The following is a 72,089-nucleotide window of genomic DNA, read 5'->3' as shown; positions in this document are numbered from 1 at the left end:
ATTTCTCGGGGTATGTAAAGGTCGCGCAGCTGCCCTATGTAGTTTCATGCGTGAAAGTGTCTGCCCCTCTCTGCGGCTGTAACGTGTTTCGGCTTTCGTAGAATATTATAAACGATCGATCGAACAATTAATTACGAATTCTATCGGCTACAATCATACGAACGAGACAAGCGAGACGACACGTCTAGGCTACAACATCCTTAAAAAAGATTTTAATCTAAGGTAGGTAAATTATAAGGTAAAAAATTGGAAATTTAGTGAACATTTTGTTCCAAAAAATTGGAAATTTAGTGAAATTTTTTTTTGAAATCAAAATTTCTTACCTCCTTCCTTCTCATGTTTAGCGGTTGTCAGGTATGTTTATTCCATGGGCGTATCGGCAAATTTTGCGCTTAGTCCTACGCGTAATATTGCTTGCTATACGCAGTTACCGGTACGCTATGCGCGATCATTAAGTCCCTGCGCGAGTCCTAGTACCCTTACTATACGTGGTACCGGTAATTAACGTTAGTGTTAGGCCTACTCCTAGCTCTCATCTGCTGATCTTTTGGAACTGAGCCTAATTTCTGGACTTGAGCCTCACGTTTTGATAGTAGGCCCTACTGTCGTTAGTGGACATGAGCCTAGCTAACTACACAGCCCCCGCCCGGCGCCCAGTCACGGTACAAAATCGCGACAGCGCGCACACAGCGTCTGGTCGGGCCGGCCAGGCCATGAGCGTAACGGTTATGCGTCGTTAGTGTAGGCCTAACAGTAGCTATACGGTACTCTTCTGTAAAGCGTGCAAGGGCAAGGCCATCTAATATAACAGATATCGACTGGTAGGGGGTGGAATGTAACAATCTTTGGAACGCCAGGGAGTTATATTTTCCCTCAGCACTGCGCGCTTCGGGAAAATATAATCCCTTGGGGAAAATATAACTCCCTGGCGGTCCAAAGAATGTTATATTCCACCCCGCAAATATAGTCAATATCTGTATAATAAACACCCGAGTGCCTTCGAGTGCTCCTGATCTCCTTGAGCGTACCGTACCGTACGGTACAACCCGCGCCAGAGGAGCTCCCCGAACGCTCCCAAATCGTACCGTACTGTACCGTACATGTACTCGAAAGCTACGGGTCCAAAAGCGCACCGCACCTGCGCTGTAGCACCCCCCCCCCCCCCCCCTTGCTATGTTCCTCCTAGGTAATAACAAGACTGGAGCAATGATAGTCTTAGTTGCATTAACGCCCTATTACATGTTGTAAAACCACATAATACGGCCTTATGCCTTAACATAACCTATTACCTGACGTTGTAGGGCCTTTAAAAAATGATAATCCATGTAAGAAAGCGCGGCGTTAAACGTCATTTTTTTTTTTTAATCACCGTTTGTGCAAAATGGTATCCGCTTCCGCTAGAATGCCTCTATGAAAGAAAACTATCCGGTGAACTATAATCACAACTTTGAAATAAGGAGCCGTAGAGATGAAGGAAATATTACATAAAACGTGACCTGGGTGATTAAGTCATTGAGCTTCAAGGATAAACTGGCTGCAAAGGAGATCTAAAGTTACGTTATGAATACGCATCGACATTAACGAAGGCGTGAATCCCAGTGTGGGAATACTAGCTCTCATCAACTCCCAACAACGCGTCTATTGCCTTATGTAAATGGTAAAGTCCTAAATGTTATTATTAACTTATACAAGAAAGCCAGATCATTATTGTGTTAAGTCCAACGCTGGCCAGCTATCACAACTTTTTCCATCACTAGTTGGAGTTAGACAGGGTGACAACTTATCACCCCTCCTTTTTGCAATCTATTTGAATGATCTTGAAAGGTGCCTCTTGAATTCTTGCAAGGGACTTTCCCTTTGAATATTTCAAACCTCACATATGACATACTCCAGACCGATGATACAGTTGTTTACCTAAATTCAATTACACTTTTGTATGCCGATGATACCATAATTTTAGCAGAGTCAAAAGAAGATATGCAAAAATCATTAGATACTCTTTATTCTTATTGTAATAAAAAAGACCTGAATATAAATGTATCTAAAACTAAAGTTGTTATATTTTCAAAAGGCAAGGTGAGAAACATCCCCTCAGTTCACATAGGAAACTCATGCATAGATGTTGTAGATGAGTATGTTTATCTAGGTATTACTTTCAATTATAATGGGAGCTTTGCTAAAGCCCAGAAAAAACTGAATGATCAAGCCAGCAAAGCTATGTATGGTTGGGTGTTCATAATATCGGACACCTAACGTTTTTCTATCAATAGAAACGTGAAAAATCTCACAATTTGCCTGAAATTTTACTCACGTGTGGAGAAAATACTCCGGATTCACAAGCGCGCACTGAAAATGCGATCTGAGGCACGCGCTCTTAGACGGCGGCTTCGAACGCGTGGGGTGTCATTTTTTCCGCACTCAGTTGCCCTGCTCATTTCAACCGACCACCCTGACAATACGTATAAAGGGCACTTAAATGCGTTTTTTTTTCGACAGGCCGCTGTTTTTTTCTAGCCGTCATTTTTTTCCCCAATAATATTTGAATATATTTTGAATCCTTCGATATTACTTTTGAAGGACTGTTTGATGAATTTGACTTGATTTTCATTAGGAAACTTTTCATCGTAATTGAAATAAACTAGATGAGTCGGTTTGTTTTTTCACATTCATTTCTCGTTTCTGCATCAACTCGTACGGTCGTAGCGGGCGACAAAATGTTTATGTCATGTGTATGTGTAACGTGTATGCACGATCGTACAAGCGGCGGTGACAATTTTGCGGTCAAAATCGTCAAATTTATTACGGAAGGATACTCTACATCTAACAACGAATCAGCAAAGTTAGGCCTAGCCGCCTAGTTATATGTAGTTACACGATAAACCTTATTCGATTTTGCTAAATTTCGGTAATTTAGAGGGAATACTTACTTGCTTTCGCCACATTTTACTCGGTAGCGTAGCCCAGTGAAGAATCGAACACCGTTGCGCGCAGTCCCATGCGTACATTTTCTTTCTGTACGCGCAATGCCATTATAATGCGCGGTCGGTCGTTATGACCCGGTCGGTGGGTTGGACACCTACCATACTCTTTGATAGCTAGATGTAGGAGACTTGCTCTCCCTATTGATATCCAACTTAACTTATTTGATAGTCTAGTACTACCAATTCTTACCTTTGGTTGTGAGATTTGGGGCTACTCTCATTGTCATCTCGCCGAAAAGCTCCACCTGAAATTCTGTAAAATAGTTCTTAGCTGTAAATTGTCAAATCCTACCTGCATGGTGTCAGGTGAACTTGGACGCTATCCAATAGCAAACCACACAAGGTACAGAATGGTCAATTTCTGGGCAAAACTCATACACAAAAGCGAGAGTAATATTGCTTTTACCATCTATAATCTTATTTTTCAGATGCATAACACCCAAGGTTATCAGTCAGAATGGTTAAAATGTGTTAGAAGAACTCTTTCAGATTGTGGTTTTAGTGGGGTTTGGTCATCACAAACATGTAACCTTTCATGGTTGAAAGCCAACATTAAACGAAGATTGGATGACCAATACATCCAAAGTTGGTATTCTTCTATTGAATCATCAAGTGCCTGTATAAACTATAGAATTTTCAAGAAAAAAAAAACTTATTAATACTCCCACGAAAATATGCCATTAACTTGACTAAATTCAGATTGGGTTTTACCCATCTCCCCGTAGTACTAGGAAGATTTGGAGATACTAGTTATGATGAAAGGTACTGTACTCTGTGTAAAAGTGAAAAGATTGGTGATGAATTTCATGTCCTTTTTGAATGCAGTTCATTAGAAAATACCATGTCAGAATTATTACCAAGTTATTATTATACTAAGCCAAATACATATAAAATGGAAAAGCTGTTTAATGTCGCAGATAGAAAGATTTTGATCATACTTGCCAAGTTTGCCCATGCTATTATGGTGGAATTCAAGTCCTCTAAGCCACCATTTTAGCTCCTCCCCACCCCCATCTCTCCCCTTCCCCTCCCCGTAGAATACATTTTTCCCCTCCTAATTCCATGACTCTTAATATTATTGTTTTACTTAGAAACTATAATGTCTTATGCACCATTACTGTTTATCCGGTTCCGACTTAAAGGGATGGTTCAATAGTGGAACAAAATCTAAGCTTTCAACTGTCTTAAAAAAAAAAAAAAAAAAAAAAACCTTTGTTATTGTATACTCCGATTAAAATGTAACTTTGTTACTTTAGAACCTATTTGCATTTTTGTCTTAGTCTTTAGAGAACTTATAATTCAAAAGCGATGAAAAATTTGTTAATCGATTAATTTATAATCGATCCATTTACCTCAAATATATTCATAAAACACCCAGACATTTGAAAATGCAGCAGTGTTTTCATGTGGCCTCTTACATGTCTGAGACACCATAGCTGCATGTCAGGCATCCTGGAAAAGATACTGCCTTTATAATATGTATCTAACAGTTATTTTTTGAATTTGAACAAAATGCAGCGGCCACATACAAAATTTTAAGCTTCACATTTTGGTTATTTATGTTGTCTCAGAATTAATTCTATTCAAATAATTGTTGAAAATAACTAAAATTTAATACAAAGTATCAAAAATTGATAATTGTCTTTGTTTGATATCATAAATCATTTTTTTTTCTTTTTTAATTTTAGACCTCCCTCTACCCCACTGCTGAACTTGCCCTTTAAGTAATTAAGTAATTAATTTTGCTTACTGCCAAGTAGACCTTGATTCACAGATTGAGTGACGGCTGACAACTGTATATACATGTATATATTTTGTATACTATTTGTAAATATGTTCTATATCGGTATAGTATTATGTTATGTTTATATTATGTACGTTTAAGCCTTTATATGCCCCCACGGGGCCAAAAGGTGTTACAAAGTTCAAAGTTCAAAGTTATCCTACTCGAAAGAAGGCATTAGTTGCTTAGCAACGCATTAACCATAACAATCGGAGTGACTTGGCACAGTGTACACTGAATATACTACTTAAGTGATCATCTTATATGAATAGCGAAACATGAAACCATCTGGAGTCATCCTTGTAGAACGTATGTATTGCACATTTAAGTGTGTAGGCTTTCATGCTTGGCAGAAAGTTCACTATTGCAAACAAACAACAAACGGTCTTCATCTTGAATGTCCTTTCATTGTGCTACTCACGCAAGGCCCTGTATGTGTACGTTCCATGCTTCATTCTCACTTTGGGCAAACTTGGACACAATAATACATTATTAGCAGCAGACTGTGCAGGGATGGACACAGCCTGAAAAGGATATACGTGTGTAGTACACATGTTGTTGGGTGTTTTTGTGTATCGTGTTGTGTGTGTTATGTGTGTGTGTGTTTTGTTTTGTGTTTGTGTGTTTATTTGTTTGTTTGTTTGCTTGGTTTTGTTTATTTATTTATTTTTTTTTTGGTTTTTTGTGGGGGGGGGGGGGTAGGTGAGACAAGATTCTGGATCATATCTCGTGAGCTGGGAGGGATGTAGATTCAAAGTATTTGACACTCTTGAATACAATCCAGAGATTGAGGGTGCCATATCATACAAGTTTTGCTTTTTAGTCGGACCCTCTATTTCCATTCCCATCCTTATTTAATTTGTACTATGCATATGTACATATAAAAAAAAATACAATTATGTTTTCTTGATTTTGTTACTCATTACATGAATTTTGCTAAATTATGTTTTTACCAATATGTTCTGCTTGTACATTATATAATAATGTTTTCTGTTTATTTGATGGAAATGAAAAGAAATTTGAACTTTGATGTCCCACCACACTGCCTCGATATTAGACCCCCGCTGATAATGCTAATGCAACTACGTCTTTAGCTACTTTCCGTGTACAAGCTAGGACCTTACAGAAAGTAGAACCCTGTTCTCCATTTAACGTAGATTCCCCTTCCCCTTCCCCAGTACAAATGTATTGCAAAGGGACGGCAGCAATAGATTTATGTCTCGTGCAGGCAAACAGGAGTGCTTTGTTATTATCGGAAACAAGACAAGGAGTTGCTAAGCTGATGCGCTCTCGCTGTGTGCTGAATCATCAATATGATATCGAAACAACCAGTATTATGGTAGATGAAGCGCTTGAACTTTCAATACATTTCGAATGAAAAACTACACAGTAGACCCCCGTCATAACGAAGTCTTCGGGACCGGCAGTTTTCTTTCGTTATATCGAAATTTCGTTATAACCTAACAAATAAATAATAAAAATACATAGAGCTGATAATGTTGCGGCCTGAATTTTTACTTCGTTATAACCGTATTCGTTATAACGGGAGTGCACTGTACACAAATATAGGCTCCATCGATGATTAAGTTTGACGGTGTGTAAGTGTTGTTTTAGGGGCATTGTTCTACGGGACGATTTTTTTTTTTTTTTTGGTTTATTATATTTTGTACAGGGGTGAATACCTCAAGGACAGTCTTTGCAATTCCCTTTATTAAGAGATAGCTACAAAATTCATGACACAAACAGAGATACGTAAATTCGCATGAGCGGTAAGTCTATTCAGACATATGAATATTACGCATACCACTGCCATGACAATAATGGTTGCATGCCATTCAAAATAATGTTAATGTTATTGCAGTTTTTAGTTTGCATGTAAATGTCTTGTGCAATGGGTCGTATTTCCTTAAAAGAAAAAAAAATGACAGCGATTCTTTCTAGAATGGAAACTGCTTGTATAGCAGCAGCCAATCAGGAAGCAGTATTCTTGTCATTACCACGACATTTGCCATATAAATGTCGTGGAATGTCGTGGTAATGACAAGAATACTGCTTCCTGATTGGCTGTTGCTATACAAGCAGTTTCCATTCTAGAAAGAATCGCTGTCATTTTTTTTTTTTATGGTTGCTATCATAACCACCTTTTTGATGAAATGGAATCCAGAAATTACAGAAAATACAGCCTACGTACTCTGATGCACTGAACTTGTAAATATCCGTCGGCTTGTTTTGGTGTTTATTATTTAGGGAGAGGAGGAGATTTGTGAAAGTAAGACAGAGGAGCTAAACATTTAATATACAGATATTAATCAGGGCCGGATCCAGGAATTCCGTAAAGGGGAGGCGCCTTTTATACAAAATTAAAGGGGGCGTACGCCCCTATAGGAGCAATAGCTCCCTCATTTTTCATTTTTATTTCTCTTGTTTTGACCAAAAAGAAAAATAATAAGATAAAGAGGGGGCCCGCGCCCGGTGCGCCCCCTCTTGATCCGCCACTGTTAATCGTATCGAGCTGCTTCAATTCAGGAACTAAAAAAAAAATGTAGCATTTATCTTAAAATTACCACAGAGTTATGCACTCATCTTCAACACGAGCTATAAATGGCCCTTTGATATAGGGCCTGCAATATCTTGAGGTAACTCATTCAGTGACGCCCATCCCTCATGTATCTACATGTATGTGACTGAGCATCGCATCATCACATGACGGTGAGTTGGCTCAGTCGGTAGCGCGTCTGCATGCCTCCGACCCAAGCGACCCGGGTTCGATATCCTAGTCTCACTGAGCAATGTTGTGTGTAATCATACCGTCAAATCTAGCAAGAGGCAAAACACTCTGTCCCTCGGATAGGACACAAAATTGAGGTCCCGTGTGTGAGTCACAACTCATGCTCGAAAAAGATCCCGCTTCATTCATCGCAAAGAGCAAGGTGTTTAACCCGGTGAAGTGGTCCCGCCTCACATCCAACTGGACCCCATGGAAGATCAGCTTAATGTAGCTAAATATGGGCTATCAAGCCATCTTCTCAGATGGAAAATGAACAAACAAACAAACAAACAAACACAAAACCAACTGAAAGTCGCAAGTCCTGAATTTAAGTGAGGTGAAATTGGTCAACCTATATGGTCAATCTTGTGTTTTTCATATTTTCTGAAAGAGCATAAAACGAATGGGAATTTGTATTTTTTTGGCATGTTTTTTTTCTATAACTTTTTTTTTTTTTTTTTTTTTTTTTTTTAGAATAGTGCGATTACGTATATCTTACATTCACCTCGGGTTCGAACCTGAGTCTGGACTGAGCAATGTTGTGTGTAAGCATACCGTCCCCTCTAGCAAGAGGCAAAACACTCTGTCCCTCGGATAGGACTAGAAGATGGAGGTCCCGTGTATGAGAGAGTAACAACTCATGCATCTAAAAGATCCCGCTTCATTCATTCATCGCAAAGAGCAGGGTGTTTAACCCGGTGAAGTGGTCCCACCTCACATCCAACTGGACCCCATGGAAGACCAGCTTAACGTAACTGAATACGGGCTATCCAGCCATCTTCTCAGATGGAAAATGAACAAACAAACAAACAAACCTTCTCATTATCTAACAACCTTTTAGACACTCTTTACTTTCAACTCTAATAACTTTTGAAAGGATAATGCTTAGGAATGCTTAAAAGTTAGTATTAGTATTTGTTAGTTGAAAGTTTTTTTTCTATCTACAAGCTTTGCTTTTCAGTGGTCCCCGATCTCCATCCTCTGATTGATTTATCATTATAATGCTTATTTTATGAGCCCCTTCTAAACCATAATGTACCCCCTTTTTACTGACTACTTATGTTGAAATTCTTTACTTTCACTGTGCATAAGTATATATATATTATGGATTACGTTGCGATAGAAAAAAAAAATGAATGAATGAATGAAATTAGTGATGGGTTGAATGTATCAATAGAGCACGCTCAATTTTAGCTATCTAATAATCTTTTTAGTGTTATTGCTATGGAAGTTTACATTCTTTTTTCCTTTTTTTTTTGCGGTCCCATTCAATGCGTAGAGCACGGCTAGGGAGAACTAAGCGATTGACTAGACTTTATAGTCCTACTTCTGTGCATCTTTAGTCTGTATACACTTTTCCAGAATATATGCTTTCTTTCCAATATCTAGGCTGGTTAGGAGAGTCCATTTGAGCTATACATCATGTGAAACCTTTAAGTTTGCTCTTTCAGAATATGCCCAAGCTGAACTTCCATGTCTGGCAATTTTTGTAGGTTTCGTGATGCAGAGACCATATACTGTACATACGTACTTACATACTCACATAAATTATGTATAATATTACAAACACAATAATACATCAATTGTGTGTGTGCGTGTGTGTGTTGTGCGTACATGAACTTCAATTTGATCTTGAACTTTCGTTTATCAACATCAGAATGAGATGTTAAGAGCTTTAGCACAATTATACTCATACAACTGAAATGGATTGAAAAAAAGTATCAGAAAATAACATAAATGATAATCGAGTCTAGCATAAGCATAAAGCATAAGCAACAATACATGTGTGTATGCTAGCGATTTTATGAATAAATGAGTAAATCAATGATATAAATGAATCAAAAGTGAATGAATGATACAAATATGGTGTCTCGAATTTTAGATTGTATGCGATCACTTACTCTGGCAGATTTCACCTCTTTCCGAAGATATAGAGTCTGATGAATTTAGAACATTAATTGTGATTATATCTCAACAATTAAGGACAAAATCACTCACTTCCTAGTTCGACATAACAATCTTTTATGTAATATTTCAGTAATCTTTTTTTTTTTATTTAACAGATATCTGCAAAATATGACCAAAGAAATGTATTTTCAAGATTCAACTAAAACACGCACATTCATATGCTGCAATACAGTGATAACACATCAGGGAATATGCAAGGTCCCATCATAATGAATAGGATTTATGATATACATTAATTGCAGTTTGGATTCTCTGAAATTCATTATTTGAAGTGAAGGTCTGACTATGAACACTATAATTATCTCCATATGGATTTTTCACAGACGTAGATTAACCATTACCATTCCCTGTTTGAGCTAGGAGGATTATATACAAGCAAAAATCCATGTGTGATATGTAGATTTCATCCATTTTCTGTGATTTGGTGATGGCTCACGCAAAAAAAAAAAAGAAAGAAAATGGTCTGACAGCTTTAAAGCTAATATTTTTAAAGTGACTCTCAAAGTGTCTCTCAACTGTCATATCATACAATAGGAAAAAAATGCATCTGGATTTGCAAAGCGTGAATGACAGCAGGAAAAAGAAAAATGTAAAATTTCAGTGGACGAAGTACACCATGTGTTGTATCCATTTCTTACCATTAGTTTCAACCAAAGGCATACGATACGCTGTTGAGGGCGCACTGTAATGAATGTAAGAGTGACCGCACTTTGGACTCTGATGAGCACCATTGCTGAGGAGCTGGTTTGACCATCCAAGGAGGTTCGAGAGAAAGAGCCACAACTGTCAAATTCATTTTAACCCATGTTCGCAGCCGCCACTCAAAAATATCATCTCGAAATATGTCCCAAATTGGATCTGCCTCACAGATCATATCTCATTGTATAATGACCATGCAGCCATTCTGTAAAGAAATATATGTCTTTATGATGGTATTACCTTTTGCCATCCCTGCTAACAAAAGATGAGTGATACATTAAAAGATTAAAAGAGAGGGGCTGTGCGCTAATAAAAATTGCTCAAAGATTGATGAAATAAGATGACAAGAGATTACTTGACTTGGCATTTCAGGACACGAATTTGATAATCATACTGGATATATATATATATATATATATATATATATATATATATATATATATCTTTGTCGGAATCAAGCAGAAGGGTGATAACATTGGTTTTCAACATGGGCACAGTTTCAAACACTTTCAAAAAATACAGCCCTAATTTACAATTTTGCACATATTTCTCGATAGAGTTAACATGCATTGTTACATGTGTTTTATCTGTTAGGTGACATGTCATTTCATTTAATGACTAAACCAGCAAAATGTACTCAACATTATGTTAACGTTCGAATGTAATAGTCCTTCACATTGGTCAGAAAGACGACGACTTCAATCATCAACAAATGCACCTGTGAAATCTCTCTGTCCACTCATAGAAAACTGACACCTGTTTGAATATTTTATAGCCAGCTGGAAATCCAGCTCTTGAACCTCCTTGGCTTGTCCAGCACCGATGCATTCAACAATGGTCAAGACGTTTTAGTTACGATGCCCCATTGGACAGTTGGACACAGGAGACAAAGAGCTGTCGTGCAATGACTGGTTAATAATGACAGCAGTGCTGACACACATACGGCTACCCTGCGTAAATGTGATTATGATATATTATAAGTTTCTTCAGACAAACAGGAAGAGTAACGTTTATTCCATGCCACATGAAGCACATTGCTATTTAATCTATTTGTAGAAGATCCTACAATTCACAGCAATAGAATTCAACAGCACCAACGCTGGAAGAAAAATTACTGTTAGAGCATTAAAGAAATAGAAGCTATATGCATGTTCTTTGTTTGCATAATGTTCAAACTGCCAAGATCCATCAGTTTTTACTGGGCAATATACTTGTGTCAAAGTGCTTTTGCTTTAACATTTAACCTTACGGATATGCAGACTATGCACGTAACTAAGCTATTATCTATATTATATTCATCATTTCATATTCTTTGAGGGTTCATTGGTTGACCAATCTCTGCACCTGATGAGTAACATGTCCAACAAGTATGAAAGCGCTTCTAGAACCCTTGGGCATATACAGTGAATTTACCCCTTGCATTATTAACGACTTAATAGCATGCGTACACGGTGACGATAAATCATCTTTTTTTTTTTTTTGTTCTGTCAAACGATGAAATCCATGAAAGATCTATACTATGGCAGATGGTTGCATTTATGAGAAATCCCAGGAAATGGGTTTGAATAGGAACATCCACGCATCACATTCCTGTCGTCCTTATTCAAAGAGTAATTCAAATCTTCGCGTTTGTCACAATAATGTAATTACTGATTGCTGTTGATCTACATTGATCCTTGTCACAAGTCCTTGTCAGTTTTCCACTGTATGGGATAACATGGACATCTCCGCTATCAAGATTTCGGGAAATTGCGCCAATTTCGTAGACTATGTGGCAGGCAGTCCGCCTGAAATTTTAACCTTCAGTTTGCGTGCGTGGAAAGCGCTCATGCCCAGTTCCAGGAAATGTTTTTCCCCCAGGTGGACCAGTAGGGCGCCGTTAACGACTTCGTCAGCGAATCGCTGGGCGTACTGTTCAAGCCCGAGCTTCAGAAGCAAGTTTCTGACCCCGTCAACGCTGAGCGATTCTATGTCTTGCCTGCTCGTCGACCTGGGAAGCGTGCTGGACGAGCCGATGGGCAAAGGTCGTTTCTCTGGTATGATCGGCGTGAGGTACTCATTGCTGTCTTCGTAGTCATCCTCCTCCCCCTCCTTGGAAGGGTTTCTAGAGGGGAGATTTACGTATCGCCCAGACGATCTGGATAGTTTGTCTTTCAATTCCCGATTCTCCTTTGTCAATTTCTGCAAAGCACACAACATCAAAGTTAATTATGCAAACGAGGAATGTTCGCGTGCATTTTAATTTCGCGAATTTCGCGAGCACCGACATTCGCGAAATTAAAATGCATGCGAAAATTCTTGCCTACACAATACGCATTGAATGCCAGTTAAAATTCGCGAAAATTTCATGCTGCGAGAAAGGCCATCGGCTCCGATTCGCGAAATGTTCATGCCGCGAATATTTTGTGTTTTACAGTATTGTTTCGATTGTATTGCTTAGAAGATATTGACCTACAAAGAAAACAACTCATTGACCTTATCATAAAGGCAGACCACGGGAAATACAAGGCTAGAGCTGAATCTCGTCATGCTCGTCAGTTAAAAATTAAAGAACAACTGGGAACAAAATCTTTTAAGTACTGTCTAAGCCTTTTTATGGGTGAGATGTGATTTACAAGTTTCTCTATCAATAATGCAAATATAAAATTATGACGAGAACTTTCAACACAAAATTTCAGGGCCGTTTGATTGTTTCGCATGACTCTCTGGTGTCATCCAATATCGATCACACACAATCAACGAATAATTTGTATATATGAATGTGACCCCTAATCAAACAAACCTAATACAATTCCTGATCATGTTATGCTTAGTTTTATTTTTATTGGCCATATTAAGCTTTCCAATTATGCATTATAATGCTAAAAGTCATTCCTCATCATTTTTCCAGCACCTCATTGCTACAGTGTAAAAGCCAGCAACAAAAGACTTGAGAATTCTCATAATGCTACGAAATCGACCAGCTGGCCTTATCATGCCTATTTTAAGAGATGATGTAGTCAGCTTAAAGGTAGATTATGCTGCATTTATGTTTGTACATTAGGTCACTTTCTAATACAGGTCTCATGTGCGTAAACCAAGAAGGTATAAAACTTTTTAGCACAAACGCAAAGTACAGAGCTGAATTATTCTTGCACACACTGACACAATACGTGGTTCTCGTGTGTGCTTTCTTGTTTTTAGTTAACGTTACGTCAGACTTTCGATGATAATACTGACCTCGCATTTCTGAGCCAGAAATTTAGCTTCCCTCCTGACGTCGACGAGTTCCTGCAGGTTTTTCACAGAAAAAGATGGTGCCGAGTTACACAATTAGAAATTAATATAATTGCTATGATGACCACTGTGTTGTTTGACAAAATAGCATTAAGCCACGTGACAACAGTCAAGAAATGAGGAGCCCCCCCCCCCCCTCCCCGCACACACAAGTCGATGAAAAAGATAACACTGTGTCAGGCATTATGTTGCGGTACTTTTTATATGGTAATGCTGTACATTTTTGGTGATTCGATTAAATGACATCAAAGTGGGTCAACAAATGCGTATTAAACGACACACATTATTTTGGGGTATTCCGAACCAAAATGACGTGGGGCAGGATCAGATTGTCGAAGACGTGTAAACAACGTTCCAAAACGTTAAAACATGTACAAGGTCGAGTCCTTTAAGTTTTTCTTTATCAATTGCCAACTGTCACTCAAACGATGAAGATGACGTTATTGAATCCATGACTAGATATGAGGAGATCGAGCACAAATTTCCTTCTTGAAACATCTTTTTTTAGCATTTCAATTCTTTTCTTGTTTTGATTTTTTTTATATTTCTCAAACATGACAATATGCCTACAGAACTAATTCAGCTTAGAATCTGAACTGCGTTTTAATATCTTTTTTTTTAGAAGTAGCGCACATTATTTGAATGCAAACTTACTTTTTGTAAAAAGCACGAACTGAAAACGGCTATGTAATAATTTTGATGATTAGATTCACTTACATTTTCATTTCCTGATTTTTTTTTTCAACTTACCAACATACATCCCAAAACACAAATACCATTCTCACTTTAAAGAAATAATGAAAGCAAAACAAAACAAAACAAAACAAAACAAAACACCACCGTGTAATGGTTAAGTAAAACAGACACTTCCTAAATCCTGTTGCCATCCCTATTATCCAATAATGATTACACTCTCAGCGGACCAAATCTAGCTTATTTTCCTGCGTCCTTTCATCGTAAGTTGTAAGGTTATGTTTAAGTGAATTAAAGTTCACCACATTAGATAGGTAATCCCCAAAAATAAATAATCTTCAAAAGAAAGAGTGAAATATTTCCTACAGAACGATACAAAAATTACAAAAATCGGATATGAAATAAGGAAGATAACATTTTGAAATTTCACATTCTATTCGGAAAACATTTTTGACACCAGTCATTGTGAATATTTAAACGAGCAAGTTGACGATGTCATGCTCTCACAATTTCGTATTTTAGGAATATTTCATATACAGAAATAACAAACATCTCATACTTCACCTACATAAATATAAGAATTAACTTAAAATCAACAAAATAAAAAGGAACAAATGTTAAGTCTGATATATCTTGGTATGGGAACATGCTTTTACTTGTATTTCCTAAATATGACAATTTTCCGAATTTCATTAAAAAAAAACATGAAAAATTGTGAGGGTATGACATCATCATCTGAATATTCATAAGGACTGGTCAAAAAAAAATTTTCCGAAAAATGTGAAATTTCAAACTGTCATATCTTCCTAATTTCTTATCCCATTTTTTTTTGTGTGTGTGTGTCATTTTTGTATCATTCTGTAGGGACCATTTTTCTATTTCTTTTAAAAGTTATTTAGATTTGGATTTGATTTCTTCTTTAAACTAAAAAATAGAAACAAAATGTCCAGTTTTATTACCATTTCTTTCGTTGCCAATACGCTGTTCACGTGTTTCGTTAATGTTTGCGGGTCCATTGATTCGGAAGGCTTTGGTGATTTCTGTGAGTCCCAGACGTGTTCGTAACTGACAAAAAAAGTGCCACAAAGAGACACGAAAAATTAGATGACATCATTGAATACATCATAAGTCTATTATCATTTTTATTTCCAAGCAGCGAACTTCCCAAACGAGGGCAATATGTGTGTATATATATATATATATATATATATGTATATATATCTCAACGATTTTTCTTTTTATTCAACTCGGCCTGGTTATAATGAATATAAGTGAACACAATAAAGAAAACCCCTGGTTTCAACGTCTAATGTCTAATATGGATACGTAAGTGTTTTTATTTCCTGACGAATATATGTACATATATATATATATATATATATATATATATATGTTTATATATATAATACATAATGAATGACAGTTTTTTTTTTCTTCTGGAGTAAATGCGTAACATTCCTTTTTAAATTTCATTTTGTTGTTTAATTTACTGGAAGAACATGATAGTTCATAAAGTACACAGGAAAGAATAAATTAAACATAAGTATTTCAACATTTCTGTTGAAGTGCTAGAATTCAATACGATGCATGCACTTAATGAAATTTACATTCGTCTCCATTAAAGACCATCCACCAGAACACACATACAAACACACACACACACACACACACACACACACATTTTTAAAGGTATTTATTGATATCCATTCAATTGTTATCAGGACATTAATCTAAGCTGGTATTTCAGGCTGTACAACCTAATAAAAATGTTCGCATCATTTGGATATTTTGGCAAAAACAATAAAAAAAAAAAAAAATCTTCCTGTAATGGAAACTAAAGGTTGATAACGAAAACACCGAACATTTCATTTGTTTAATTGATAACAATTGAAATAAAAATGCAATTTCGCCCATACAACATCCAACCACACACACACACACGCGTGCGCGCAAACATACACATAAATTTTATTATCATTACTTACACTTCGTCACCTTGTAGCTGCTCGTACTCCCCTTTATCTGAAGTTGAGAGATTCCTAAGGGTAGGTGGGCGTGGCGGTAGAGAAGGAGGCGTTGGTTGTGCCGGTGCTAACCCTTCTTTTGCGGGCCGAGGGGGAGGTGCGGGAGCATCGGGGGATCTTCTGCGTTTCAGAGCGTTTAATTCAGCTTTCATTTGGGCCATCTCCTTGTTAGCCTCACTAACCTTTTCCTCGAGGTCCTTATTTCGTCGGTCGGCTGTTGTCGCTGACATATTCTTACCTTGAAAGATAAGGGTTAGCAGTTGCCAAGGTTATCGAGCAAAAGTCAGGAATTTCTTGAATACCTTTGTGTAGGAAGCAATGGTTGTGGTGATGACATCATCGTAATCACCGAATCTGCATAATTGTTTCGACCATTATCACTGTTTCGAAAAAAAAAAAACTTGAGTGTTTTGTAACCTAATAACTTTCTAATTAAGTCACCATCGCGGGTTTTGTTTGTTTGTTCGTTTTTATTTTTGTTTTTTGTTTTTTTTTATTTTTCTCCGTTCGTTACAGTCAATGAGAATACGGACTACTGCGCCATTGCACTATAATCGTTCCTGTCTTATTCTACGGAAGGCACCTTTCCTTGTATTTCACTTACGAGAAGAAAAAATATATATATGTTATCTCGGCAAACAGTTGGAGCTGCAATTGACGAGAAATATGCATTAAGGGGAAGGACTGGATTTACTAATTTTCATTCTAATTAGACCTGTGTAATCTCTAATCGTTTTTTTTTTTGTTTTATTTTTATTTTTTACCGTCCTAAATACCCAAGTAGATCGCATCAGGAGTGAAACAAGCTAAATCCCACAAATCAGCAAAGCAATATAGTTGTGTTCATCATTATCTAAGATTTGAAATAGCAAATTACGGAAAGATAGGCCCTACATTCACAATGCTGTTATTGCGTATTTCCATGTACATGGTCCATTCGTCAACGCCATTGTCACCTCACTGTCATGATTTTCATACTTGGCGATAAAGCAATCCTGACGGGGATTACTGTAATACAGAGGGTGAATAATCATGCCAGAACACAGCTGTAGCTTTCACAATTGTACATAATTATCCATGGAAACATGTTTCAAAATATGATATATTAACACAAAAGATACTTTTTTTTCTAATTAATCAACTTGTTTCACTTTGTTCACTTTGATTCTTAAATTTGCGGGGAGAAGCTACGGTGCAAAGCACATTACCATTTTTAAATTGTGCACGTTGTTTTAATGTGTTCCGAAACAAAGTAAAACAAGTTGATTACTATATCAAAACAATATCATATGAAATACATTTGCAAGTAAATATAAAGTTGTATAAAACCCGAAAAGAGCCCTTTGAAAATTAAGATGCATATTAAGTTGCATCATGTTAATAACAGGCCCCTATGTGTAAACTACAATGGACCGAATTGCATTAAGCATAAACAATATCGAAATAAATTTATTAAAATCGTAAAACTAAGATGTCTTATCAATATGAATTAAGAACTGCATAATGCAAACAATGATATGAATTAAACGTGGAAGTAATAAGTGAAATGATAGATAAAGTAAAACCACACTATAAGATTGACTATATATATAAATGATGAATAATTAAACATTCCCCCTGAACCCTTAATAGATAACAGTTTGGCTTTAAAAGCATCAACTGACTTTGTGATCGTACAGACAGAGTTGGAAAACAACGTTTGCCAAAAGAGCATGTTATTGCCATATTTTCATTGATATTTGTAAGGCCGCTGATACCATTGATCATAAAACTCTTCTTTGTAAAATTGATAAATATGATGCACGAGGCCAAGCTTATTCTTTGTTTAAAAGTAAGTTATATGGTATGCAACAATTTGTAAGTCGTATACTACAATAGAAACGCATAATTGTTAATTCATGGTCTGCACTTTTAAAAGCATAATGATATTTATCTTATTTTTGTTTAAGTAAAATCAGATCAGGTCATTCATGAATTCTACTCCTCTCTCCTTACACCTTTTCCGCCTTCTTTTGTATGTGAATTCTTGAAAACGATGTTTGATTTGTCACAATGAATGGGCTGTCATCTCATCGAGCAGCATTACATATGTTTATTGTGGCGGCCCCTGCAACGTGAAACCTGTCACGGAAGAGATAATGCAACAGTTTCATGTAGGCCTATGCTAATATTGTATCTAAATGAATGATAGAATTTGTTTGTAAAACTTGCAAATTTTTCTTTTTTGTTGGAAATTTTATTTCTCAATATTTCTACATTTTTTTTTAAGATTTCGTTTGTGCGTTGTATTCTTGAAAGAAAGGGCTGCAGGTGTGGTACCATTAAGGACGCGTCATTTACCTTCAGCACTTTTCAACCACGCTTCGAGAACTGGGGGTAACGGCTGCGGTATGGCCTCCATAGAAGGTGGGAGAGTCGATTGGCTTGGGTCCACTAAGCCCCAGCTGTGGTTGACGAGCGCGTACATCGGTGGACATAGCGCTCGTGCGATGTCTGCAGTCCCCGCTTTGGGCTCGAAAGAGAGGGGCGTGGTTAGGGGTATCTGGTAGACACGCTTGTCGCCGTATTTGGTAGCCAAGAGGTGATTTTCCATCGAGAATTTGTGCAGGACGAAGACCTTCTCGCTCTGCATGTCTCGTTTGGAGAAACCTCTACCGAGGTCAGGGACACGAACACGCTGATTGAAGACATAACGAATGTTTCATAGCGTGTGTGAGTGAATATACATATTGAAAAAATTACCATCTGCATACTGACAGTGATAAATACGCCAAATATCAGCGAAACCACAGATAACTAAAAAAACTAATGTCAATATTATGAACGATGGGCATCACTGAAGAAACGACATCCTCCAGGGAAACGTCTTGGCCACGTTGCTATGACACCTATAGTTTACTGCATATTGATACCACACTCATACTACATCAACCATCCCCTACACGCACACAAACACGCACATATACACACACACAAACATACACACACAAAAAAAAAACATAATGCCATTAAAAATGACTGAATTGTGAGTTTTACTCTCACCTGAGGAAACTTGCGTTCTTTGAGTTCCGACATGGTATGGAAGTCTGGAGACACCATGGTCGTATAGCGGCTTGTGTTCATCTCGGTGGAGTACCGCAGGTTGACTCCGTCACAGGTACCCACCAAAACCTGCGAAGGGGGCATAATAATTATGATCATACTGTTCTACTTACTATTGACGGACAACGCGCTCGGGTTAGATGTGTTATGTTATGGACCTCCGCCTTCGGACATTTATCGGGGGGGGGGTGGGTTATGTCCGCTAAAATCCCCTGTATGATAACATTCGAATTAGTATATTCTGATACCTTTTTGTTACATTGATTGGCAAGCAAAGCACAATGAAACTGTGCCCCCCCCCCCCGAAAACAAAATGCAGAGAACATCATATCAAAAACCATAGCAAAAAGAGAAGCAGAATGACATAAAAATATGTCTATGTATTTTTCACTCATGTCACGTGAACACGTCAATGCAGAAAAAAATAATACTATAAACGTCACACATAACTATATGGGGTTTGGGAGTATATAGGGATGGGTAAAAAAAAACGTCAGTGTGTGAACAGTCCAACTCTAAGATTTATTAGAGTGGGATTGTGGGAATGAACAAATGCATGCCGCAAATTTCAACAATTGCAATTCGAAACCTTGCCGCGCTCTCTGTCGACCTCCACCCGTTCGATCTCGATGACGTCATCGGGTTCTTGCGGCTCTTCGGGATGGCAAGAGCAGTGTGCGTCGAGCACGCGCACGGCACCTGGCAGAGGTTTGGCGTTGATGAGTTCCTCGGTGCTGTCGTACTCCACGTCATCCAGTGCTTGGTCTATGGAGAGAGAGAGAGAGGGGGGGGGGGAGGGGAGGTGAACTGAGAGTGCGGAAATAGCATTATCCTAACAGATCTCATGTTTTCTTCCTTATTGTAACATTTTTGCATATTAAAGTAAATGAACTGTAATAATGGACGCTATTCTGATTTTTTATATGACCAATGAATCTTTAAGTTAATTTTACACCGAGTTCCCATGTTTTCTCCCGGACCCCTCGGCAGAACAGCGCTGAGTGGGGCCATCCAGCCGCATTTTGAAGTACTTGCGTGACGATTCCTTTGTATCATTCAATATTGTAAGTAATGTAGGCCTACATAATTTTTTTTTTTTTATCTTGAAGAAATAAAATCAGCCAGTCAAATTCGTTAATTCTTGAGAAAACGTAACACTTGTATAGAGTTTCTGGGATAAATCTTACATGAACTTTTTATAAGAAGTAAGAGAGAGATAGAGGGATAGATAGTATGGATGGATAGATAGATAGATAGAGAGAGAGAGACAGAGAGAGAGAGAGAGAGTAATTGCCACTTCAATTCAGAACTCAGAACTTACACTACAGGTAGTTCACTTACAATTTAATGTTTACTTGTGTTTCTTCGTCAGACATTACTGATCGCAGGCCTAATAATGATAATAATAATGATAATAAAAATAATAATGATAATAATAATAATAATAATAATAATAATAATAATAATAATGACAATTATAATAATAATAATAATGGGGTAAAGTGGGACAAAACAAAAAACCCTCGTTGGGTCCCCTTTCAAACGAAGCCCTTTCCTCATTAGTCCGTTCAAAATCATTCCTATATTTAACGTCTTTCAAAAGGGAGTTCTTTCAGCTTAGCAGCTTTTCAATAGCTCCTTTGCAAGAGGTGACCTCAGAATCACTATCACAATACACACTATTCGCAAATGATGGAAAACGGAGCGGAAAAGACAGGTAGCTTGATGCCGTCTATTATGCGCTTAGTCAGTGAAATCGGAACCCGTTCTCATTTTCGTGGGACAGCCCCTAATCTTGCAAAAATGACGTGCGAGTCATTTGTCCATCACGGATCAGGAAGCAACAATAAAACCAGCTGAAGTTAGAAAGGAAAGTTACCTGCCAAGCTCAACCCAAATCGGGATCTCTACAAAGGGCAATGATAAATGGTGTAATATCTTATTATCATTATTATAATTATTATTATTATTATTATTATTATTATCATTATTATTACTATTATTATCATTGTTATTATTATCATTGTTATTATTATCATCATTATTATTATTATCATTATCATTATTATTATGTTCTATTTTATTGTTATGTACTATGGTATATAATTTGGAATAGCAACAAAAAAAAAAAACCATCACTTATGAAGTACCATTCCCAAATAAATACAGCAATATCTTGATGCAAAGGATATATCTGTATATAAGTTTTTAATATTCATTCCATTTCAGTTAAAAATGCAACATTAGTACCAGGGAAATTAATGAAGCGATGATATCTTCAACTCATTTCATATGGCTGCGAATAGTAGCACTGTAACGTATACGTCTGATCTCCCATACAACTGTTACTTCGTTGATTTTACTTCCTGATAATCAAATCAAGTTTATTTGAGAGTGGTATGGAATTGCACTGCATAGAGAGACAACTTTTGTGGTAGCATCAAACAACATTTGTACGTGTACGTGACTATGCGAGATTTGTATAATTCACGCATAAAAGGGCTTACCATCTAAAAACCAATTTATATGGAGAGGCTACATTAAAAATATGTTCATGAGCAATAACAATTCTTCCTGACAAACACGGAAGTAATTTGAAGTTACATGAATCACGATATTTTGATATAAGCTTCGTCCATTGAACTGAAGTTTGGAAAGGAAGTGTTTCCACATAATTATAGAGCTACGTCCCTGCCAGGGATGTGTGTATAAGTGTGAAACTTTGATTTTGAAAGGTCTGAGTGAACTCCTAATGTATGACACTAAACGGTCATCAACAGTGTGGGAAAGTTTGGTGATTTCCATCGATCAACTTAGTAATACCGACCACTTGATACGAATGAATAAGTGCAAAGCACCCTATGAGAGTATCCTAAACTAAAGTATTCTGTCATAACTGTCAGGCCCTTTTGTTCGGACGACAAGAGGAGAGTTTTTTTTTTCCGAGCAGATATTTCCTCCTTCGTTTAAGTGCTGTGTTTTTTATGTTCTTTGCCTGTGATGCCTCAACAAAACACTGACAAAGAAATAAACAATTTGCCTGAGAATTCCCATGTGTAAAATGATTGCTTTATATTACCACAGATGACGGATCGTACGGAGACATTATTTGCTTTTATAGCGATAAAAAATATAAAATGATATTAATCGGTTTTAAAAGCATTGTAGTCATCTAGATTGACATCACTTCAAGAAAAGGTAAAAGTCAGACCAATCTGAAGGAAATTACATAGCACGAGGTACATCAGCCGAACTGCACTCTTCCTCTCTTCGCGGTGTGAAAGTAGTCACTTCCTTCATCATAATATTTCCGATTCAAACGCTAAAATGACAAAAATGTGGTTGTTTGTATAAACAGATGGAACTACCATTGGATTTTCATGGGATTTCCCAAAGTAAAACCATTTTGCTGTATCTTGAGCAGAGCCATGAAAAAGTCAGCGTTTTGCAAATATTTTGCAAAACTAAAAAAGACAAACAAACAAACAAACATCAACTTGTCCATGAGGCGACATATTCATCTAAGACTTTTAGGTCATCTTCAAAATTTGTGTCGATTTTACAATAACCCATTATCAAGGTCTTCACCGGTGGCATCTTTATTTGCATCCATTTTATCTAGCAATCAGCTCCGTTGAAAATTTCTACAAATTTCATGTCACAAACTCGCTATATGGGAGTGAATTGAGTGACAATTTACGTAGTAACCTAGAATCACAATGGTACACAAATTGTTTCCTCTGTGTCAACCATTTAGTGCACTACAAGAACCATTAATGCATATGGATGCAGCTTTAACTTCTAACCATAATGTCAGAATAAGCATTACAGTAATAAAATCTGAATACAGTATTTCTTTTCTATTAAAAAAAAAAGTTTCTGTCACTGTGGTAGCACATCTTGCAGCCGTGTTGCTTCTTTCGGACGTTCATGCCGAGAAAGGCCATCCCACACAATCCATTTTCTCTCTTCATATCCAACATATTATACATGTAGTTCACAAAGACATACCACGTCTTGAATGTGAACAGAGAAAACGGATTTTGTGGGTTGCCCTTTGCGGGAGTGACCAGGTTATCCAACAAGTGGTCATGTTGAAGGTTGTAGACGATACAAGGTGAAAGCCTTAAACACAAACTTGCAGGCTGGCCTGTTTATTTGACCACTTTCATTGACAGATCTCATCCATTTCAGTGAGACACTCAATGTTCTTTCCTGATGATGCTCAAACTTGGAAAAGGTGCAACGTTTCATTATTGTGTTCAGTGCTCAGTGATTCATGACATTTGTCAACACAACTAATTATCAATAGAAAGAAAAATAGTTCCCCTTCCTGCACAACCAACATAGCGCTCTCCATAGTTGACATTTTATGAAACAGTAGCCCTCTAAAGTTGAATTACCTTTTTTTTTTTCTTTTTTGATACGCACTGTATAGTTATGTTTCATCTCCTTTGTATTACAATGTATTACTACCATATTACGCGGCATCATTTTTCTTCCGCTGGGATATATGCATGAGAAAACGATGAAATGCAACTCGGACGTCCTTAAAGGGAGATTCTAGACAATTTATATAACTTCACATCATGTAGAACATATTCAATAAGTCGATAGTGCCATTACAGACTTGTGGAATTTATTATCATAGTTGAGCACATAAACCAACTCTAAAAACCCAAATCATACACGGAAGAAGGATGATGACATAGGAGGCTCACATATTCCTGTAATGTATATGGAGCAACGTAATTCCATTACAATACAGTTCTTTTGTTCAACACATCCACCTGTGTATTCATTTAGGTGTTATTTATGTAGATTTTCGTCTTTTGTTTTGCTTTCCTGAGCACCCAATCATGCATTTTTAAGTGAAGCTGCTATGTCACCATCCCCGTTCCTTGTGATTTGTTATGAATTTTGAAAACATTTATATTCCTCGTCCCAGACATAGATTCTGATACCTTGCAGCCAGTATGAGTAATCGATGGTCAAATGCAAAAGTCTGAAAATCTTCCGGAAGTTTCCTTTAAGGTAGGTAATCTCTGTAAACACTTCAGTTAACCACTTCAAAATAGTTAATGTATAGAGAGACAGTACCTCTTCAGGATTCATCTTTCCTGGCGTTTTCTCTAATGAGCCTGTGAGCTCATTGGATTAGTCATGGTTTCGTGCTCATAAGTGTTTTAAACCTTTGGCTATACCACGAAGAGAAAAATAGGCTCTCCTTTTATTCTGTCCTTTCTTTGCATTAAGGGTTATATCATCGACTCATATAAAATCTTGTTTCTCATTGATATACAATCAAAGTATGATTACATTTTCATAAATCATGTAGATACATTATCTATGGATTTGAAACAGAAACAACGAAAGTCAATTGATTCATTGTCTGTTTATGAAAGACTTTGAATGTATCCCTATTTGTGTTGGTTTGTCACGTTGCCATTATAATTTGAATAAAAACATAAACAATGGCGTAAAATATGCACATTGAGGCAATCATCCGCCTTTCTCCGGGTGAATTTTTTTCAACTTTTGATTTTATCAGCACATCGCTTTGTTGTGAAAACGGTGATGTTCCTGTCAGCCTGTGGTGGATGTGAAGGCTTTGACAAGCAAAAATGTATTATGAAATAAAGGACGTTCTGCTGAATGTTTCGGAGGATAATCATAATTGAATACTTAATGGCAAATACTATAAAACCATGAAGAATATTTCGTTGTTGTGTTAGTTCCTTATTGGTTTTGATCGACGCGTTCAGATTAGGCCAGAATGTAAGAATGCTGATTTTTCAACGTCTTTCCTCCGACTTATCTTACAGTGTTCATGGTGTTAGAAACCTATTATTGCCAATGAAGAGTATCATCATGCGCACGTATACCAACTCGATATCTTCTAATCTATACTAGAGTAATTGTGGCACTGTGCCAAATGAAAGCCACTCATGAGAAAAGAATAAAGCTTTCGAGATCATTTATTATAAACAACATAGTAATAGTAGAACCTTGTAGATGTAGATGCCGTAGCTCTCCTTCCTCTTCCTACATCTAGGATAAAACAGGACCTCAAGGAGAGAGTTCAAAATGAATTTGTCCTTGTACTGATTCCATAACATCCTGCCATTAAATGAAAATCTGCATGCTAAGACAAACATAAACTCTACACATAAGCGTAACCATAACCCTAATCCTTATCCTCACATCAAACTACACCTAAAACCCTACCACAACCCCAACCCTAACCCTAACCCTAAGTCCCTGGAGAAAATAAGACTTGAGCAATAGTATTGTCGCAGGGGCAAATGTCGTGTCACCACCCAGACTAACCTAGTGGAAGAATTTCGTAATTCTGACGCGCGTAGACAGGCAGTCGTACGTTCTTCCCCATGTGGTTGGTGGCAAAGACGGTTGGATTCTTGAAGATGTAATGCAGCATAAGAATTGCGCCTTTTTCGAGTTTGACGTCACATCCCGGCACATTGTACGATTCGGTCACCTTGATGCACTGCGGTAACACGTTCTCGCACACAAACTTCGTCAATTTATTGCTGCGCTCCTTCCCAGACACTTCTGATGCCAAGTTTAGGGTACGTGGGTGCTGTTCGGGAGCCTGACATGGCGGCTCGGTACCCGGGTTCGGCGGGGGAGGGCGCGGCTTCCTTGCCGGTTTTGCTGGTTCAGGCAACATACGGCCAGTCTTATGCATAGAACCAATCACTCCGGACATCACGACTCAGAAACAATGATTGTCTATGGCATGTACCTGGAGTCCACAATCAATCATAGTAAACAGCGCTTGATGTTCATAGCTTTCATTTACAGTTCTCTCCCAACATTCCACGAATAGCGCTCTAGAATAAAAAAAGAAAAAAATGCAAAGAGATACAAGCATAAACAAACATCACATTTGAGGTATTTAAGACATAATTGTTTATGAAACCTTTATCCACTTCTACTTAAATTTATAGTGGGAATATTGTTTTCCGCTTGCCGTGTTGGCAGACGTGCTTTCCTGCTCATAGTTTCAAGGTTATTGTCTAGATACAGGCATTATTACTTGTAGGCTACAGGCCTTATCTATGTATTTTAATATGGATATTATACATATCTGCATACATACACTTAATTACACACATACAAACCTTCATACGTATTTTAAGTACAACTGTATGCACATGATTGTGTACTTATACAAAGGGGGCTTACATTAATTTTGTAGATACAAGCGTTCAAACATGCATGAATGTAAAGAGACCTAGAATATACTAGCATGCATTTACGTACATCGAAAGTCCAGTTGTAACTGGTTTCTTTTTTAGTCGGTAAGACCTATGAAAACTTTTAGTATCCATGCAGCCTTCGTTTCAAGTCCCCCTTTATTAGTACTGAAAAAAAAAATAGGCAGTAGTTTAAAACAAAACTAACCCTGGATCACGTATGCTTTACTCCTGGAAGCCTTGAAATACTATAGCTCATATGCCATCCTATACTTCCTAATGAAAAATGTCACTGCAAAGAGGAAATAATACGTAAAATATTCAAATCTGTGCAACGTAAACACGGACTGCAGTTTCAGGTTTCACACAGGATAAGGTAGCTATGCTGAACTGTGTGCTCTATTGTTTTGTTCAGTTCAGTTCAGTTCAGTTTTTATTTTTGCATTTCAAAATCAATACAAATCAACAAATCAACAAAATACTTACATAGTCATTTACAGAGCTAATATTCGTAACGTTTGGACCATACATACATTTTTTATTTTTCAAGAACGAATATTATATGTAAAAGGAAGCAATAGGAAATGATAAAAATGAAATGCAGGGGACCATCATCATAAGCTAAGCTTGACGAGGAAGATGGTCCCAGGTAAAGAGATACATAAAGAAAATCTTGCCACTCACTGAGTGGGGGGTAATTGTGCGAAGGGCACAATAAAGAGATACCTAAATAAAATCTTGCCACTCACTGAGTGGGAAGTGTGATTGTGCGAAGGGCGTGCGGTGCAGTGCGGTGCAGTGCGGTGCAGTGCGGTGCAGTGCGGTGTTATCTACAATAGAGCGATAGAAGTAGACACAGTAGTCAAAGGTTGCTGGGGTATCTGAGGAGACGTGAGGATCAAACATTGAGATACCATATTCTTTTATTTTTCTACCAGACTGAGAGATTTTATGGCGATGTTCCGTTTACACTCATGTATAAAGTACGTCACATGATCAGTCCTTATATTGCTGACATTCAAAATAGAAACACATCTAGCTCATCAATACTACGGCTCAAGAAGGAATGCAGTCTGCGACACGCACATAAAAGTCTTGTTGTTGTTGTTGTTGTTGTTGTTGTTGTTGTTGTTGTTGTTGTTGTTGTTGTTGTTGTTGTTTTGGGGTGGGGTATTCAATCAAGTCCACACGACGCAGTCTTCCTGGTTTGGCTGGTACCAATGGTTTGCATTATGTTGCATCAAAAGAGTGAGAACCACGAACTGAACTTCAGCCTGTCAGTTATGTTTACTTTAATGGCGGTTTGTATGCTCAACCGAAGAGATTAAATTGATTGCCAGGTCTTGGCATTTGCGTAACTGCTATAACATTGTTTGCCTGCCTATGTTGTTTGCCTAATCCTCAATCAGAACGAGATAGATAATACTGGTAGATATACCAAAACTTCTCCCAGGAAACCATCTAAACTTGCATACAGTAGCAGGGATTGGGGATGCTTACGTTACTTGATTAAAAAGAAAAAAAAAGAAGACAGTGAACCTGCACGACCACTCAGAACACAGGAGAGAGAGAAAGATATATATATATATATATATATATATATATAGTATCCATGGTAACCCATGTAACAGTCTGGTGTAATAAAGGCTGATGGAGTGAGCGCTTTACAAAAACGACTATATATATATATATATATATATATATGTTTATATATATGTATATATATATATATATATATATATAAATATATATATATATATATATATATATATATATATATATATAGTATCCATGGTAACCCATGTAACAGTCTGGTTTAATAAAGGCTGATGGAGTGAGCGCTTTACAAAAACGACTATCATTATTGTATCATTATCATCATCAATATCATCCTGACCATGTGTGTCATTATGATAGGCGTCTAACGTCTGAAGGATTATTATCTATTCAAGATACCTTTCAAATTGATGTCATCCATAAGGGCCATTTCTCTTTAGGGCAAGAGCGTTGGTTTTGCTTTTTCAACGATTTGTAATGGATTTCTTTTTCTTGTTTAAAAAGCCTCCGAAAATTAGTTTCGATTGGCTTATTTACTTATTTCTGAATATTTTGAGAAATCAGTTATCAACAGTATGAGGTTTTTGTAGCTGAACATTCGGGGGGTTTTTCTCTTTCTCTAACAAAACTTGACAATTCACTGACCTGAAAGCAGGAGTTCACTACGATTTTGCTTCTTCGGGAATGTCCCTCTCAAATGTTTCGCAATTTGAATACAAAATCTTTACTTGTGTCTCTTATGTATGGCAACATTTAGTATGCACGCGGTGATAATAAACGACATCTGCTCTTGTGTCTTCGCCAATTATTTGATAGATTTTGTTATTTCTTTTTTCTCACCAGCATTGCATATCTCCGTCAAATGATAAAGAAATTAAATCGTAATCATTTTTATCTTCCTTACTGTCAGCCTGACTGCGGCGAGGTTAAGCACGATAGAAAATCTCCGTATATTACATCTGACAATAGTAGATTTTTTTTCACAACAGTGGCAATTCACAATTTAAAGGAATGCATATAGGCTCGTACTTTTTACCAAGGGACTATCCCTGTCGAGTGTTTTACACATTTTACTCTATTCAATTTTGATTCGTGTAGCTAAAAAAGCCATGAAAAACAAATAATATCATCAGCCTGCTCTTATATCTTTATGAGGGACTGCTGCACTCTCTGTAAACAAGCATTGCGTTTGTTATATTATCCATGCAAAACACATCCTTATTTATCGGTGGGAGGGTTGAAAATACAGTCAATGTTCTTATTGCTTGTTTCATTTCCAATAACAATTTTGATATGTACAGATGAATGAAAGGATCAGTGATGCATATGTTCTGTAGGGTGTTTTTACTTGTACCCTACAACATGTGACGTCAGCCTAGGACACACGTATTATGTTTAGGTAATTTTTGACATTATGTTCTTGTCACTTTTGCTGACCAATGTTTTCAGTTCAGTCGCAGTACTGTTTTTTTTTTTCTCTGAAATATGTTGATGACACAGCTATTGTTGGTTGGTTTTATTAATTGGGATTATGGAGAAGAGTGTAGAAATTTATTGTAAATGTTTGTGGAATGTTGAGATGTATATGTATAGGATCAGTGATGTATATGTTTCTGTAGGGGTGGTCTCATCCAACAACATGTGGACAGCATAGGACATTATATGACATGTATGAAGAGCTTGCTTCCAAAAGGCGCTAAATCCACCATTTTCAATGAATTTAGTACCTTTTGGAAGCAAGCTCTTCATATGTACGTGTGTGTCACTTTTGTCACTTTTACTGACTTCTCCTCTGCATTTATTACAATGGGGTTTTATAAGTCAATTGGAGAGTTGCAGTTTTTTTGTTTTTTTTTTCTTTTTTTGGTCAGTTTTATATTGCAACTGTGGATCAGTCAGTTTTTTGTTTTGTTTTTGTTTTGTTTTGTTTTTTTATCAGGTGTCATGTCTGATGCCATGATAATTCATATCGGGTTTTTTAAGGGTGGGTTCTGTCTCAAAGGGGATGGCTAGTAACTGATCAGTGGCAATCAGTGGGAATGCTGGGGGATGATTTTTCATTCAAAATTATTTGCTTCAGAATGGTCTCATATTCAAGTAATGTGCAGTTTAATGTTTCCAGATTAGCACGCATGCCTGTACAGTGACGGGGTGATTAAACTGCACATTACTTGAATATGAGACCATTCTGAAGCAAACAATTTTCACACAACAATAAATATATAATGTACTCTTAAATGAATCCCACAAGGATTGGAACAATCATCCCCAAGCATCCCCACTGATTCCCACTGATCAGTTACTAGCATCCCCTTTAAGTCCTGTTCATACTGTATATCAATGATTTCAGTTCAGTTGCAACACATGTTGACACTACCATTTACATTTATTCTACTCTGCAATAGTGGAGAGTATATTAGCGTTGAGATGTGTGGGTTGGTATAGCAGTCTTAGGAAAGGGAAACTTGCTCAAATTATAAGGATACTGAAACAAGTAAGCAAAATTACTGGTGTGCAATATCTATGGGATGATATCTGTAGACAGAGAATTATTAGGAAGGTTGAGTATATCGTCTTATGCGCAAATCACCCCCTGTCTGGGAAATAGTGCAAATGCAAATGCCATGTCACATTCTCGGGTGTGTGTACATGTACTCTACCACTCGCATTCTTGTTTGTGCTGTAGCTGTAGCTGTAGCTGTTACATTCTTGTGTGCCCTGCACCTGCCACATTCTTGTGTGTGCTGTTTCAGCCACATTCTCTGTGGGATGTTGTTCAAATTTGTTGAGTTTTTGTAAGGGAAGTTTTATGCAGGTAGTTACTTTTTTTTTTGATAGTGTTGTTTCAGATTTTTATAGGATGATATGTCAATATTTGTTTGTATGTGCTGTATCAGCCTTATTTTTTTTTTTGTATTTCATTGTATTTTACAACTGCTGTTATATATAATATTTGGATAGATATAAAAAACAGGTGCAATACTGTATGTCATGGATGTATATTTTGTTACTGAGTGTTAAGTTTCTCTGTGTTACTTGATGTGTGTTGTTATTTTCTGTGCTTCATTCTGAAATATGTATTTTACATATGTGTGTCTATGTACAATGTATGCCACTTGAATCACAAAAATGTTCAATTTTATGGACAATAAATAAATGAATGAATAAATGAATGAATACTGACAATTATTTTTGTCAATAATCTTATCCTTATTGTTGCATCTACTGTTTGGTTTGGTTCGAGTTTCTGTATGTGCTGAATCATTACAATGTATTTTTTTTTTTTTAATAAAGGTAAGGTAACAAATATTAATAGAGTATAAACAAATTATGCAAATAAAAGAAGATACGACTCATTATGTACAAATCGTAAATTACAGAATTCGTAAAATAATCAAACCATTGTCCTTGAAAAAAAAAAATCCATAACATGACACCATGACACAGAAAACAATGAAGTAATCAGAAAATAGGGAGGAAAACATCACACGATTGCCATCACAAGACTTGAATGGTTGTTTCAACAAATTATGAAATTAAATTTCCTTATTCCTATGATTTACTTTACAGTGCAGAATTATCATAGTTTAAAAACATGGACGAAATTTTGCACGATGACAATTTTCTTGTTAATATGTAGATGAGTGTGGGGGAGTGGCGTTTCAAAATAAATCAGTGCGTTGTGTGAGAATGTATGAGAGAGTATGTGTGACAGTTTAAGATTATGTAAACTCTAGAAATAAATTAGGTGTACTAAACTTTGTGCATATATAGCTGTGATAGTTTAATGTATAGTTGCCCTTCCATATTTTCAGGAGTACGTACTTGTATGAAGCCGGTTGCTATTTCATTTTCGTTCAGCGGTGACAAAAACTTGAAAGACCTTTCACAGATGTAGTATTGGTTGGGCAAATACCTTTTTAGATGAATCTACATTCGAGTCTACGTAGAGATATGTTGTATAACAATGAGGAAAATTCTTGTTCTGTTAGCCCCATCCACAGAGATTTTTAACATTTTTTTTTTTTACATCGTCAACAAATCAAAACATTTCGGTTAACATGAGAGCATTAATCATGAACACATTATAGTTACATAAATCGTCTTTCTAAGAAACAAATTACTATCGATATGATGATCGGTCGGTAGCACATTAACATAATAAAGTGTAACATATAAAATATGTATGACATAATTATGTCACAAAAGGTAAATGCTTGTCACATACTTGTGACAATTAAAAAAAAAATATTCAAACCGATCTACTTTCTACAAAAATTTCTGTAATTACCTTTTCAGGGAGATAGTCTTCATTTCTATAATAATCGGTGATTGATGATGTGAACTGCAGGAGGCATTGTGCTCCATGTCAAAATGTATTACTATAGTGTATAGCAATTTAGTAATATAGTAATATATTGTATTGTTATATCATAACAATATCTAAACTAAACATACTATACAATTCCAAGCTTTATTCTGCAAACCCTGACAACCAATGATTTCTTTTTGATAAACTGCTCTGTTGTCTGTTTTAACTAAAATCTATTCTCTTGATGATTTGCGCAAATGCATGGGTAAAAGTGACATTCATAAATAAACAAATGCACAAGTGTTTGGAAATGTTAAGTACAAAAACAGCAACGACTTTTATTGGTTAAATTTGATCTGCACAGAAGATAATTGATGAACAAAATCTCTGGCACTATTTTGTATTGGAACCAACACAAACCAAAATCCAATTAACAGTTAAAAGTTTGAGGACAGAGGAGTTCTCCAATTTTGGCGGAGCCAGACCGACACTTCTCAAAGTGCCCCTTTCCTGCTGTCAAACAGAAGAAGCTCTCTCAGAAGAGGACCAGTCCTAGTAGTACTGGTAGTATAGGACCAGAGAGGTGGGAAGAGAAGCGAGGCCCTTCCCCCATTGCCAGGAGGCAGACCACCTCGTTTCTAACCCGAGCAGAAGAAGTCGTTATTTTCCAGTGTGTCATCTTTATCAAAGTGCCTTTTCCATTTTCCAAAACTTTTACTTTTTTCTACATTGAGGGAATAGTGTCTGTTCGTGCATGCGAATGTCTTTGGGTGTTAATGTGTAAGTAATGGAACAGCATCTGAGTGTATGATTTGAATATGTGAAAGTTGTAATAATGACAATAGCACGCTATATTAGAACTAATAACATTAAAATCTACTAGGAAACGATGTGAGAGCAAACTGTGATATAATATCTAATTTTGTATTGAATAAAAAAAAGGAATCATTTATTACATTCAAACCATTAGGAGATTTTGGATACTTCATATTTGAAAGATTAGCAAAGGGTCCGTACATCGTGATGTAAAAGAACAAATGCTTGTATATATATATATATATATATATATATATATATATATACACATCTCTCCCATCTCTCTGTCTCGCTCTCTCTCTCCATATATATATATATATAATATATGTATACATATATATACATACATGTATAATGAAAAAGAACCAAAAAACAGACTTTTTAAGTATACCACTTGTACTTTTAGCCACTCTTAAGTGACTCAGTATTACGTACTGCTGACGGCTTCCCAAATGATTTGTTAACTAGAACAGAGTTTGAGCTTGACATACACTTCACAACTCATACTCACTGATATCGCATGCTTTCTTAAGTTAATGAATAATGTTATGCCCATATTGTTTTCATGCATGCGTATGAAAACATTTCCCCATTGGTCGAACATGAATTGCATTACCTAACAAACTGGATGCCTGCTCCTGAACCCAATCGTTAATTCATACAAACAGATAAAGTTGTGTGTTTACAAATTTCTCAAAAAGTTGACAGGATACCTCCCGTCAGTAATTGCTTTGCAACTTGGAATCATTTAGAATATTTAACATCTACGACGAGTTCGGAGATTACCTTATTGAAAACTGAATATCAAAAGTATGAACTATGAATTAAGGCTGTCATGTAATCAATGAATATTTTCCATGAATGAACTGTCAACCATCTTGTCTATAGTCGATTTACTTCATTCAGTCCTTTGACAATGTTGACAGTAATTTTATGCTTAACGAAATGGCAATTAACAAATTAACAAGAAACTTTCGTGTAATGGAATATAAATAGTTTGTAAAGTGGTTGGTTTTTAAATACATATTAGATGTTTAACTCGGAGTTGGCATCTAAAGTGTTAGCGATCGGGATATAATTCTCGGTAATTGTCGATGATGAAAATGTGGAAATGTTGTACTATTGCCTTCACGAAGAAATATCAAGAAGATATTGTTATTGTGATTTACTATCACGAGCATCTAAATCAGTATGATTCAACCATTGGTGTAACATTTCCTGTCATGTTTTATCAAAAGTCGGGGTTTGAATACACTATGCAGCATGCCCCTATCTTCACACTTATATGGAGTTTCAATATTAACTCAGTTTCTAGATTTGTTGGTCTCGAGAACATTAATGTTGGTCTCAAGAACAAGTAGGGAATGCACCCTACGAACATTGCTTCTTCAGCATTCCTCCCCATCTCCTGCCAATTCTAAACTTGATCTTCGTGGGTTTTCTTTTCTTTTTCACCCAATCATTTTGTATATCCATAAATTTCATTTGTAATATTTTGTAATGTTGACATATATATGTATTTATATTTTAGGTGAAAAATTTGTATTTACAAGTTCTGTTGTAGATGGAGAAAATGAATGTATGAATAAATGAATGAATGAAAGTGTCCGGTAGGTGTATCTCACAAAATAACTGAGCAATTTAGTCCTTGCCCTTCCCAAATGATTTCGCGTCGAAATAGTGTAAACTTACACAAAGCAAACTTGGGTGTTGTTTATGTAAATCCTGAAATCTCTGGAAATCACACATCATAATACTATGAAAGACACACACACACACACAAACACACACACACTTCAATCATTTTCGTTGATGTCACATGCAAAAGCATCGGTTTGCTTCTAAGTCTCAGTCAATCATAACAGGACCAGTTTTTATTATACTGGTGACAAAATCGTGGTCCTGGCGGTCTCGCGTATACTAGTATTGAAAAGCCCATCCAGCTATACCACGGCGGCGGTACGGTCTGAGCGATCACGCCAGACAAGGAACGCAGGCGGAGTTTATCATGAGCGTAGGCCTATAGTTTCCAGCTTGTAGAACCAGCTCTTCAAAAAACATTCGCAACATTCACGTTTATCTAAATCTGTTAGAGGGGAAGAAAGAGAAATGAAATAGCAGAAGAATTTGTAGGAAACATCTTTAAAGGTGATTAAACTTACCTCGGTGGTGGGGTCCAGCTTGACAGATATTGTGACCAGTCTATGCTCTAAAGCGTATCCTATCTCCACACAGCATTATAGAGCATTGCATGTAGTGTGCAGGAACACACCGCTTCCTGTAACGAGGCGTCGGGCACAATGGGGAAACGATAATGGCAAATATACTTTTGTCATGCGGAAAAGCATGTGTAGTCAAACACAACCGTGACACAAGGCAATACTATACTACGCAGTATCCAAGATATGGAGGCGATGCAAACAATGTAATTTTTCGGATTGATCGACAAAGCTTGAGCAGGAATGGAACATCCAAGGAGGATCTGCGTGCCATTATTTCTGAAAAAAGTTTTCCAGGTATTGAAGTATGTCGCAGTCAGTACAGACACCATCCTGACAGTTATATGACACCTTTACGAACAATTGATATTGATATTCAGTTCAATAGCATTATTGAAAACTTTTAAAATATGTAACATCTAATTAAGATGGTTATGTTTCTTTTCCTTCGCCCGCTTTCTCGTTTCCTATCGCACTTGGTTTCACTCTCTTTCTGCAAATGAAGCATTATATTACACCCACTCACACACGCGCGCCCACACACACACACAATATATATATATATATATATATATATATATATATATATATATATATATATGTATATATATAATAAGTGATAGAGAAGGGGGAGGAGATGTTGAATACGTTGACTGTTTACATAATGATTATCTTTTGATGCATTTATACGAATCCGTTAATTAAAAAATTATCATTACGTTGTATTACTGAGAGCATAAAACTCTCTTTTATTCTTTTCATTATACAAGCAATTGAAAGAGAAGGAATTAAACATAATTCATCAGTGTAGTAAAGTCAAAGAGAAAGGTGTCCCGTGAAAGCCTCAAGGACTTGGTGATGGGACCACCTGACAAATTATTATGTGTTCTGTTCACCGAACTCTTGCATTCGAACAAGGATGAGAGATTGATGATGAATCCGAATTTACCAGAATCTAACCTGAAATATGAGAGTGTTCAGTTTTACAAGCTTTCTCCAATGAGTGACAAAGTCTAGTTTTTATATACATCGCAATTATGTCTCCAAAAGACAATAACCATGAGAAACAAATTTTCTCTAGCATTCGTTTTGACGTCAAATCAAATTGAAAGACATCTTTCGCTTCAAAATTTTGCTGCCCCGCAATAATTTGGCAATATTATCTTTAAAGAAGGAAAGTCCATGGTGGAGCTGTATAGTCATCGGCCCATATGACTTTCATCGAGTTGCGGGTTGAATTTCACCATTCACCATTTGAAAAGATGTGAAGTAGCCAATTAGGGAGTTCATGGTTAGCGCATGTCTCATTTGACCCCTACACCACAGACTTTCAAATAAAGGACCTGTCACAGAGCATTTTTTTGTTGAAGCATGCCACCTTTGTAATCAATGTCAATGAAATGCGTGTGCAGCTTTTGTTAAACATTATTGATGAATCACTTTCACCTGTGCGTTCTAACAAGGTGAAACACGCAACTTAACATTCCAAATCCTCATTTGCCTGGGGATTCTTTTCGTTTGAAAGTCAATGGCAAATACACAAACATTCTCATTTGACCTTTATTTTGCACATGCGCAAATCGCAACCGTGAACTCACTTAGTATATCAGATTCCATGTCACATTTCTGAATATAATAATCAGATGACAAATCATCACATATTATCATGCTGTAACTAACTTTCATTCATTTCACCAGTGCTATAGGTTTGGCGCTGCCATTTTATCATTTCATTTTCTTCTTCTTGTTGCAACAGAGGCATACACTAGAAGGATGGTAAGCTATCAAAGTGGTTTTGATAAATGAACTTTATCTACAGGCACCAAGGGCACAGTCTCCGTTTCATTCATTACAATAATGCTCTGTCACATGCACGTGCATATATTCTTTTTTTAAACTACAATTCCATTATTGATCCAAAGACAAAAAAAGATCTGTGCCATCATTCTCAAAGGAAAAAAAAAACTGACGACGACATGAGACTTTAGATAAAAGAGAATGGTTGGGCCAAGTCTCTCTGGAAAGATATTGGAAAATGTGAACTATGATAATCCACTTCATTTTTAGGGGATTCACAATAACAGTGCTAGTATAGTTCATTAGGCACGTCTTTCTTTATCACATATCTCGTGTTATATGCGATTTTTACATTGTACTGCATGAAAGCACGTTATCTATATCTGATAAGGAAGGGGGTGGCTTATTCGATTGCTCGTCCTTCAGAGATCTTGTATCATTATTCATGTTTGTTATCTTCACGAAAGAGCGATCCTCCCTCCCCTTAAAGACTAGCCAACAATAAGAGATCCATAAAAAAAAAAAGCACAACCTGTTGGTACGACGTCCTTAGAATCATTTATTAGGTACAATTTTCCGAAAAAAAAAAAACGCACGATAAAAACTCGACAGGTGAAAATTGCTATGCATCAAATCCATAGTTTTTAAAAGCCTCCCTGCAGTTTTGAAATGTAGTGGCTGAATCCCACACAAAGTACAACAAATGTTATTTGTACACGTAGCCAACAGCTGCAGCTTCCCTCTGTTGTCGTAAAAATCAATGAAAATTAAAGAATTCGATATAACCCTTTAAATTGGAAAAGCTATTGCGATGCAAACAGTGAGAAATCTGTATAGATTAAACCATCACCAAAATAGCAGTATAGAAGGAAAAAAGCGTTTACAACAGCCGTTGGAGGACATGATCATAATGGCTTATTGACTCCATTATCTGCGTATGTTCCTATTAATCCAAGGTTCACATTTTGCCCACAAAGGTATCTCAATATTGAGGGTGTTATAAAGAGTAAACATACTCTTCCCCTTCCAGACTACACGCCCTTATCCTTTTGAGAACAGCCAAGTCGTGAGTTTATGCAGGCACATAACTATTTCCACGCCAAAGTTAATTCAGTTCTAGCCTCACGTATGTTGTTGACTTTTATGACTTTGCATGTAAATCAAGTTAACCTTTAACTAATCAACCTATAACTTTGAATTCAAGGGTGTATTTGACAACTCATCTTGTGCCTGTAGGAAATGTTTTCCAATTTATTTCTGCCTGTGTTATTCATCAAGTTACCTAATACATTAGTCTTTCCTTGTTGGTATATTGGTCGTAAAATGACAATCTCAAAGAAAATTACAATGGTCTTCGTCCTTGCCCTTCGACCTTTCACCATGTTTATATGTGTATATATATGTACATATATATATATATATATATATATATATATATATATCCAGGCATACATATATGTATGATTATATGATATATATGCTGCCAATATTTCTGAATATTTTGGCTTGAAGCTATGGTTAGAAAATAATATTTTGACTGTTAAGTTTATCACTGGACGTTTCTATGCCGCAATTTCATGGACGTACAATGTAAGTATCAGCTGTAATACCAATAGAGAGTCCTACCTTACCAGTAACTATACGGCTATTTTTATAGCAAAAGCTCACTGACCTTTGATTTTTCATAATGATGTAAAATAAGATCAATATTTATTCAGTATGATTATTCATCACAAAGCATGAATTTGTAAAGTATCGTGAGAACTCATCCGATCATACCACGACAAAGAATTCAAAATCAAAATGGCTCCTACGCACTTTGGTGCAGAGACACAGACATTCAGTATCAGCGAAAGAGTCATACAACAGTGGGCGGCGGTTTTCTATGTTTGTTATTGGTGGTGCTATTCAGAGACAGCCACAAAAGTAAAGGAACACAAAGGTCACTCGACTGTCTTTACACTCGACTGATTCAGAGGGGTTTCCCCAATATCACCAACGCCATTTGTGTTTTTCTTCTGTGACCCTCTGTGTTCCAGGTCGATTTGGTCTTTTTGTTCGACTGCTTGTTCTGCGATTTTTCTTTTCTTTTTTTCTTTCTTTCTTTGAGAGAGCGTTTATTATATACCTTCACAAATCATGCACTATGTTTTTCATCTTCTTTATTACCTTTGATATATGAAAGGAGAGTTAACATTACTTTGCTATATCAACACTGATCAATCGACTCAACTCAACTTATCAGCAAAACTAAGCAACGAAAGATGCTGCCATTTAATGTATATTATTTCATACGACATGAAATATAGTCAAATGTCTATTGAAACAAAAAGTCATTCTTTTTTAGGGGGTGGGGAGGGGAATCATATTCCTTTTTATATCATCATATTTTTTAACGCTTTGACAAGTGATAGGAAAGAATGCCTTCGCGTCTTGACACTTTGTGGATAAACGGTTTCAACGTTGATTGTTCCAGATCGATTTTGTGTTTTTGTTATAGTATTGATTGTTGATCTTGTTTGTTGTTTGTTTGCTTGTGTGCTTGTGTGTTTGTGTGTGTGTGTGTGTGTGTGTGTGTGTGTATCAGACGAACAGCGAATTTATCATAAATTGCAGCATTAACGGCGATATACCTACATTTCTTTTTCCTTCTCCCTGCATCAGTACATGTATGATGACTCACAGTCAAAATTTGGAGCTCCTTGGGTTTCCAAGTTACATACCTAGATTGTTCGCATGACTAGTAGGGATGGGGTATGCAATAAGGAGTGGTGCAAATAGGCCCAACAGAAAACGTACAAAAGTCATGTAAAGTGAATGAGGAAATATCACCCCTTCACTTAAATTCAGCTTGCCATGCCATTTACACGTCTACAGCTTGACAAAATATAGATTGTTAAAGGAGAAGTTAGGACGAGTTAAACTTTAGTCTGAAAAGAATGAGTAAAATAATGTACAAACACTCTAAGAGTAAACATTGTAGTAAATTGGGTAAAAATTAGGAAGGTTATGAAATTCTGGTTTTCCTAACTTTTCACAAAACCGTTTTTCAACAGTCAATATGATGAATATGAAAATCCCCAATGAGAAAAAAAAAAAGAGCCAAATGGATTACGTAACCAGGGGTTGAGTAAGACTTGTTAGGTGAGAAATCTGAGGTTACTTTTGAATACGTCCCCCCCCCCCCCATTTGAAGCCAACGGAAGAATAAGTTTCTAATTCTTACCAGAGTTTTTTCTCATTACAATATAATAAGGTCTTATTTACCCAGGGTAGCCTCTTCAGTGTTGCCACTGTTCTACCAGAGGGCCCTGCAATTATTATTACCCTGGCATTGCCAGGTACCCATTTATACACCTGGGTCGAGAGGGACATAGTGGGTAAAAACATCTTGTCCAAGGACGTAAGCACTGGGCGGGATTCGAACTCGGGTCCTTCGATCGGGAGTCGGGAGTCTTATCCTCTATGCCACAGCGCTTCATGAAGAAAAAGTTTAATTCAACAGGCTCCAGATGTCTTAGGCAACTCTGTCATCTTAACTCTTTCATCACCAGGCATTGGTATAACTATACCGCAAAATGAAAATGTTCATGGCTCGCTACACTTTCCCACACAAATACACGCACATCTTGCCTAGCTCCACTGAAACAAACATGATGATGAATGTAGAAATTAAAAAAAAAAGAAAGCATCGCATCTGACATGGAATCAAGCGTTTTACACGTTTATCTGATACAGATTTGCATCGTTTTTATTTCACCGCCAATGAAATCAAGGTCCATGAGGCATTGATAAAAGTGACGTTACAAGGAGTTAAAATGTGTTAGAGTGAATGATACATAGAATAGTATATAAGCATAAAATACGACATTGTTAGCCGTTACTTTGATTCCTGGTTCAAGAAGTACTTTTGGTACAGCATGTGTTGATAACAATGAATTTTACCTGGTTCCGATTTCATCAATAGCATATCATGGTGTAAAAAAACAAACAAACAAACAAACTGAATGCATAGAGACACCCATACACACACACACACACAAACACACACACACACACACACACACACATATTGTATATATATATCATGGTATGATTTTGCGCAAGATTATGTCATGATTAAACTACATTTACTTGAAAGACACAGTTCTCATAGTTACCCAAGTTGTATACTTTTTTAGGAATAAGCAATATAACACACATGGCGTATCAGTGATAACATCAGATGTCAAATGACTAATAAACTGGACACCGTTCAATTGAAACTCGAAGGATTTTCCGTCTGAAATAGCCAGTTTAGATATAACAGAAATTGATAGTCAGGGCACGCCTTAGTTCAATATTTTGTGCATGCATGTGTATTAGTGAGACGTTGGATATGTTGACAAGAGGATTGATTTTTACTTTTTTGCGAACTCTCTTTATTTACATTTATCAGAAAAGAAATTGTTAAAAAGATCTCTTTAATAATTGTAGCTTACATTGCCTTGTAATGAATTTGATGTGTATTATTAATCATTGTTTGAAAAATGGAGGTTTCATCTGAGTCACAGAGTCGAGTCAGGATTAAGCTGAAAATCAGCACCGCTGAAAGGGATTTCTAACCTCAGATGCCGAAACCTAAGTCTAACAATAGACATAGTGTATCCAGCTCGACAATGGACTCTACAACAGTAAAGATTGAATCAGTTTACATATTGCAGTTTTATACGGAAGGAAATCACTCATGAGGCAGATCGTATTTCAGTGTAATGCCTATACATGGAACGAATAGGAAATAGAGTATACTGTTTCGTACAGTCAAGTAGGCCTACTATAATAAAAAACTGACCCAAGTATTTAGTACTCTAAGTGGACCCCATTGAAGACTAGCTATATTGTACAGCTGGATATGGGCTATCCGCAGCCATCTTGTCAGATGGAAAACGAAAACGAACGAACATGGTTCAGTCGAAAATCAGAATTGTGACAAAGCACCAAAAGCGATCGACCTGAACAGATTTCCAGGAAAGACATGGTATTTCCGGCTCGACAAGTAGTGGCGCTACAACCCAAACACTGGGTCAGTTATCATATTTCAGTGTGATACTGAAAGAAAATAAACCGCACATACTTATGAGATTATTATAATTATTACAATTATTTCTGAACACGTGGAACGATATCTATTCACGTACGATATATAAGGTCAGGGGTAAAAGCGTTAGTAGGTCAAGGGTGTTCCCAAGCCTATAAAGGGGTCCTTCAAAAATACTAACTTTAGGTTGATATACGCCATTCTAGTTTGGTTGTTGTTTTTTTCTGAAAAATTGCACTTCATTGTGGGACAATTTTGTTTTGCTATTTTCTCTTTCTTTCTTTTTTTTCTGGGGGGGGGGGTCCAAAAAGATAGATAGACTACATGAATAAACAGTATGGGAATAATCACTTTTTCAGGACAGGAAAATATTGTTTAGACTTTCATGATAATTTCCGATACTCATATTTCCTGTTTTCATTTCCTGTATTTTAATATAGCTTAATTCTTTCAGTTCTTTTTCGATTTTTGGGGGGTTTAATTCATTTCTTTGTTGTTGTTTTTCTTTGTCTCCAGGACATAGAAGAAAGATCCTACAATTCACGGATTAAGATGCTGCACTGAATAACAATTTTCATCCCTCATGACCTGCTTCGGGTTGCCGTTACGAATTATACACAAGAAAAGCAGCATTTTTGGTGAAGAATTTTCAATTAGACTAGTAAGTAGGGAAAAAACAACGTTCACGACAGGCTGGCGGTGATCATGACTATGGAAGCATATATATGGCAGTCCAGTTCCGTGTTTGTGAGCACGCAGGTTTCGTTTTTGCTCTGATATCCCAATATATAAGATCCACAGTATTGTTGTAACCAGTGTTTTGTCAAGTTCTTCTTTTGTGGGTCATTATCATTTTTTTTTTTGAATTTGTGTAATCACTCTGATGGTGGTGAAGTAAAAAGATATCGTGGAAATGTAATGTGTACAGTATATATACAGTTTATGATTGACTGCAGGTGACAGTTATAAATGCCAATGAACTTCACGAATTTCTAAACCGATCCTAAAAAATGTTCAAAAATATCGAAACCTGTTGGAGACCATAAATCACGCACAAAACTAATTTGGGTATGATATAATCATGATCAAGCGTTTACATAACGAATTCGTGTTTTTCGTCTGATTTGTTGGCTTTGTGTCCCAAATCTTTAATGGTTACCATCACAGACACTGAATAATTGTAATGTCATATGTAAAATTGTGGTATGTTATTGTCTGATCAAATATTCTTGTCAACGAGCTGCAGATTCCATTTTGGGTCTTGCCATCAGGCTCTCCGAATTCATCATTAGCATTTCCACATTGTACTTCGTTTCCCTCTCTTCCTCTTTCCCTCTACCTCTCTCTCACTTTCTACCTAGAGCTTGACGGCAGGCACCAAATGCCTTAATAGCTGTACATGTTACTTTTTGTGTCTTACTGATCATATCCTTGCAATAGTTCAAATGCAACAACAGTTTATTGTGTACATACCAAAGTAGGCGTTATATGCAAACCATGTTCTACTCCGGAAACCAATGATAGCTCGGTCACAGTAATGGTTCACATTTTTTTGTATAGTTTTTTCATTTCTTCTTCTTCTTCTTCATCTTTTTCATCACATAGGCATACCCCGCTTTTCTTATTTGGCACCATTAAATCACCTGGTCTTATCTTCTATCGGTTCTCCGTTTCTTTTTCATAAACACTGATTACTCGGGGCTTAAAGCCAAATAAGCTAGCTTTCATGTAGGTCAGGTCATACTTCTCTTTTATCAATCCCATTTCGATTTTGACCAGTTATCATTACACGTAATTACTGTGTTTTCACCATGTACATGTATATTGTTTGTTTTCTGCACATTGTTTACAAGGTAAAAAACAAAAACAAAAAAAGACCTTGTATTATTATTTTTATTGTAATGTTCATAAATGAGAAGTATGAAAATAAATGAATTGAATTGAATTGAAAGATTTTTTCCTACGCTCCATGTTCTGTAACAGCTTTGTGATATGATATACAGTACATATATATTTATTTATGTTTTCCTTACAAGCAGGGTTGTCTTGTTCAGCAGCAGAGCCACCAAGGCCTGCTTTACAAAGGACTCAGGAGCCCTGCGTTAAGTACAAAAGTTACAAAATAAATTACGTACTTACAAATTATATCAAGTAAAATATATATACAAATGGAAAATGAATCAAAAACATAATATATGAAAACATACAACATAATACAAATGGCGGTCATACGAAATAATAGCGAAATCAAAAGATAGACTGGTGATGGCGGAGGCGTTTCTTGAAAATTTGTAATGAAGGTGATGATTGAACGGAAATTGGTAATGAAAAGAACATTTTACTGGCGGAGTATGAAAAAGAACGTTTTTGTTGTCTGTTTTTGGCTTAGGTAAGTATAACTGATTCATTAGGACATGTCTGGTAGGATATTTTTATAACGTGACGTTGAGTTGCAAGTTTACAAAGTAAGGTGGGGCTATATCATACTATTCTATAAGCCAATACGCAGTACAGATATTCTAATCTCTTTTTAATGAATTGTAGTTTAACTTGATGCCCGATAGTCTGCATCTAGTACCAAACGAGAGTACTTGTTTCGACACCATTGAAGTCTATGAAGATTCTTCTTCGTTAAAGATCCCCTTGCACAGCAATATTCAATGTGAGGAGGTTTAACATTGCTCTGTTAATGTTAATTCAACTAAATTATAAGGAAAAGGTGGAGGTCAAAAGATGAATTAACAATTAACTCTGCCACAAAAGTAACTGCTATATCATACAGTACTAGTCTATCTGTACAAATTAATGTGTGATATAGCGAGAGAAACTACACCTATTCTAAGCGACAAAACGCTAATGACGATGCACGGCAAAAACTGACGATTTACTCCCACAGCAAAATCTGAGTTACAGATATTACATTTAAAGCCACTGTTTACCAATGGGAGCAGCAATTGAATAATGTTCGAGTTATCACATTATGCATATGTATAGTTCAGTTGTATCACAAGACCTCCTGCCATATAAAAGTCGTCAAGGTTGTAATAAAGCCCCCCCCCCCCCAAAAAAAAAAAAATATATATATATATATATATACATATATATATATATATATATATATATATATATATATATATATATATATAAGGAGATATCAACAATTTTGTCACCAAACCATAACTGTTGACGGTTTATTCTAGAAACGATTTTGATAAAACTACTTTTCACATTTCTAGTATTTAACAATGCTTAACATTACATACTGATAAATATTTTTTACTTTTGTTGTTCAGAACTATTTTGACCCACTAGAGCTGTTTTTTTTTTTTTTCATCTGCAAATGGTAAATAGTGGCTCTAACAGCACAAAAATGTACCCGCCGTATGTAGGCCTACGTCAAGATTCGAAAATATATCTTTGGTTGTGATTGTTTGAAATGGTCCAACATTCTCACGACAACCAGCAGATTAAAGCATGCAGGGAAATTCGCGTTCAGTTTGACATCATTTGGTCTATCTTGGTAGTTAGTTTTCTCGCCTGGAAACTAGTCATGCCAAGGTTCGCCATCATCATCTCTTCGTCAATGCCAAGCAATAGGCTGCCGTCCACGTGCTCGTCCAGGAATTGCTCTACGCAGTCCGCCATGTTGAGACTCCTCAGCAGCATAGAAACCTCTTCCTTGGAGAAACTCCCCAGGTCCTTCTTGGGTAAAGCCACCCGGGTGGGGGTTGCTGATGGTGAACGGGAGAGTTCCGGGGGTATCGGTCTGGCCTCGTTCCCTCTGGACGGGAGGAGATATTCATCCTCGTCGGTGAGAGAGGAGCTTGAGTTTGCCCAGTACAGAGAATGGCTTTTTGAGGGTGGCGACGAGGCCAACTGATCACGTGATTTGGCAGACTGCAACAGTGGCGCGAAGAGTGACGCAGGCGAGCTCTTCTTTCCTCGGCCTGGAAGCGTCCTAGCTTCCACGCGCGGTTTGTCGGCGCTCAGTGGTTTCGGCAGGGGAGGGACTGGACGCATCACAGGATATAGACCCTTTCCTTTCTGTCTTTCAGCGACCAAAATTAGTTCGTACTCGTCCTTGTCAGACTCGGTCTCTTTTTTGGCAATGTTCGCTACTGGCTGAGAGGGTGTCTTCGATCTTTCCGATGGCGATGGCGGAATAATCTTCTTCTCTTGGAAAGTGAATGCGGTTTTTCCCTTGTCCTCTCCACTCTGATTTGGGCTCGGCGAGAGTTTTCGCCTCACTGTTTCTACGGTCACTTTGGAGGTGGCGGGAGATGTTGGCGTCATCACGGGCCTCGAATACAAATCTAACTCATCCGATACTTCGTCTAGTTCTTGTCTCGTTAAGGCCAGCTCTCTCCGTCCCTTCGTCAGCTCTGTTCCAAGTTTCTACACGATAATAATAATGATAATAATAATACATACATACATACATACATACAGCATTTGTAAGACATCTTCGATGTAGAGATCTATTGTGAAGTGAACAGAGACATAAGCGAATTACATACAGGTGTACATACTAGAATTGACAGGACAAGGGAGATAGAAATGTGTATAAACAAATCCGGCAGATATTAAACCAAAACAAAATACAAGCATATATGGCTCAGATATTTTTGATTTTTTTTCTATATATGCTGATCGGATCCTCACTAGGTGGAAGAGCATTCCGAATAAACATTACCTTGCACATTTATTATGTTCTATATAAACTCAACAGAGTTGCCACATTCAGTGCCCATAGGCCTGCAGTCCAACTGAAGCCTTGTTACTGATACCAAATTTAGCAAGTAAGCAGTAAAATCAAATTGCATATCAAAACAGCAAAATCATATTGCATACCCCCATTAAAATAATTATTGATGAAAACGTCAAAACATCGGAAGTACGATATCAACACGTCAACTTAAGCAAGGTCTATAAAATCATGAAACGAAAACAAAAGTTTAGATTGAACGTGGAAAATGATCGAAAAGGAAGATAGTAAATCAAGAAAGTATGCGTTTTTGGTATTCTGTTTTTAGGCAAGGAAATAAACAGTGGGCACGACATTTTGCCATGTCTGGTTTCATACGTGATTTGATGCAGTAGTACTCTGACAGGTTTGTTTCACTTTCAGAAGCAAATAATGACTTTTGGGGCTTTTAATTTGCTCTTACGTCAGGTCTCATAATATTAGACTATTGGTGGAATTTGCATCATTTCTTTTCTTTCTTCTTCTTCTTCTTCTTCTTCTTCTTCTTCTTCTGTTTATTTGTGGTCAGGATCACGAAAAGTTTATCATCTCTGTTCAGTGAGTGATAGATTATTGCAAGGGAGAAAGCCCATTACTGTCCCCCACTCTTCACTTTTTGCCCGCCTTACAACCCCCATAATATTATGTCGATACCCTCCTCAATTCTCCTCTTTCTAGACTCTTCTGCCAAACAACGATCCGGTTAAGGACTACGTCCACATGTTGTTACCGCAAACCTTTCTCCCTCATTTACTTCACCATGCAAACCTTCAAGCAACACATAGATTATTGCACGTTGTTGGCAATGGTTCATAAAAGGATTGGCAAATCAGGAATCTTTCACCCATACAAGCGAAATACGGAACATTTAAAATCATGAGTAAAGTTATACTTTACCCCCATTATACATTTGTATCGACTTTACATCTGATGCTCCTTCCGTCCATGATCTATTCACTGTTGTTTTCACTCAGAGACGACCTTTTTCCTAATCTTCATTCGTACATTTACAAACAATATTGTTTATTTTTTGCAGAGAGTCTTTTCTCTTTCATTCTTGCCTTTCCCAATAGCGTTTCGATGAAAAGGATGATTCATACTTACCCTGCACTCATCCTGGAGTGACGTGTGTTGCTTCTCAAGTTTATGTAATTCCTGTATAATTTTCATCACGATGGTAGGAAAGAGAGAGAGACAGACAAGACAGGTAATACAGGTTGATTGATCAATTTATTACAAACAAGCAAATGAGGATTCGTCATCACAAAGTTGCCTACATCTGCCATGCAGTGCAAGTACGCGAAGAAACGAAGGTTGAAAATGTGATTCTTCTTGAAGAGGTATGTACCTAACAAAGATGCACTTGTGACACAAAATGCTGAGATTGGTAACAGTTTTACCTTCACACACACACACACACAGACAAAATAAAGATATTGTGATACCCAAACTTCAGAGGAAATATAGTTTGATGTTGCTTTGATATGATAGCTTCAGTGGCATCTTTTTAAAACTGTGAGGGTTCCTCGACTTCGTTAACGTTCACGACTTTATTGGGCCACTATTGGGTGCTGCCTAGCCATAAGACACCTCTTTGTTCTAGTAGCGTTAACGTCTCTGCAGATGTTTTTCCCTTCTGTCTGAGAAGAAGTAGTCTGAAACATTTGAGAAAAGATGCATGTGGATGGGAGATATCCGAAACTCACACCAGTTCATTATTGCCTCAGAGGTGCCAACTATTTGACTACAAGAAATATGTCCGATGAACAAAATTGAGTGAACACGCCATCATACACAGACTCAGTTATGAAGATGAATAAACGAATGTCACGACTAAAGTACTAAATTTATACTTAGATACATACACGATTATAACATACATACATGATTTTGTCCGACGACGTACATTATGCCATTCCAAAAACAAAGGGGTGTGGCAACTTTCACTTTACTTTCATGTCTATAGATTGTGGTGTGCTGTGCATGTGCACTTAGATATAGAGTTTATGCATGAATGAGTGTGTTCATGTATGTAGGTACATATTTTTCTTCAAGGTATATAGTGCTACAGAAATCTACATAAACAAACTTAATCCATGTATTCATTATCTAAAGGAGTATTAAAACTCGATGCCTATTTCACATCTATTCTAGAAACAGACTGAGGTCTCTATATTGTGTTAACAAAGTTAACTAAGGAAGCATGACCCTATATTGACATATTCGAAAGGTCGATCCAATAGAAACTGAGAGATGAGTACATTCTAGTTACGTTGCAATGATACAAACACCCTTTCACACCTTTTCAATGCAATTAACTAACAACCGACGGGCTTGCAAACAAAACTATTACGTACGAGTGGAGGGATATGCCCTTTAACCAACGATATATCATTTTTTTTTTAGATTTAAGAGGACATAATACTTTGTTGTTGTTTTTTAGTGTATCGAATGTCAACATCCCATTGAATGATCATTCATATGGTCTACAAATGGAACAGATAACATATATATATATATATATATATATCACATTTATGTTGATTAGGTTGTCCACGTGTTGGCAAGATAAAAAGATAAGTAACAAAACTGGAACAAAGTCCATGCTGTATTCACCAACGGTTTATTTCTGCACACAAATTTTCGAGCGTCTCGCCGCCCTTTCTCAGAAGAGTATCGACACTTGAGAAAGGGCGGCGAGACGCTCGAAAATTTGTGTGCAGAAATAAACCGTTGGTGAATACGAACTTTGTTCAAGTTTTGTTACTTATATATATATAATATGATATATATATAATATATATATATACACCTGTATATATATATATATATATATATATATATATTATATATATATATGTATATATAAGCGTTCCTTACATTGATATGTGCACTTCTTTTTCCTGTATACAATAAGCGCCTGGTCAAGGTGGCTGAAAACTAAGAAAGGCTTCTGCAAAGAAGATACTAGCTGACTGAATTTCATCCCATGTGATCTGACTCTTGTAAGTGGTAACCCATGCAGGGACGGCACGAGAAACACAACAACTTAATAATTCAACTTAATAATCAAATTTAACACAATTTAATAATTCAGTGAACTCTTGATTAAACAGTGATTGTGTAAGACAATGTCAGTTTGCGGTGATCTGTTTCTACTCTTTATTACGATCGATCGGTGAGACCTGGCTGACCAAGTTTCATATTTTGTGACTTGTTGGAGTGTAGATACCATTTAGTCCTTTACAGCTGCAGTCTCTGCGAGGAACATGTCCTCGTGGTATAAACATGGAGCAATTGAGTTTGTGTGGATTGTGCAATTAAGTACTAAATTTCAAGCAAATGAAAGTGACCGTCCAAAGTATATATGTGCTGGAATACATAATCTAGAGACAAATTACCCGCACACACTGGGTGTTATAGTTTCCCGACGCTAGGCTCTTCATGAAACTGCAGTTGCGCTGAAAAAGACAGAAAACCCGCGGAACAACCTCCCTTATTAAATTTAGCTTGGTACCAACCTGCCAACTGCCATACGGCTTTATTGTGTAACCTCCAAAACATTACACATTTATCAATGGAAGTGAAATAAAACTGAATAAAAAACAGTAACGTAATGCATAAAACAGGACAAAACAGGAAAAAGACGAATGAAATCTCAAGAGCCAGATTCAGGGAGAAAGAAAAAAATATCTACCGGGTCAAAACATTACAACCATAATTATTCAAGAAGAACTTGAGACGGTAATCATTATACTCCCTACAGTATCAGTGGTATCCAGATAGGACATAGGACAAGAACCGGGATATACCGTATGTCCCAAACAAAAATTACAACGGGAACCTCCGCGATGATAACTTTAAAAATATTGCATCAATCCAAATACAATTTCAGGATAGGAAACTATAACTCATTGCCCACATCTTACAGAAAACCTCATTCGATTTGCTTCAGTGGTCAAAGAGAAATGAGGAATTTTGTAGAGCATGTCAGGAATCTCTTCCTTCCAATTTCTGTCTATTGTATTCATACAATCCACATTTCTCTGTGACCGCTTAACCAAATTGAATGGGTTTTTCCGCAAAATAGAGCTAAGATATTATATTTTGAGACCCTGAAGTAATTGCATTTAGATAGTTTAATCATATTGGGTGTTATCAATGCGAAAATCTGATTGTAATTTTTTGGGGACATACTGTATAACCGGCATATAATAATGTATAACCGATGTAATACTAATCTTGTCCTCCCATGTATAATTCTAAAGTCACTTGTGCTATGTACGAGCGATGCCTTGCTCACGCACATCCAGTTAGGTTTTTGTTGCTTCAAGCAACTGTGGTCTGCTCACCCACGTTTTTTGTTCCAAGAGCAATTTTAGCATCTTTTCAAGATCAGTCTCCGCCGCGGTAGCAAGCGCCTTGGTTTCATCTGCCCCACCTCCTTCGATCATCGTTCTACGTGAGCAGCAGAAATAATCATCTAAATAACATTCCTTGCTATACATAAAAGAAAATGACAGACTAATCCACATTACAAAGGCTGCTATTGCAAATTACCTCTTGTACCACGGCACTAATACATTAAAGGGGACGCCCAGGCGATTTTCATAATTTCACACCATGTAGTACATAAATCAACAGCTCAATGTTAAGATTTATTTTGTGGAATTTTGTTGCAATCACAAATGCAAATTAAATCAGTGATAATGTCATTGCCTCAAAGGTCTTCCTTTACCTTTAACACTGATAAATACTAGTGACATCAACCGAATTTAGACATTGCATCCTTCGTTATAACATTCTATAGGGTAATAATAATAAAGCAATGATGACATGGATATAGCAGGGAAGAGGTCCAAACATAGTTTAGTGTCAATGTCGGTACAGTCAAACCACTCTGCAATAGGAGCGTTGTGACGTAATTTGGTAATTTGACGTAAACCACGTGACTGGTCTCTTTTGAAGGACGAGCGTGTTTTACCATGGAGGTACGAACAATTCACCTCCATGGTTTTACCCATCACATCCCGGGTGAAATCAGCTGGAGAAATTATCATCTTATCATGATTAAATCGGTACCTCTACATTTCACCGCTATATCATATTGGATAAAGATTACAATCAGATGATATGCACAAAAGCAGAAAGAAATCTAGAAAGAAATGTCAAATCAAAGGAGGAAATGGAACGTTAATATTCAATGCAAATTAGACAGCTAATAATAACTGTTTTGCTGTCAGGGGATTTTGAAAGCTGTTCGACCATAGCAACCAATTGTTCGTGAACAAAAGAGGGCAAATATACAGCATCAACCACATTCATTACACTTAATGGGAGACGGGCAAAGTCATACATATATTTCCCACATCAATGTAACCGGCACATATATGGAACTTGAAGAATTAATAGATGGGAAAGCTAGGGCCTACACCATAGAGAAGAAGGAAAATTTTAGCGTCCCTTAATGTATGCTTTACTTCGTAAAGAACTGTACTCTATGGTTAGTTTTCACGCATTAAAACATCTACACGCGGTATAAAGCGTAGCTCGATTGTTATAGTATAATTTAGCGCATTCAGCTGAATAATCTACTACAGGTCCTCAAAAGAATTTCCTGTAGCCAAAGGTATCACAGACATTTGTAGGGGAATGACCAGAGAAATCTTTAGAGTTGCGAAAGTTGTGTAATAATCTACATGCTATACTATGATTCTGGGTCGTACTACTTTGAAGAAGAGGGGTTAAATAAAAAAAAATAAATAAATGAATAACGGGAAACACTCACACATAGTCATAGCGAGCTTCTTCATCGTCTGTACTGGTGTCATCCCCAACACTTCCTCGGGCCATCTTGCCAGGGCGGGTCTGTTTGGATCTCGCGGGCGGTTTTCCCGCTTGAGGCTCGTTGTCTGTCTTTGACCGGAGCTTCTGGTTGGCTTCGTTGAGTTTTTGTCGCATGTCGGCTAGAGTGTTCTGCAGATCATTTTCAGAACTCTCGGCAACGGTTGCAATCTTGGCTTTACCTATGGTACAAAAAGAAAGGGCGCCCAATGGATTAACGTGGCTATTATTGAGAGACCCGGTAACCTGTCTCGGTTACAACTATATGGGAATTTAATACTAAGGGTTGGGCACCCTGCAGTTTTCCTCATTATAGCCGAAAAACTTTGTTTTATAATTATCAGTTTGAACAAGTCCCACTGCACAAACATACAATAGTGGAGGCTGGTGTGGGACTAGCTGATCAGAGCTGACATTGCGAAGTCTTTCAGATTGTAATATCCTTTCAAATGTTGGTTTCAATAGCGAATGAACAGTTTTCTATAGTCCATTTTGTTATTCTGAATACAAGTCTTTTCAAAAGTGAAATGGTGCTCGTGAAGACGATTTTAGTATCGTTTCTTTTGTCATCTTTTCTTAAAACAAACTTACCATTGCATGAAATTCTTCCATCGAGATGTTTTCATTGCAACTGATTGACAAATTGCCCAACATCGACGTAAATAAGCACGAATTGATCAGTGTTTTAGTATACAAGTAGCCACGATAAAAGCAATCATGGGCATACATACTCGATGTAGGGCAATTTATTTGTCAATCCGGAGTTGCAAAAATTTGCCATTTTCAACCCAACATTTAGGTTAAATTTCTTTTCTTTTTTGTTTTTGTTTTGCTGACGGCACTAGTGCTTTTTTTTTCAAGTGAATTATATCAATTTGTAAATAAACGAGTAGATTATAATCAGTAGTTGGATGGAGTTTATTACGAGATAATTGTATTTGGTGTACGGACAATAACATTTTATCATTTACAGTGGTATTTTAAGGAAAAATAATAAAGTTTTAGCACAATTTTATGAGTATCATCTTGGAACCACCATGTTGATCATAATAGTCAGTAGGTCTACCATATTTAAAATTCTACTGTAGGGGTCTTGTACAAATATCAGAGAACCTCCATGAAGAATTTGCTTAAACTGTCTTTATCATACTCTGATCTCACTCCATCTTACTATTGCATTACAATATGGAGCTTCCAGGTTTCACTCAAAAGCCTTAAAAGTATTGATTGAATGCACCTAAAACGAGCAATGCGCCTTATAGCCAATTCACCATACCTTATGCGCCTTATATCTTGTTATATCAGAGTTCTTAAATTTCGAGTGTTTCCTACACTAGAAACCTCCAAGCAGAATAGATTTTGAATACACTAATTTTATATAAATTTCATCCTTAATAAGTTCTCATTGAACTTACTGAAATAAACACTAAAAATATGCCTGACAATAAAATTGCATCATTGCGATCGGTTGTAAGATATCCGTTAAGTGAATTACGAATCAGAGAAGATACGATGTCTAGTGTAACGGAGGGGGGGGGGGGGGACAAATAGGCAAATGCTACTGCAAAGATGTTGACTGATACAGTATTGTGCTACCTGCAGAGCTCTCAAGCCAGCTCTCTAGTGCCGCCTTGAGAGGGAGTGGGGAGGTCTTCATATCGTCTAGCAGTAATGCTTCCGTTATGTCCTCGTCACACACAGATGTGTTTACTATTCTGTAAATCGGCCGTAACAGGTCCATGAGCTCTCCGTAAGAGGGCCTAATCTTCTCCACATGAAGGGGTGTGTCCATTGGGATAGTTATGACTCTGTCTTCCCGAGTGTCGGTGGCAACCACTTGCGTCATATCTACCACTCTGTCCAGTCGTAAGTTGAGTTCGAGTTCCGGATGCTGCCTGAGGCCGTCCTTTCCTAAAGTTCGAACCCGCTTTCGCAGCACAAGAAAAATACAAAAAGTCGAAATAACACTTTAAAGATCGTTTTGCTAGATACTTTATACATGGAATTAAGAAGTCTTGAAGATCAGCCTTAAAACACAGTTACTTGTTTATTCAAATTTACCCACATTTACCATAATTGAATCAAACGATATGCCATACTGATCATAATAACAAAAGGTAAAAGAAGAAGAAACATAAGAAAAATTAGCACAGTACCAGTAAACAAGTGTATAGAATCATAGTTGGCGACAACAAAATGTGTAAAAGAGATCTACAAAATCGTAACGGCACTATAACAAATTATATTTCATATGTTATCACCTTGATCGAACTTTCTCTAATCATGTTCATTTAGATATATATCTTCCATTTGAATAATAAGAGGGATTGCACTTTTGAACCAAAGGGAGTCGCCGCACAGAGAAATTTGTTTCAGAAATACGTTGAATATTTCAGACCGAGGATATCGCCACCTAAACAGACAAACGAAACGTACAAACACAAAGGAGCTATGAAGAAAGACAAAATTCTGAATAAAACAGCCTTTACAGCGCCCACCTTTGGAAGACCAAGATCGATGATTTGAGATAACTGCATGGGTTCGGAAAACGTGTCAGTGGTATAGATGGCAGAATCTTCCATGGCCCGATAGCGAACGGGGTAACCCCGACATACGCCGTAGAGTACCTTGCGGTGAAGAGGAATAAAGTGCACGTAAACAAATTGTCTTCATCATCCATAGATCGAAATGTAATGTTATACTGAAAAGTCTAACCAAAACGTCAAACGGCTGAGGTGTATTTTCCATGAAAACAAAATCAGAAACAAATACTCATGTTTGCAGTTTGAGTAATTTGGCAGAAGATACATTTTGCCGGTACCCTTATCGTGAAATTAGATAGGTCAAATTTCTTAGATCCCTTTTGTTGTAGAAATCTAGTCGAGACACATATGAACAGAATGACCGAATCCCCATCATGCCCATACGAGGGGAAACTTCACATGCCTTACGATGAATGGTCCAATGACTAGTGAATAGGCATATCTTTAGAAGAGGTTCTCTATCTCTTAGTCCATGCAGTATCTCACACCTCTTTAAATTAGGTACCAGGACTAAACATAATAGTACGAATTTAAGTTTAGAATTGAGAAATAGATTTAAAAAAAAAGTTGACCTGGACTTAGCGGGAACCTAACTTTGCCCAAGCACACAGACTAGAACAGTGTTAGTCGATGAACACCATGTGTTGACATGATAGAGACAATAATATAGATCAAAGACATGAGGGACTTGTGTGAAAACCACTGATAGCAAAGACAAACGTCACGTACTACAATGTAAGTGCCTGCTCAATGCTAAGTTCAAATTCCAGCAAAGGGTAATCGCTGAAGATCTCTTTCCTTCTTGACTAATAACAAATTGTTATACTTGAAGACGACTTTACACCTTATAGCCTGTTGGGCAGAGATTAATGTTTTTTTAAGGACGTGTATCTCCACATTTTAGAACTATCACGCCACAAGCTCTTCAATTAGTAAGTTTAGACTTTTTGAAAGGGATAATTTCCCTCGTTCCCTGGCAGAATAGAGATCCTGTGCGTGAACTCTAGACATTGTTTTTTCTTTAGGCTCGAGGATAACAGCAAATAACATCATGCCACCGACAACGATAACCTCTTCGGCTACATTCAACTTAATTTGCTATGAAACATTGTGATTCCCCTTGATGTTATCCTAACCTTCTGCCCACTTTCATCCTTCTCGATCCTACTGATGTAGAAGACGTCGTCAGGTTCTTTAGTATCCTCCGCTGTATTTCCTAGATACCCTTCGAGGACTTTGACGAAAGTGGGGAGTGGCTTGGCCTCAATGAGAGCAGCTGTTCCTTTGTAGGTCTTCTCAGCGACCTCCGGATCTAGCATAACATAAAATCACAAGAGAATTATTTTTTTTTTCGGTGAAAATTATGGATAGCTTGTACAGGCCTTTGCCACAGAATCTTGGTGATATTGCATTAAAGAATAATAACCGACAAAAAATAAATGGGCTAAATCTAACTTTGTCACATCTTACTTCGTACGTGTCTCCCAGGTGAGAGTAATCTTCAAACACTTTGCATCCTTTATTTTCCGAAGTACTTATAAAGTGTACCACAGACACAAATATGAAAATTGGTTGGCGCCTCCCAAGTATGGCTCTGGTCACACATAAGGGAAGACCAGTCGCCAATCAGTCTACGACCTCTCAAATCACTGGTCGGTAGTTGGTTGTCACAGGTCTTAAAAAGAGTGGAAGTCGGCAAATGGTTGTCAATGGTCTGCAAGCGATTTTGGTAGGCTAGAGGTTTTCGATGCTGCATAGAGGACTTTTGCCGATCAAACTGTAATTCATTTTTTTTTTGTCTTTAATTGGTGGTTAAAAGTTCAACAACCAGCCTCCCACTGGTTGCTTACCTCTCCAGAACTGATCTGCAGTACTTTACGCACGACCCTTAATTGGCATGAATATTTTTGGTTGGCAACCAGTTGCCAGCCAATTGCCAACCACACACAGACTGATCGCCAACCATCCGCCAAGTGGTTGCCGACCAGATTACATGTATAAGAATTATACTCCTGAACACCTTTTTTTTTTTCTTCTTTTTTCTTAGAGTGTCCACGCTCTTAGACATTTGAAACCCTGTAGTAGCTGTTGCAGAGCCCTAAACAAAAATCATCAACCAACCGGGCAGCCAATTTCTAATGGTCTTCATTAAGTCGCCGACCATATACCGATCATTTCCCGGCCATTTGCAAACTTTTCTACAAGCACTCGCCTATTCATCATCATTTTTGTCATTCGCAAAGCGTTCGCCAAACACTCTTTAACCGGTCGTCAAACGGTTTGCAAATTGTCAGCAACCGGTTGTCAGTCGGTCGGTAATCGGTCAGCAACCAGTCGTCGATCAAACTTCTTGGGGTGTGGTCGCCGATTGGTTGTCGATGGTCGCCAAGAAAAAAAAAAATATTAAAAGGTAGCGACCGTTGACAAAGCCCGACAAGACCCAAGCCCCGAAATTCTCAAAGTAGTGTTGGTGTACAAGTTGTAGCTATTCGGTCACCGACCTGGTGCCAACCATTTCCAAATCATTGCCGACCAGTTGCCGAGCGCCATGCCAAAGTTATGCGGATCAACAACAGCAAAACCTGATGATGACTGCTCGCAGAGAAGGTGGTAGATAGTTGGCAACTCTTCGGCTATTTAAGGAAGACCACTAGATTTTTGGTCGACGATTGGTTGCTAATGTTTTTTTGTTTTGTTTTTTTACTGCATTCGGGATACATTTAAAGATTACCAGAGGGTACAGACACAGGACTCTTCGGAAGTATCAGTATTCCACCAGCTATCAACTATAAAACATGTCAGCAGATGGTTCTACCATTTGTTCTTCGACAAGTCCACGCCATGAATTTAATATCAGGAGAAGAGGATAAAAGAGGCTACAACCTTCTACTCTTACAGTAGACATCATAAGAAAGAGCCATAGACAGTACAGTACTGGGGGACACCATGGATCTAAAGGAGGCTGCTGTTTGACTTTGAATGTCCTGGAACAAGGTGTAAAGGGAAGCAATTAAATGCTCTCAAAGATGGTCTTCTTGTCCACCTAATCTTAGCGAATTTTAAGGTCGGTGTCAAAGACATATTTTGCAGTTTGTTGTTCTGGATTTTGTGTATCTTGTGGTATGGCCCTGACAATGTAAATAGTTTCAGAATGTGGTAAACGCCAATCAAGTTATGTTTTGGCGCGCAGATGCGGACACTTTACAAAAAAATTAAAAAAAAAGATCATACTAAAACAGTAGGAGTGGGGTTTTTTTATATTTCTGATCTGTGACTGCTGGGCAATAATTGACTATCAATTAACTGGTCAGCAACTGGTTGCTGACCAAAAATTTGTTGTTGAGCGCCAGCCATCTCTGAAAACCTAACCTAAAAAGGTCAGCTAGACCAATCGGCAACCGGTTGCCTATACCTTTTCACGACCAACTAACGACCCCGAAAACGTTTTGTCTACCAATTTAGTTCCTGTCGATATTATTGTCAGATCGGAATAATGGCGCAAAGTAATATGAGAAAACAAGTCACAAATTCAATCTTGTTTGTGTGTACTGCAAATGCGTGTGTGTTCAATGTGACTATTACTTATAGTGCATGGGAAAAAGGTAGCCCTGAAAAACAGCGACTCCAGTAGCTGCATTTAGTTGTTGGACTTTGATCGTCTGTGTGATGTGTGGACTCCCCGTGTATTCAATGTGAATCCCAAGTAGAATATAAAAGGAGACCAAAAAAACAACAACAACAACAACGACAAGTACACAAGTATACAACAATGAGTAACGAATTTCTTGAATTGGGTTGCTATTTGTTGAAGTTGAGACAGATACGAGTATTAAACCAAAATGTCGTCCATCATATACGTAACATTATGGCAGCAAGCCAAAAGTAAAAAATTCCATGAAATGAATTTATTTATACATACAGACTGAACCGAAACACATCACCGGACACGGGGAGCGCAACTGGTATCGGCTGCAACAGCAGAAACGAATGCGGAAGTGATTCCACTTTAATACATCCGCTTGCAAGGATTAAATCACACTGAACAACTTTCATAGGTAGACCAACTATTATCTACTCTAACTCCCAGACTTTGTGTAAGAAGAGAAAGAACTACCTAGAAATCGTCGAACAACTAATACAAATGTAGGCCTTCTAATGCTATGAGTAATATTGACAATCATTGTATTATTTTACCTCTTATGAATATACACATCATAACAGTGGCGTATCTAGGGAAAACGACGCCCGGGGCAAGCGCGAAAATTGCGCCCCTAATTTCTGAAAAAGTGTTCAACCCCAACCCCATCCCGGTAGGGACTTTAAACCAAGTCCACATAATATGCTTTTTCAAGCACTTTAAAGGGGTTTTTTGAGGGTGATTTAAATGTAATGAATTTTGATAAATTTTGGCGAGCGAGCGCAGCGAGTGAGCCGAAAATTGTGGTATTTCAGCTTACAAAATATGGAATTTTTGTCATTTTCTGCTAATCAAATCTTACAATTCCAATCAAGATATAGTGACGGCCTTATAGATAACGATTTACACCAACAAACTGCATTAAGAATTTCAATAGTACTCTAAATTAGTACGCGCGAGTTAGCCGAAATTTGTATATTTCCACGTCATCATCACGTTTTGTTCTTATCTCTTTTTTCTTTTTCTTTTTTTTTTTTGATAAATTTTGGCGAGCGAGCGCAGCGAGCGAGCCGAAAATTTTTGTATTTCAGCTTGCAAAACATGGAATTCTTGTCATTTTTTGCTTATTAAATCTTACAATTCTACGATTTATACCAACAAACTGAGGACTTATAATACTAGTACTCTAGTAGGAGCGAGTGAGCCGAAATTTGCATATTTCCGCGTCATCATTACGTTTTGTTCTTATCTTTTTTGATTTGATTTTTTTGCGCCCCCCCCCCATATGTTCGAAACCGTTGGCGTCCTCTCTTGATCCAATCGGCGATCGCTTCAGAACGAATGAAATTGCAGCCGCTGCTCCGTGTAACATTTTTCCTGCTTAATATAAAATGACATGTGTGAACACAATAGACATTGTCATTTTGTGCGCGTCATCGTCACGTTTTGTTCTTATCTTCTTCTTTTCTTTTTTTTTTTGACAAATTTTGGCGAGCGAGCGCAGCGAGCGAACCGAAAATTTTTGTATTTCAGCTTACAAAACATTGAATTCTTGTCATTTTTTGCTTATTTAATCTTATAATCCTAATCAAGATAATAGTGACGGCCTTGTAGATAACGATTTATACCAACAAACTGTGGACTTGAAAAAAATACTCTAAATTTTACGAGCGAGTGAGCCGAAATTTGCATATTTCCTCGTCATCATTACGTTTTGTTCTTATCTTGCTTGATTTTTTTGCGCCCCCTCCCCCCCCCCCCCCGTATGTTCAAAACCGTTGGCGCATTCTTTTGATCCAATTGGCGATCGCTTCAGAACGAAAGAAATTGCAGCCGCTGCTCCGTGAAACATTTTGCTTAATAACGACATGTGTGAACACAATAGACATTGTCATTTTGTCCGCGTCATCATCACGTTTTGTTCTTACCTTCTTTATTTATATAAATTTTGGCCAGCGAACGCAGCGAGCGAGCAGAAAATTTTTGTATTTCAGCTGACAGAACATGGAATTCTTGTGTGAACACAATAAATATTGTCATTTTGTCTGCGTCATCATCATGTTTTGTTTTTATCTTGTTTGATTTGGTTTTCTGCCCCCCCCCCCCCCTTTCCGGGCGAGTTTTCTTTTTCTTCTTCTTCTTCTTCTTTTCTTTTTTCTTCTTCTTCGTTTTTTTCTTTTTCTTCTTCTTCTTTTTTTCGTTTTTTTTTTCGTTTTTTCTTGCGCCCCCAAGGAGTGGCGCCCGGGGCACGTGCCCCCCTTGCCCCCCCCCCCCCTAGATACGCCACTGCATCATAATCATTATTATACACTGATAACTGAATCCCTAAACTGTAAGTGCTTCAAATTCGGGGCGAAAATAATAATAAAATAAAAAAAATAAAAAAAAAAACGAAACCACGCACAATCTTCAACAAAATAAACCATGGAGTCACTGATGCGACAGAAAATCATAAAGTCCCCTCTTTTAGATAAAGCTTACACTATAACAGTACATGAATTTGTCGTTAACAATCCCTTTATCTGTTTATAATAAGCCACAAAGGTTTATGGCCCAAAAGTAATGATGATAATGGTAGACCATGACACAAGTTGATTTTAATAATTTGTGGCCCGGGGCAACCAGATATAGATGTCGGGCCACCACTTTTAAAGAAATGAAATAATATTATTTTGGTGACCGGCCCACCAGAAAATTGTGTTTATTCATGATCCTTTACGTGTTTTTTCTCATCGAGATTATAGGGAGATATTTCTTGATAACGGCAAGCATTTCGATTAGCTGTCGCAATTCACAGTTGTCAGATCGCCCCAAGTCTTCCTACTTACTGACATTGGTTCATTTGATTTTGTTTTATATCGGTTTGTAGCTTCTTTAATTCATCATTCGCTGTCTTATGTATTTTCTGAGGGTTCCATATCGTATAAGCTTTGCTTTCTAGTGGGATCCTCCATTTCCATTCCCATCCTTAATTAGCTTGCACTATATGGATATGTAAATATATTTTTTAATTCAATTGTTTTCTTCATTTGTTACTCATTTTCACATGTATTTTGTAGATTCACGTTTTTGCAATTATTACAAATATGTTCTGCATGTACATTGTATATAATTTCTCTGTTTATTTGATGGAAATGAAATGAAATTTGAACTTAAAATCTATCGTACATCTAAATTCGGTAATGTTTTGTTTCCTCGCGGCCAAATCGTTTTATACTTATTACAGAACTGGGTATACCTCTATATGTGATACAAAAACTTCATCATGAATATTAGGTGTCACAGAATTAATGTAAATGCCTCATTTCGATATTAATTATGTTGGACTTAGTGAGTTGTATTTGATAATACTAGCCCGTTATCATACCTGCCAATTTTCACATAATTATCATGATTTATGATTAGATGTATTTCAGTGTTTTTATTTTCTTTTCTCACTGTTTTTCCTTCTAACATACACTGACATAAGTCAGAGTACGAGATATACAAAGCTTCCATAATACCTACTAATTCTCAAATAATTAATTATTATTTCAATTTTCATCAAATGATTTCATCTTTTCATATTTTTCGTTATCCTTTTGGGCAACCAAATTTCATTACCGGACAACCAAAATGGAAATTTAATGATTTTGGTGGTCCAAACTGGCCACCAGAAATAATTGCTATAGTGTCGAGCCTTGCCTTTAAGCAATGGAAGCTCTTGGACGATGACGTTATTACAAAGATTCAAAATTTTGTTTGTCGTTGGTAATGATAATAATTATGATAAAAATTCTAATAATGACAATTATAATAACAGTGATGATAATAATGATAGTGACAATTATAATAATAATAACAATAATAACGGTAATGATAATAATAATAATAATAATAATAATAATAATAATAATAATAATAAGTATTATTGTTGTTATTATTATTATTATTATTATTATTATCATTATTATGAGTATTTATTTATCTATTCATTCATTCATTCTGTGTTCCGTACACCAGTGTATACCGGGTAGTCTCTTCAGTACATAACACTGCTTTACAAGAGAGCCCTGTATTACATAAAAAAAATGAAATACAGCCTTATAATAATATAATAATCATAATCATAATAATAATAATAATAATATTCATTATTATCATTTTTATTATCATTATTATTATTACTATTATCATTATCATTATCATTAGTATTATTATTATTATTATTATTATTATTATTATCATCATCAACAGCATCATCCTCATCATCATTATCATCATTATCAATGGCGTACTTTCCGTCATGTTCAAGTGCGTTTTGTAATGGAATTACAATGTACTAATGAAAACAAGCGAGTGTTTGGACGTTCTTGGAAGAGGTTGAGACATGGCTGGTTGTCGAGAATTTGGGTTATAGGCATCATAGGTGTATGGATGCTGGAATGTCGAAGACTGAATTACAAAAGAAGCTTTACTATGCACGTGGTCACTTACTAGCACACCTGTATCTGCGTCAATGCCTGAAGTGTCGTACAAAAGGTTCTTTTCCTTGCAGTATCATTGCAACGGGAACTATTGAACAAAGTCCGCATTGCACACATAGGCGTGACCGTCATCTTTTGATGGGTTTTGGATGGGTTTTACTTGAGTGGCTATTCATTTTCGAATTGCAGTCCAAACATTAATCAAGGTACAATTGCCCCGAATCGATATACTCGGAGCAAACTACTCGGCGTGACACTTCGGTGGTTTCGGTAATCTTATTCTTCGGACATGCAGATCCAGTGTAATAGATTAATATCTGTAGTTTTGATTGCCGAGTAATCTAAAAACACAATGGCATGTGACAACCAAACATGAAAGGCTAACAAAGCAAAACACTCATGTTAAAAACCAAAGTTTGGGCGATTCTTCACATGAAGGTATACATTACGTGAATGGTTGAGGGTTTATATTGCCTTTGCCGTGGCTGATGATCAAAGGAAGGGTTTTTTGGTGTGTGTGTGTGTGGGGGGGGGGTTCATCATTTATCCGTTAACAGAAATTGAACAGCAGAACACATCGAATACATAAAACTAAAACATGTGCTAATAAATGGTTAAGTTTATTCTCATGATGAGAGGAAGAGCAAATCCTATCACAAGTGGTGTCCTCTTCCTGTGTCAGCTATAATGTCGTGATTCGTGATTAGAAAGGCATTAATAGGACACTTGAATTTTATAAAAGCTTCCATGGAAGCATTCAAAAATATGACTACAGCTTTTATGATTATGTTTGGGAAATTTGTGTTCTTTACCATGTATGCGCTTACTTGTTAGTTTGTTTGTCATTTTTTCCTGGTTCTCATGTTTCTCACATGTATTTTTCTTAAAGCGCCATGAGCACCGAAAGGTGGACCTATGCGCTGTACAAGTAGCCACTATTATCACTGTTATTATTACCATTATCATTACTATGAGAAGCACCCAGTACATATGGGATTTATTATGACACCAAATGTAGAAAGGTCATCATGTTATGACATTCTTTAAAACAAAACTTACGCGTGGTTATTTAAATGTTCATTTTTGCTATATCTTTAAGTCTATCTTTATTTTTGACAATTTTGGTACAATATGGCTACTATGTTGGTCGGCGCTGAACGAAGAACGTTTATACTGTTTTATGTAAGGTCAAAATAAATTTCATATTTGCCTATTGTGATCATTTTGAGGCTCTCATCAAAGAACATCTATCGAAAGTCAAACAAGAAATACACTCTGGTGAACGATACTTATCTTGCCTATTGGAAGGATTTGACACCTTGTCATGGTGGAACAATCGGGGTCTTGTTTTCACATTACCTTCGAAACTGGCGGGCGAATTAGAATCATGTCTCCCAAAAACGAATAAGAAACTCGGAAAGGAATAATAACTGGTCAGGGCTTAAAATAAAGGTTTGTCTGAACTCGAACTTTTGATTTCAATAGCCATGCTCATGTGAAACAAATTATACACTCAGCAAAAAGAGAAGTAAACACTTTTTCAAGTTAATATTTCTCAGAATATTTGGCTAAAAGTTAACGTAATATATAACGTAATATATACCAGAAAGGTAATTTAATTGGATGTCGACCTGGTAGGTCAATAAAAAGGAAAACTTTACACATGACTTAACACCTTTGTTTTTTCTCTTCAAAGGCACAAAAGCAAAAAATTGCAAAAATGAACAAGATGTCTTTCATGCTTAAATGCTCTTCCACGTAACAACAAAAACAAAAGACAAATTTAATACAATAAAAACATGACTTGCAACTATAAATCTATGATCTCTTTAATTTTGAAGCCCAAAAGATCACCATAAAGGCTAAAATAATTGAGGAAAATGAAGAATCTTCTGTTAAATTCGAACTAAAGTGAAATGAGAGAAGAAGCCCTACAAAACAATGGTAGAAATTTGAATTAATTTCTCAAATTAGTAAAATTGTAAATGATATTTGGTTCTTAAATTTGTCTCATGAATTCTTGAATTACTATATTAAAAGAATGAAATACAGATATTATGTGCATTTAATCATCCTTACGCACTTACTTCCTATGTCACTTGAAGTTTGAGTTAACAGAAATTTATTTTCCCCCTTTAGTTTCCCACTCTGATTTTGTTTGAGGTTATAAAGAGATGAAGAGAATGAAAACTTATTTTTTTTCCTATTTCATTCATGTCTCTCATTGTGTTAAACTGGTCTTTTTATCATTGTTATCTTGAAGGGCATTTCCAATAACTTATTGAAAGACAATAATTATGTCAATTTTTGCAATTTCTACGTTTGTGCCTTGGAAGACAAAAACGAATGTGTTCATTCATGCGTAATGTTTCCGTTTGTTGTTACCCATTAGGCCGATAGCCAATTAAATCACCTTTAAAAATATGGTATATAATACATTGGTTTTCATCAAAATCTTCCATGAAAAATATGAAATCGAAAAAGTGATTACTTTTTTCTTTGCTGAGTGTGTATATATATATCTATATATATATGTATATATATCATATATATTTATTTATGTATACAGTATACATATATACATGTATATATATATATATATATATATATATATATATATAGTATATACAAATACAGAAAATACAGAAAATACAGAAAATAGCCAAATACAGAAAATGAGCACATTGCAGTGATGCAGGATGTCACAATCAAATTATATACGTCCCAGATCGTGATGAAGGCCTGATGACAGGCCAAAAGCTCGATTAAAAGGGAGAACAAGAGAGCAACTTCCGCCTCATGTCTGATTTCTTTCACTATACAATAACATGTAAGACAAGCAAGACCTCGATACCATGCACGATTACAACCCAGGTAGGAGCTGTTTAATCAAATCGCTTCAAGTTCCATGCTTCTGACACTATCTGAGAATATCTGTTTCACCCATCATTTTGTCTGTACCGGATACCCTCATCACATTCAAGATTACAACGAAAATTACTTTATATGCGTCGCTCCACATACTTTATCATACTAACGTATACCGAAACCTTGCACACTCGACTGTCGGTCAATGTAAGCCACTTTATTACATCCAGGGAAGACGTGTATAGCCCATGGGCGTAAATCCCGGGGGGATGGGGGGATATATCCCCCCCCCCTGAAATGGAGGAGGGGGGATGGCCTGTACAATCATCCCCCCCCCCTGAATTTTGAGGGGGAAAAATGGAGGAAGCAGAAATGTGATTGTATCAATTTTGGCATATTGCATGACGTTCGTACGCCGGCCTTCAGACAGGTAACAGAGCTGAACAGTATTCTATCTTGTAGGAAAATGTATACATCATTTTCTCAAGCGCTCGCTCGCTTCGCTCGCTCGCGAAGAAAGTAACATTGACATACACTGTAAGGTATGGCTCAGACGTTGACAACGTCAATATAGGCCTACATGTAGGCCTAAACATGCTATGACGCGAGTAACTGGGGACCATTTGCAAAATATGTACGAAAACAAACAAACAAACAATAACAAAAACTATACCGCCATAATTGAACCCCCTCCATTTCCTGAATCATTCCTGAGAAACGACAGTGACTAATGACTCAGTCAGGATACATCTATGGGCCATACCCAGGGAAGATCAGGGGCGTCGAATCTATGGGGGGGGGGGGGGCAAAGGGGCATTTGCCCCGCCCCTGCGGAAGTGTTTAGGCAGACAAATAATTTTTGTGATTCATACTGGAAAAAAAAAAGACATCACACTGAGAGATCCTCTGAGGCGCCAAAACGCGTTAGACGTGGCTCATAGCTGAATACAGCCTCCCGCCTTCTAATTTCACCAGCCATATTAAACCTGTCATCTGGTTTTTTAATATGAATCACTTAGGCCCCAGTGGGGCCGAAACATATGAGTGTTATGGTAATAGATTACGGAAGAAGATGTTCAGGCAATTTTGAATGTTTATTCCCCTTGTACTGTCAAATAATGCTTCTTAATTATTCCTGAAAAGATATTCATAGATTCAAAGCAACATTACTAAAATCAGCGAGGAGTTAACAACAAAGCCAAAGGTCCTACCAAGCTGCAGTACTTCGTAGAGTTGTTTTCCAGACAGTGGTAAGAGATACTCCTTCCCGTTTTCATCTGTTGCCGCCACTTTTTCCACGTTCTCGGTCATGTGTAGCATGAGTACATCAGTGGAGCGGAAAGTGGTTGGGGCTCCCTCCAAGCTGTATGGAGTTACCACCTGGACACAGGAGGGCAACCCCTCGCGACACACTGCCTGGAACGTTCCACGTGGGGTTTTAGGAGTGGGAGCCGGTTTCCTACTCCGCGGCCGATCCGGTACCGGCGGACCTAGGGCTTTTGCATCGCTCGCCATTTTCTAGTCACGTTATGATGCCCAGCAGGTTTCGCAGCAATCGTTCGGTGTCATCCCTCGATACAACTCTAGCTGTCATATAAGATCTGACGTGAAACTACCAACGAGATTTTGTATTCTTGTATTCTTGTTCATTACAGATTCATACACGCTTCCATGACTTCTGACTCCATGGAGTCAGACATGCCAAACCATCTACAGAAGTGGGTGTAGTACTGTTATTTGCACTTTAGTCAGTCTCGCGAAATATGAGATGAGTAAGGCCGTGTGTATAGTTCACCCTTGCACTAGTGTCTCTTGCAAGTGTCACTTCCTAAATGTGTGAATGACCATCCCCTTCAAAGAGACTCAGCGTAGTCTCCCACGTGAACATGATCGATGAACATGGTACACATAATCTGGGACGAAACTCCACTACCACAACTAGAGGCAGTCAGAAATGGGACGTGAAAGGTATCGGCATTGCTCAAGCACGTAGGGCACACACAAAGAGAATAATGCTGTGTGTATTCCACACGTATTTCATGCATGCGAAGTACAGGGGAAACAATATTGTTCTGAGGAGTGGCGCGCTACGGAACTAATACACTCAACTGTTTGTGGTAGAGCTAAAGAAGTTTCTGAGAAAAGTATTCATCGACCTCAGCTGCCCGAAAACGCCAATTTCTGTAAATGCAGTCACTTTCAAATTTCGCCGGATTTTTGCGACTTATGAGATAATAATTTGGGCGTCACATGCGACCCATACGGTGGATATTGTGTAAGCTTGGTGATCCGGTCGTGTCAACAAAAGATACAGCCTTTACATTGGGCGTGGGCCAGGAAAAAACAGTGTGTGTGTGTCTGTGTGTCTCTGTGTATGTGTGTATGTGTGCGCACCCAATGTGAAAGCTGTATCTTTTCTTAACATGGATCAATGAGCTTACACAATTCACCGTATCGAACGCGTGTCGCACCTAAATTATTCTCTCATACGTCGCAAAAATTTGAAAATGACTGCATTTAAAGAAATTGGCGTAGAATTAAAGGTACTGAACCAAATCTGCGGAAGATGCTCTTTCTAATTATGTCCAAAAATATATCACATTTAGAACACAAAGTATTGAAAATCCACCGTTCCGCTTTTTTGGGGACACTCGGTATAACGCTATGGTCCATTAAAATGACATGTAATAACCCTATTATACTTCAGCAAGGCATTTCACACAAATTTTCCCAGATGAAAATGAAAGAAAATATTAAAATGCAAATGAACTCCTCTGGAATTTTTAGAATCGGTAAACGAGGGGGGTATATATTTATCATATGTATTTCCTTTGTAAAAGGGGATCCTTACGAAACAAAAGTGGGTTTCATTGCATTGTTGTATCATTAGCATAATTATGTGAATTAAAATGTTGTAATCATACGTGTTCTGTTGGTAATGAAATGAAACGAAACGAAACGGAAGTACAATAGTGTTAGTTTCTCAGATGAAAATGAAGGAGAATGATATATGATAATACAGACATGCTCTTTTTTATTTTTATTTTTTTTACAATCGGCGAAAAGCTATGTCATGTCATTGCCTCATTTTTTTTTTATCCCAAACTATGCGCAGCTCAAAATTAAAAGTCTTCAAGAAGGTTTGAATAAGACCATAGGATTTGGGGTTGTTTATTGTCTTACAGTTTATAAAGGCCTAAACCTTCACTCATCACAAGTTGAGGTTTGTGGGTAAACGGATTTCGTCCAAGGTGACGGGTCAAAATGTTAGGAGAATGTGAACTTGAAATATGATTGCTTGAATGCAGGAAGTTGCTGATATCAACCAGATTCACATTAAAACACCGTAACATTAACGCTATGTTATCAAGACGGCATGAAACAAAATGAAGGTTTTACGAAAAACTCATCTACAGAATTTGTGTATGGTATTGACACCCACTGTCAATGCACCAATCGTTCTTTTGCCTCAATTTTAGGCACTCTGCCAAAGGCTCTTCATAGTTTGTCATCAACGAAAACAGAAATGGGATTTTCCCAAATTTCCCCTAAAAGAAGATAAAGGATGCAAGATTATAATTTTCGGAAGTTTCTATCATGCATATAATATTACAGAGTTTTATAGAATTATAAAGTGTTTCATACCGGTCCATATAGATCTAAGCTATAAATGATATGTCAGCGGTTTCCTGAAATCCTGTGTGATGTCCTTAATTCTTAGTCTACACTATAATGATTTTTATTGTATATGTGCATGACCTCGAGCATGGACTTCCTGTCTCAAGCATTGGCCGTGAAGGCTTTATACAACGACAAAGAATACGCGGATACGTTGACTCGTTTCCTTGCACAAGGAAAGTGAGGTAAAGTGAGAGGCTGTATGGTAAATACTAGTTTAACCATGGATGGACAGATAAACAGAAAAAAGTGAGTGCAAGACAAAACAATTAAAAAAAAAATGTAAAAATGGAAAGGGAGAAATGTGTGGTTGCTGAAATACAATAAATCCATCCTGACCACCCGTCCTCAGTGTGGGACTTCATGTTGACTGCACTGAAATAAATTATAACTTAATATGTTTTGATGATCAATTTCAAGCATTACATGATTACCAAAGAATTTTCATATTTGTACCATAATATGGGGTTTGAGTATTAAACCAAGTTATGCGATTCCATTGCTTGTCTGTTCATCTTTCCAATCTTTCCACATGAGGAAAAAAAAATCCTCTGTTTTGTTGTTTTATGGCGTTTCTTGCCAGAGAAATAGAAATAATGATGAATTAGAAAGGTTGCTTTGGAGACTGGAACGCCATGTTGCATTGTTTTCCCGCAGTAGGTCTGCATGGCATCTTGATGATCTTTGTGAAAATAGTTTCACATGATTGGCACTAAATGGAAATGACATGTTTTACAGTTGATACAACCACAAAATGGCCTGGTGTTTACATTCATTGGGCAAGTTACTTGTTATTGTTGTTGTTGTTTGGTTGGGGTTTTTTTTCTTGAATGGCTATATTGTTTCAGAAAGGAAGTATATATTCAGGAATTTGTGCATGTACAAGTTTTAGGATGATCTGATAATCTCGTCAGAAATGTTGTTTTAAAGTTTCCAACTCCTTGCTTTCTGTGCATATATGCAATGAAGAATAAGGCGGTGCGTTTAAAGTATACACCAAAGACCATCGGCTAAAGTGATATATCAACTTGATTATGCTGTCATTGATATTAGGTAGAAAGGCATAATGCAGGGTGCCCAAACAAAACGATACACTTTAAAATTGGCCCCCAAACTAATTTTTAGCGAATGTTGCAACGGATATGGATAGCTGAAAGGCTCTCTTAACTTATAGCGCCCAAAAGTCAGAAAATGTTTTTTTTCTGCTCGAGTGAGCACCACCCAGTTTTAAAAGGATGTGAAAATTGGGTTGCACAGAAATTTGTTATCTACTCTGGATGACATGACAATGGTGGGTGTGTGTGTTGTGTGTGTGGTGCGTCATGATTCTTAGAGGCGTTAATACCATTGATATACTCCACTCCTAGGCATTTTGCTCAACTCCAAACCATTTAATCCACATTCCTTGCCCAAAACTCCACCATTTTCTTATGAGGGCACTCGCTGACACAGGTCTATGCTACGCCAACGGCCAACATGGAAAGGGAATTCCTGCGCAGTCCACTTTTCATGTCCTTCATGAAAGTTTGCAGTGCTCATCCAAGCATTAGATATTTGTAGACTTATTGGCGTCATTTGATAGAAGAGATTCTAAACTATCCACACCTATATTTTTCTCTAACTTTTGGTTGTTGTTGTTGTTTTAAAAGTGTATGGAGACTGGTATCCCTCCGCCATATCGCATTGTTCTCCCGATAGGTTTATACATGTAGCACATCTTCTACGAATTGTGAGATGACAGTTTCACATGACTGGCACTACATGGATTGAAATGTTTAAAAGTTGGCACAACCACAAATACAGTGTATGTTAAGAGTTTACACTCCTTATGAACCAATTGTTTGTTTGTTTGTTTGTTTGTTTGTTTTGTTTTGTTTTGTTTTTTTTTTTTTTGTTTGTTTGTTTGTGTGTTTGGAAAGATGGCTATATCGTTTCAGAGAGCAGGTATTCAGAATTTTGTGCATGCTAAGTTTGGGGATAATCTAATAACGGGCCGTTAACAATTGCTCCGTCACTGT

At 37.1% G+C, this 72,089-nt stretch overlaps 2 protein-coding genes across 2 annotated transcripts; both read right to left on the bottom strand.

Annotated features, from left to right (window-relative positions):
- Positions 1-11,965: 11,965 nt before the first annotated feature.
- On the bottom strand, positions 11,966-26,023 carry LOC140239980 (uncharacterized). The gene is made up of 8 exons (XM_072319793.1): positions 25,624-26,023; positions 19,883-20,058; positions 19,234-19,362; positions 18,532-18,868; positions 16,153-16,429; positions 15,127-15,232; positions 13,418-13,468; positions 11,966-12,379 (listed from the first exon to the last, which is right to left on the bottom strand). The coding sequence occupies exons 1-8, from the start codon at positions 26,021-26,023 to the stop codon at positions 11,966-11,968; spliced, it is 1,890 nt and encodes a 629-aa protein (XP_072175894.1).
- A 19,760-nt stretch (positions 26,024-45,783) lies between these two features.
- On the bottom strand, positions 45,784-67,908 carry LOC140239968 (uncharacterized). The gene is made up of 8 exons (XM_072319783.1): positions 67,605-67,908; positions 56,559-56,734; positions 55,378-55,506; positions 54,476-54,806; positions 52,824-53,061; positions 51,388-51,493; positions 48,140-48,190; positions 45,784-46,686 (listed from the first exon to the last, which is right to left on the bottom strand). The coding sequence occupies exons 1-8, from the start codon at positions 67,906-67,908 to the stop codon at positions 45,784-45,786; spliced, it is 2,238 nt and encodes a 745-aa protein (XP_072175884.1).
- Between the last annotated feature and the right edge of the window lie 4,181 nt (positions 67,909-72,089).

This window comes from Diadema setosum, chromosome 2, assembly GCF_964275005.1.
Source record: "Diadema setosum chromosome 2, eeDiaSeto1, whole genome shotgun sequence".
Lineage (NCBI taxonomy): Eukaryota > Metazoa > Echinodermata > Echinoidea > Diadematoida > Diadematidae > Diadema > Diadema setosum.
The sequence above is the reverse complement of the archived record's forward strand: the minus strand, read 5'-3'. Positions and strand labels throughout refer to the sequence as shown.

Excerpts from the sequence above, each read along its gene's own strand:
- LOC140239968 (XM_072319783.1), bottom strand. The coding sequence starts at position 67,908 with ATGGCGAGCGATGCAAAAGCCCTAGGTCCGCCGGTACCGGATCGGCCG. Across the intron at positions 56,735-67,604 it reads CTACGAAGTACTGCAGCTTG|ATCCGGAGGTCGCTGAGAAG; the intron begins GTAGGACCTTTG and ends ATGTTATGCTAG. Across the intron at positions 54,807-55,377 it reads TCGATCTTGGTCTTCCAAAG|CGGGTTCGAACTTTAGGAAA; the intron begins GTGGGCGCTGTA and ends GTGCTGCGAAAG.
- LOC140239980 (XM_072319793.1), bottom strand. The coding sequence starts at position 26,023 with ATGTCCGGAGTGATTGGTTCTATGCATAAGACTGGCCGTATGTTGCCT. Across the intron at positions 20,059-25,623 it reads TTACGAAATTCTTCCACTAG|ACCAAGCACTGGATGACGTG; the intron begins GTTAGTCTGGGT and ends CTCTCTCCATAG. Across the intron at positions 12,380-13,417 it reads TTCTGGCTCAGAAATGCGAG|AAATTGACAAAGGAGAATCG; the intron begins GTCAGTATTATC and ends TGTGCTTTGCAG.